Source organism: Procambarus clarkii, chromosome 42 (assembly GCF_040958095.1).
Source record: "Procambarus clarkii isolate CNS0578487 chromosome 42, FALCON_Pclarkii_2.0, whole genome shotgun sequence".
In the NCBI taxonomy this organism is placed as follows: domain Eukaryota; kingdom Metazoa; phylum Arthropoda; class Malacostraca; order Decapoda; family Cambaridae; genus Procambarus; species Procambarus clarkii.
In genome coordinates this window covers 30,676,703-30,748,791 of record NC_091191.1, presented here as the reverse complement: position 1 = coordinate 30,748,791, position 72,089 = coordinate 30,676,703, and the positions used below count along the sequence as shown (strand labels likewise).

The 72,089-nt window shown below is 44.2% G+C and overlaps 9 protein-coding genes across 9 annotated transcripts; all 9 read left to right on the top strand.

The window, feature by feature from the left end:
- The first annotated feature begins 42,680 nt into the window (after nt 1-42,680).
- On the top strand, nt 42,681-43,163 carry LOC138373507 (polysialic acid O-acetyltransferase-like). The gene has a single exon (XM_069339719.1). The coding sequence runs from the start codon at nt 42,681-42,683 to the stop codon at nt 43,161-43,163; it is 483 nt and encodes a 160-aa protein (XP_069195820.1).
- A 100-nt stretch (nt 43,164-43,263) lies between these two features.
- On the top strand, nt 43,264-45,680 carry LOC138373506 (golgin subfamily A member 6-like protein 22). The gene is made up of 5 exons (XM_069339718.1): nt 43,264-43,476; nt 43,702-44,020; nt 44,360-44,518; nt 44,985-45,308; nt 45,568-45,680. Exons 1-5 carry the CDS (start codon nt 43,264-43,266, stop codon nt 45,678-45,680), a joined length of 1,128 nt encoding a protein of 375 aa, XP_069195819.1.
- A 3,550-nt stretch (nt 45,681-49,230) lies between these two features.
- On the top strand, nt 49,231-50,811 carry LOC138373505 (uncharacterized). The gene is made up of 3 exons (XM_069339717.1): nt 49,231-49,675; nt 49,935-50,005; nt 50,455-50,811. The coding sequence occupies exons 1-3, from the start codon at nt 49,231-49,233 to the stop codon at nt 50,809-50,811; spliced, it is 873 nt and encodes a 290-aa protein (XP_069195818.1).
- Nucleotides 50,812-51,121: 310 nt separating this feature from the next.
- On the top strand, nt 51,122-51,520 carry LOC138373504 (polysialic acid O-acetyltransferase-like). The gene has a single exon (XM_069339716.1). It carries the CDS (start codon nt 51,122-51,124, stop codon nt 51,518-51,520), a length of 399 nt encoding a protein of 132 aa, XP_069195817.1.
- Nucleotides 51,521-52,290: 770 nt separating this feature from the next.
- On the top strand, nt 52,291-52,689 carry LOC138373503 (polysialic acid O-acetyltransferase-like). Its single transcript, XM_069339714.1, has one exon. It carries the CDS (start codon nt 52,291-52,293, stop codon nt 52,687-52,689), a length of 399 nt encoding a protein of 132 aa, XP_069195815.1.
- Nucleotides 52,690-53,103: 414 nt separating this feature from the next.
- On the top strand, nt 53,104-54,467 carry LOC138373502 (golgin subfamily A member 6-like protein 25). Its single transcript, XM_069339713.1, has 2 exons — nt 53,104-53,526; nt 54,123-54,467. Exons 1-2 carry the CDS (start codon nt 53,104-53,106, stop codon nt 54,465-54,467), a joined length of 768 nt encoding a protein of 255 aa, XP_069195814.1.
- A 4,643-nt stretch (nt 54,468-59,110) lies between these two features.
- LOC138373501 (golgin subfamily A member 6-like protein 22) lies at nt 59,111-60,396 on the top strand. The gene is made up of 3 exons (XM_069339712.1): nt 59,111-59,344; nt 59,743-59,847; nt 59,965-60,396. Exons 1-3 carry the CDS (start codon nt 59,111-59,113, stop codon nt 60,394-60,396), a joined length of 771 nt encoding a protein of 256 aa, XP_069195813.1.
- A 1,083-nt stretch (nt 60,397-61,479) lies between these two features.
- LOC138373499 (polysialic acid O-acetyltransferase-like) lies at nt 61,480-61,902 on the top strand. Its single transcript, XM_069339711.1, has one exon. It carries the CDS (start codon nt 61,480-61,482, stop codon nt 61,900-61,902), a length of 423 nt encoding a protein of 140 aa, XP_069195812.1.
- A 1,562-nt stretch (nt 61,903-63,464) lies between these two features.
- LOC138373498 (golgin subfamily A member 6-like protein 25) lies at nt 63,465-69,217 on the top strand. Its single transcript, XM_069339710.1, has 4 exons — nt 63,465-63,635; nt 63,882-64,004; nt 64,175-64,404; nt 68,734-69,217. Exons 1-4 carry the CDS (start codon nt 63,465-63,467, stop codon nt 69,215-69,217), a joined length of 1,008 nt encoding a protein of 335 aa, XP_069195811.1.
- Nucleotides 69,218-72,089: the final 2,872 nt, after the last annotated feature.

Genomic DNA, 72,089 nt, shown 5'->3' with positions numbered 1-72,089 from the left:
TTAAGACCACCACTAGGATTACTATCACCATCAGGACTACAACCACCACCAGGACTACAACCACCACCACCAGGACTAAGACCACCACCAGGACTGCAACCACCACAAGATTAAGATCTCCATCAGGACTGCAACCACCACCAGGATTAAGACAACCACTAGGATTACAATCACCACCAGGACTACAACCACCACCAGGACTACAACCACCACCTGGATTAAGACCACTACCAGGATTACAATCACCACCAGGACTACAACCACCACCAGGACTACAACCACCACCAGAAATACAACCACCTTCGGGACTACAACCACCACCAGGACTACAACCACCACCAGGAGTACAACCCATCACCAGAACTACAACCACCACCAGAATTACAACCACCAATAGGACTAAGACCTCCACCAAGACTGCAACCACCACCAGGATTAAGACCACAACTAGGAATACAATCATCACCAAGACAACAACCACCACCAGGACTACAACCACCACCAGGACTACAACTTCCTCCAGGACTACAACCACCACCAGGACTGCAACCACCACCAGGAATACAACCATCACAAGGACTACGACCACCACCAGGACAACCACCACCACCAGGACTTCAACCTCCACCAGCACTACGACCACCATCAGGACTACAACCATCACGACGACTACAACCACTATGAGGACCACCACCACCACCACCAGGACCACAACCATCACTATTACCACAACCACCACGAGAACCACAACCACCACCAGGACCACAACCAGCAGGACCACAACCACAATAAAGACCACAACCACCACCAGGACCACAACCACCACCAGGATGATAATCACCACCAGGACGACAACCCCTATCAGGACTACAACAACCAAAAGAACTACAACCACAACCAGGACCACAACCACCACCAGGACTACAACCACTACCAGGACTATAGCCACCACCAGGACTACAACCACCACAAGGATTAAGACCACCATCAGGACTACAACAACCATCAGTACTACAACCACCACAACGACTAAGACCATCATCAGGACTACAACAACCACCAGGACTACAACTACCACCACCAGGGCATCAACCCCCACCAGGACTACAACCACCACCACGACTACAACCACCACCAGGACTACAACCACCACCATGATTAAGACCACCATCAGGACTACAATAACCACCAGTACTACAACCACCACCAGGACTAAGACCACCATCAGGACTATAACAACCACTAGGACTACAACCACTACCACCAGGACTAAAACCACCACCAGGAATACAACCACCTTCGTGACTACAACCACGACCAGGACTAAAATCACCACCAGGAATACAACCACCATCAGAACTAACACCACCACCAGAACTACAACCACCAATAGGACTAAGACCACCACCAGGATTACAATCACTACCAGGACTACAACCACCACCAGGAATACAACCACCGCCTTGACTAAAACTACTACCAGGACTACAACCACCACCAGGACTAAGACCACCACCAGGAATACAACCACCATCTGGACTACAACCACCACAAGGACTACAACCACCACCAGAGCTAAAACCACCACCAGGACTAAGACCGCTATTAGGACTACAACCACCACCAGGACTACAACCACCACTAGGACTAAGACCACCACCAGGACTGCAACCACCACCAGGATTAAAAACTCCATCAGGATTGCAACCACCACCAGGACTACGACCACCACCAGAACTACAACCACCACCAGGACTAAGACCACCGCCAGAACTACAACCACCACGAAGACTACAACAACCACCAGGACTAAGACCACCACCAGGACTACAACCACTACCATTACTACAACCACAACTAGGACTAAGACCTCCACCTGGACTGCAACCACCACCAGGATTACAATCACCACTAGGAATACAACCACCACCATGACTAAGACCTCCAACAGGACTACAAAAGCCACCAGGACTACAACCACCACTAGGACTAAGACCACCACCAGGACTGCAACCACCACCAGGATTAAGACCTCCATCAGGACTGCAACCACCACCAGGACAACGACCACCACCAGGACTACAACTACCACCAGGATTACGATCACCACCACGACTGCAACCACCATCAGGACTAAGACCACCACCAGGACTAAGACCACCACCAGCACTACGACCACCACTATGACTACAACCACCACCAGGACTACTACCACCATCAGGACCACAACCACAACCAGGACCACAACCACTACCAGGACCACAACCACCACGAGGACCACAACCACCACCAGGACCACAACCCCCATCAGGACTACAACAACCACAAAGACGACAACCACTACCAGGACCACAACCACCACCAGGACTACAAACATCACCAGGAGTATAACCACCACCAGTACTACAACCACCACCAGGACTTCGACCACCACCAGGACTACGACCATAACCACAACTACAGCCACCACCAGGACTACAACCACCACCACGACTACGACCACCAACAGGACTAACACCACCACCAGGACTACAACCACCACCAGGACGAAGACCACCATCAGAACTATAACAACCACCAGTATTACAACCACCATCAGGACTAAGACCATCATCAGGACTACAACAACCACCAGGACTACAACCACCACCACCAGGAATACAACCACCACCAGAACTACAACCATCAATAGGACTATAACCACCACCAGGACTACAGCTTCCACCAGGACTAAGACCACCACCAAGACTACAACAACCACCAGTACTATAACCACCACCAGGACTAAGACCACCACCAGGACTGCAACCACCACTATGACTACAACCACCACTAAGACTAAGACCACCACCAGGACTGCAACCACCACCAGGATTAAGACCTCCATCAGGATTGAAACCACTACCAGGACTACGACCACCACCAGAACTACAACAACCACCAGGACTACAACCACCACCAGGACTAGGACCACCACCAGGACTAAGACCACCAAAAGAACTACAACCACCACCAGGACTACAACCACCACCAGGACTAAGACCACCACCAGGAATACAGCCACCACCTGGACTACAACCACCACCAGGACAACAACCACCACAAGGACTACAACCACCACCAGGACTACAACCACTACCAGGACTACAACCACCACTAGGACTAAGACCTCCACCAGGACCGCAACCACCACCAAGATTAAGACCACCACCAGGAATACAGCCACCACCTGGACTACAACCACCACCAGGACAACAACCACCACAAGGACTACAGTAACCACCTGGACTACAAAAACCACCAGCACTACAACCACTACTAGGACTAAGACCACCACCAGGACTACAACCATTACCAGGACTACAACCACTACCAGGACTACAACCACCACTAGTTCTAGGACCTCCACCAGGACTGCAACCACCACCAGGATTAAGACCACCACTAGGATTACTATCACCATCAGGACTTCAACCACCACCAGGACTACAACCACCACTCGGACTAAGACCACCACCAGGACTGCAACCACCACAAGATTAAGATCTCCATCAGGACTGCAACCACCACCAGGATTAAGACAACCACTAGGATTACAATCACCACCAGGACTACAACCACCACCAGGACAACGACCACCACCAGGACTACAACTACCACCAGGATTACGATCACCACCACGACTGCAACCACCATCAGGACTAAGACCACCACCAGGACTAAGACCACCACCAGCACTACGACCACCACTATGACTACAACCACCACCAGGACTACAACCACCATCAGGACCACAACCACAACCAGGACCACAACCACCACCAGGACCACAACCACCACGAGGACCACAACCACCACCAGGACCACAACCCCCATCAGGACTACAACAACCACAAGGACCACAACCACTACCAGGACCACAACCACCACCAGGACTACAAACATCACCAGGAGTATAACCACCACCAGTACTACAACCACCACCAGGACTTCGACCACCACCAGGACTACGACCATAACCACAACTACAGCCACCACCAGGACTACAACCACCACCACGACTACGACCACCAACAGGACTAACACCACCACCAGGACTACATCCACCACCAGGACGAAGACCACCATCAGAACTATAACAACCACCAGTATTACAACCACCACCAGGACTAAGACCATCATCAGGACTACAACAACCACCAGGACTACAACCACCACCACCAGGAATACAACCACCACCAGAACTACAACCATCAATAGGACTATAATCACCACCAGGACTACAGCTTCCACCAGGACTAAGACCACCACCAAGACTACAACAACCACCAGTACTATAACCACCACCAGGACTAAGACCACCACCAGGACTGCAACCACCACTATGACTACAACCACCACTAAGACTAAGACCACCACCAGGACTGCAACCACCACCAGGATTAAGACCTCCATCAGGATTGAAACCACTACCAGGACTACGACCACCACCAGAACTACAACAACCACCAGGACTACAACCACCACCAGGACTAAGACCACCACCAGGAATACAGCCACCACCTGGACTACAACCACCACCAGGACAACAACCACCACAAGGACTACAACCACCACCAGGACTACAACCACTACCAGGACTACAACCACCACTAGGACTAAGACCTCCACCAGGAATGCAACCACCACCAAGATTAAGACCACCACCAGGAATACAGCCACCACCTGGACTACAACCACCACCAGGACAACAACCACCACAAGGACTACACTAACCACCTGGACTACAAAAACCACCAGCACTACAACCACTACTAGGACTAAGACCACCACCAGGACTACAACCATTACCAGGACTACAACCACTACCAGGACTACAACCACCACTAGTTCTAGGACCTCCACCAGGACTGCAACCACCACCAGGATTAAGACCACCACTAGGATTACTATCACCATCAGGACTTCAACCACCACCAGGACTACAACCACCACTCGGACTAAGACCACCACCAGGACTGCAACCACCACAAGATTAAGATCTCCATCAGGACTGCAACCACCACCAGGATTAAGACAACCACTAGGATTACAATCACCACCAGGACTACAACCACCACCAGGACAACGACCACCACCAGGACTACAACTACCACCAGGATTACGATCACCACCACGACTGCAACCACCATCAGGACTAAGACCACCACCAGGACTAAGACCACCACCAGCACTACGACCACCACTATGACTACAACCACCACCAGGACTACAACCACCATCAGGACCACAACCACAACCAGGACCACAACCACCACCAGGACCACAACCACCACGAGGACCACAACCACCACCAGGACCACAACCCCCATCAGGACTACAACAACCACAAGGACCACAACCACTACCAGGACCACAACCACCACCAGGACTACAAACATCACCAGGAGTATAACCACCACCAGTACTACAACCACCACCAGGACTTCGACCACCACCAGGACTACGACCAAAACCACAACTACAGCCACCACCAGGACTACAACCACCACCACGACTACGACCACCAACAGGACTAACACCACCACCAGGACTACAACCACCACCAGGACGAAGACCACCATCAGAACTATAACAACCACCAGTATTACAACCACCACCAGGACTAAGACCATCATCAGGACTACAACAACCACCAGGACTACAACCACCACCACCAGGAATACAACCACCACCAGAACTACAACCATCAATAGGACTATAACCACCACCAGGACTACAGCTTCCACCAGGACTAAGACCATCACCAAGACTACAACAACCACCAGTACTATAACCACCACCAGGACTAAGACCACCACCAGGACTGCAACCACCACTATGACTACAACCACCACTAAGACTAAGACCACCACCAGGACTGCAACCACCTCCAGGATTAAGACCTCCATCAGGATTGAAACCACTACCAGGATTACGACCACCACCAGAACTACAACAACCACCAGGACTACAACCACCACCAGGACTAGGACCACCACCAGGACTAAGACCACCAAAAGAACTACAACCACCACCAGGACTACAACCACCACCAGGACTAAGACCACCACCAGGAATACAGCCACCACCTGGACTACAACCACCACCAGGACAACAACCACCACAAGGACTACAACCACCACCAGGACTACAACCACTACCAGGACTACAACCACCACTAGGACTAAGACCTCCACCAGGACCGCAACCACCACCAAGATTAAGACCACCACCAGGAATACAGCCACCACCTGGACTACAACCACCACCAGGACAACAACCACCACAAGGACTACACTAACCACCTGGACTACAAAAACCACCAGCACTACAACCACTACTAGGACTAAGACCACCACCAGGACTACAACCATTACCAGGACTACAACCACTACCAGGACTACAACCACCACTAGTTCTAGGACCTCCACCAGGACTGCAACCACCACCAGGATTAAGACCACCACTAGGATTACTATCACCATCAGGACTTCAACCACCACCAGGACTACAACCACCACTCGGACTAAGACCACCACCAGGACTGCAACCACCACAAGATTAAGATCTCCATCAGGACTGCAACCACCACCAGGATTAAGACAACCACTAGGATTACAATCACCACCAGGACTACAACCACCACCAGGACAACGACCACCACCAGGACTACAACTACCACCAGGATTACGATCACCACCACGACTGCAACCACCATCAGGACTAAGACCACCACCAGGACTAAGACCACCACCAGCACTACGACCACCACTATGACTACAACCACCACCAGGACTACAACCACCATCAGGACCACAACCACAACCAGGACCACAACCACCACCAGGACCACAACCACCACGAGGACCACAACCACCACCAGGACCACAACCCCCATCAGGACTACAACAACCACAAGGACCACAACCACTACCAGGACCACAACCACCACCAGGACTACAAACATCACCAGGAGTATAACCACCACCAGTACTACAACCACCACCAGGACTTCGACCACCACCAGGACTACGACCATAACCACAACTACAGCCACCACCAGGACTACAACCACCACCACGACTACGACCACTAACAGGACTAACACCACCACCAGGACTACAACCACCACCAGGACGAAGACCACCATTAGAACTATAACAACCACCAGTATTACAACCACCACCAGGACTAAGACCATCATCAGGACTACAACAACCACCAGGACTACAACCACCACCACCAGGAATACAACCACCACCAGAACTACAACCATCAATAGGACTATAATCACCACCAGGACTACAGCTTCCACCAGGACTAAGACCACCACCAAGACTACAACAACCACCAGTACTATAACCACCACCAGGACTAAGACCACCACCAGGACTGCAACCACCACTATGACTACAACCACCACTAAGACTAAGACCACCACCAGGACTGCAACCACCACCAGGATTAAGACCTCCATCAGGATTGAAACCACTACCAGGACTACGACCACCACCAGAACTACAACAACCACCAGGACTACAACCACCACCAGGACTAAGACTACCACCAGGAATACAGCCACCACCTGGACTACAACCACCACCAGGACAACAACCACCACAAGGACTACAACCACCACCAGGACTACAACCACTACCAGGACTACAACCACCACTAGGACTAAGACCTCCACCAGGAATGCAACCACCACCAAGATTAAGACCACCACCAGGAATACAGCCACCACCTGGACTACAACCACCACCAGGACAACAACCACCACAAGGACTACACTAACCACCTGGACTACAAAAACCACCAGGACTACAACAACTACTAGGACTAAGACCACCACCAGGACTACAACCATTACCAGGACTACAACCACTACCAGGACTACAACCACCACTAGTTCTAGGACCTCCACCAGGACTGCAACCACCACCAGGATTAAGACCACCACTAGGATTACTATCACCATCAGGACTTCAACCACCACCAGGACTACAACCACCACTCGGACTAAGACCACCACCAGGACTGCAACCACCACAAGATTAAGATCTCCATCAGGACTGCAACCACCACCAGGATTAAGACAACCACTAGGATTACAATCACCACCAGGACTACAACCACCACCAGGACAACGACCACCACCAGGACTACAACTACCACCAGGATTACGATCACCACCACGACTGCAACCACCATCAGGACTAAGACCACCACCAGGACTAAGACCACCACCAGCACTACGACCACCACTATGACTACAACCACCACCAGGACTACAACCACCATCAGGACCACAACCACAACCAGGACCACAACCACCACCAGGACCACAACCACCACGAGGACCACAACCACCACCAGGACCACAACCCCCATCAGGACTACAACAACCACAAGGACCACAACCACTACCAGGACCACAACCACCACCAGGACTACAAACATCACCAGGAGTATAACCACCACCAGTACTACAACCACCACCAGGACTTCGACCACCACCAGGACTACGACCAAAACCACAACTACAGCCACCACCAGGACTACAACCACCACCACGACTACGACCACCAACAGGACTAACACCACCACCAGGACTACAACCACCACCAGGACGAAGACCACCATCAGAACTATAACAACCACCAGTATTACAACCACCACCAGGACTAAGACCATCATCAGGACTACAACAACAAATAGGACTACAACCACCACCACCAGGAATACAACCACCACCAGAACTACAACCATCAATAGGACTATAACCACCACCAGGACTACAGCTTCCACCAGGACTAAGACCATCACCAAGACTACAACAACCACCAGTACTATAACCACCACCAGGACTAAGACCACCACCAGGACTGCAACCACCACTATGACTACAACCACCACTAAGACTAAGACCACCACCAGGACTGCAACCACCACCAGGATTAAGACCTCCATCAGGATTGAAACCACTACCAGGACTACGACCACCACCAGAACTACAACAACCACCAGGACTACAACCACCACCAGGACTAGGACCACCTCCAGGACTAAGACCACCAAAAGAACTACAACCACCACCAGGACTACAACCACCACCAGGACTAAGACCACCACCAGGAATACAGCCACCACCTGGACTACAACCACCACCAGGACAACAACCACCACAAGGACTACAACCACCACCAGGACTACAACCTCTACCAGGACTACAACCACCACTAGGACTAAGACCTCCACCAGGACTGCAACCACCACCAAGATTAAGACCACCACCAGGAATACAGCCACCACCTGGACTACAACCACCACCAGGACAACAACCACCACAAGGACTACACTAACCACCTGGACTACAAAAACCACCAGGACTACAACCACTACTAGGACTAAGACCACCACCAGGACTACAACCATTACCAGGACTACAACCACTACCAGAACTACAACCACCACTAGTTCTAGGACCTCCACCAGGACTGCAACCACCACCAGGATTAAGACCACCACTAGGATTACTATCACCATCAGGACTTCAACCACCACCAGGACTACAACCACCACTCGGACTAAGACCACCACCAGGACTGCAACCACCACAAGATTAAGATCTCCATCAGGACTGCCACCACCACCAGGATTAAGACGACCACTAGGATTACAATCACCACCAGGACTACAACCACCACCAGGACAACGACCACCACCAGGACTACAAATACCACCAGCATTACGATCACCACCACGACTGCAACCACCATCAGGACTAAGACCACCACCAGGACTAAGACCACCACCAGCACTACGACCACCACTATGACTACAACCACCACCAGGACTACAACCACCATCAGGACCACAACCACAACCAGGACCACAACCACCACCAGGACCACAACCACCACGAGGACCACAACCACCACCAGGACCACAACCCCCATCAGGACTACAACAACCACAAGGACCACAACCACTACCAGGACCACAACCACCACCAGGACTACAAACATCACCAGGAGTATAACTACCACCAGTACTACAACCACCACCAGGACTTCGACCACCACCAGGACTACTACCATAACCACAACTACAGCCACCACCAGGACTACAACCACCACCACGACTACGACCACCAACAGGACTAACACCACCACCAGGACGAAGACCACCACCAGGACGAAGACCACCATCAGAACTATAACAACCACCAGTATTACAACCACCACCAGGACTAAGACCATCATCAGGACTACAACAACCACCAGGACTACAACCACCACCACCAGGAATACAACCACCACCAGAACTACAACCATCAATAGGACTATAACCACCACCAGGACTACAGCTTCCACCAGGACTAAGACCACCACCAAGACTACAACAACCACCAGTACTATAACCACCACCAGGACTAAGACCACCACCAGGACTGCAACCACCACTATGACTACAACCACCACTAAGACTAAGACCACCACCAGGACTGCAACCACCACCAGGATTAAGACCTCCATCAGGATTGAAACCACTACCAGGACTACGACCACCACCAGAACTACAACAACCACCAGGACTACAACCACCACCAGGACTAGGACCACCACCAGGACTAAGACCACCAAAAGAACTACAACCACCACCAGGACTACAACCACCACCAGGACTAAGACCACCACCAGGAATACAGCCACCACCTGGACTACAACCACCACCAGGACAACAACCACCACAAGGACTACAACCACCACCAGGACTACAACCACTACCAGGACTACAACCACCACTAGGACTAAGACCTCCACCAGGACTGCAACCACCACCAAGATTAAGACCACCACCAGGAATACAGCCACCACCTGGACTACAACCACCACCAGGACAACAACCACCACAAGGACTACACTAACCACCTGGACTACAAAAACCACCAGGACTACAACCACTACTAGGACTAAGACCACCACCAGGACTACAACCATTACCAGGACTACAACCACTACCAGGACTACAATTACCACTAGTTCTAGGACCTCCACCAGGACTGCAACCACCACCAGGATTAAGACCACCACTAGGATTACTATCACCATCAGGACTTCAACCACCACCAGGACTACAACCACCACTCGGACTAAGACCACCACCAGGACTGCAACCACCACAAGATTAAGATCTCCATCAGGACTGCAACCACCACCAGGATTAAGACAACCACTAGGATTACAATCACCACCAGGACTACAACCACCACCAGGACTACAACCACCACCAGGACTACAACCACCACCAGAAATACAACCACCTTCGGGACTACAACCACCACTAAGACTAAGACCACCACCAGGACTGCAACCACCACCAGGATTAAGACCTCCATCAGGATTGAAACCACTACCAGGACTACGACCACCACCAGAACTACAACAACCACCAGGACTACAACCACCACCAGGACTAGGACCACCACCAGGACTAAGACCACCAAAAGAACTACAACCACCACCAGGACTACAACCACCACCAGGACTAAGACCACCACCAGGAATACAGCCACCACCTGGACTACAACCACCACCAGGACAACAACCACCACAAGGACTACAACCACCACCAGGACTACAACCACTACCAGGACTACAACCACCACTAGGACTAAGACCTCCACCAGGACTGCAACCACCACCAAGATTAAGACCACCACCAGGAATACAGCCACCACCTGGACTACAACCACCACCAGGACAACAACCACCACAAGGACTACACTAACCACCTGGACTACAAAAACCACCAGGACTACAACCACTACTAGGACTAAGACCACCACCAGGACTACAACCATTACCAGGACTACAACCACTACCAGGACTACAACCACCACTAGTTCTAGGACCTCCACCAGGACTGCAACCACCACCAGGATTAAGACCACCACTAGGATTACTATCACCATCAGGACTTCAACCACCACCAGGACTACAACCACCACTCGGACTAAGACCACCACCAGGACTGCAACCACCACAAGATTAAGATCTCCATCAGGACTGCAACCACCACCAGGATTAAGACAACCACTAGGATTACAATCACCACCAGGACTACAACCACCACCAGGACTACAACCACCACCAGGACTACAACCACCACCAGAAATACAACCACCTTCGGGACTACAACCACCACCAAGACTACAACCACCACCAGGAGTACAACCCATCACCAGGACTACAACCACCACCAGAATTACAACCACCAATAGGACTAAGACCTCCACCAAGACTGCAACCACCACCAGGATTAAGACCACAACCAGGAATACAATCACCACCAAGACAACAACCACCACCAGGACTACAACCACCACCAGGACTACAACCACCTCCAGGACTACAACCACCACCAGGACTGCAACCACCACCAGGAATACAACCATCACAAGGACTACGACCACCACCAGGACAACAACCACAACCAGGACTTCAACCTCCACCAGCACTACGACCACCATCAGGACTACAACCATCACGAAGACTACAACCACCATCAGGACCACCACCACCACCAGGACCACAACCATCACTATTACCACAACCACCACGAGAACCACAACCACCACCAGGACCACAACCAGCAGGACCACAACCACAATAAAAACCACAACCACCACCAGGACCACAACCACCACCAGGATGATAATCACCACCTGGACGACAACCCCTATCAGGACTACAACAACCACAACAACCACAACCACAACCAGGACCACAACCACCACCAGGACTAAAACCACCACGAGGACCACAACCACCACCAGGACCACAACCCCCATCAGGACTACAACAACCAGAAGGACCACAACCACTACCAGGACCACAACCACCACCAGGACTACAAACATCACCAGGAGTATAACCACCACCAGTACTACAACCACCACCAGGACTTCGACCACCACCAGGACTACGACCATAACCACAACTACAGCCTCCACCAGGACTACAACCACCACCACGACTACGACCACCAACAGGACTAACACCACCACCAGGACTACAACCACCACCAGGACGAAGACCACCATCAGAACTATAACAACCACCAGTATTACATCCACCACCAGGACTAAGACCATCATCAGGACTACAACAACCACCAGGACTACAACCACCACCAAGACTACAACAACCACCAGTACTATAACCACCACCAGGACTAAGACCACCACCAGGACTACAACAACCACCAGGACTATAAAAACAGCCACCAGGACTACAACCACCACTAGGACTTCAACTACCACAAGGACTAAGACCACCACCAGGACTACGATAACCACCAGGACTATAACCACCACCACCACCTGGACTGCAACCACCACCAGGACTACAACCACCACAAGGACTACAACCACCACCAGGACTACAACAACCACCAGTACTATAACCACCACCAGGACTAAGACCACCACCAGGACTACAACAACCACCAGGACTATAACCACCACCACCAGGACTACAACCACCACCAGGACTACAACCGCCACTAGGACTACAACCACCACCAGGACTAAGACCACCACTAGGACTACAACAACCACCAGGACTAAGACCACCACCAGGACTAGAACAACCACCAGGACTAAGACCAGAACCAGGACTACAACAACCACCAGGACTACAACAACCACCAGGACTACAACCACCGCCAGGACTATGACCAGCACCAGGACTAGGACTACCACCAGTACTACAACCACCACCAGGACTAAGACCAGAACCAGGACTACAACAACCACCAGGACTACAACCACCACCAGGACTACAACCACCACTAAGACTAAGACCACCACCAGGTCTACAGCAACCACCAGGACTACAACCACCACTACCAGGACTACAACCACCACCAGGACTACAACCGCCACTAGGACTACAACCACCACCAGGTCTACAACCACTGTGTGAAATAAACCAACATTTAATTACCATTGTATGCTAGGCATAGTATATACTAATCCTACTAATTTGTAGAATTAACATAAATTAATATTTTCCTATCTGCGCGTCATTTACCAAATTCTTCCCACATAGAGGGACCGTATTGCGTCAGATAATACCCATCAGAGGTATAAATATTGTCAACATGCCAGAGAATTGAATAATATTCTCGCCTTTTGTCAGTATTCTTTACAAGAATTAATATCTGACAATATAACAACTAGTGATCTAATAACAACGATTTATTAACTAAAGGATCACAATATAACAGTTTATCTGTTATCTTAAACTAACATGGAGGAAGCAGAAAATTCTCTCCATTTCTCGTTTAATAAGAACACGGTTCAAATTAATTATTATTTGACGAGAATTTAAATAATATATAACTCCCTATAATCGCAACTCTATTCTCTTTAATTTATTAAGTAGAGCAATTACAGGGAAAAGAATTTTCCGTTTCTACTGAAATATGTTTGCACGTGCGCGGCGAGACGGGTTGAGGGAGGAGGAGGGAAGCTTGGCCACTAGACACCATGACGGCCACAAGTACATAAAGAGCGGTTACGTTTTTGCAAGCTTCGCAATCGGGCCATTACTATTAGTCGACCCCGGAGTGCATAATTACTCCATCAGCGATCCAAGGAGTGCATCGGCGGACAACAATTACGTTAAGTGGTTTAGTTTTATTGTTCTAAAGTCTCAACATGTAAACCTTACCCTTAGTTCGTTGTTACACCACTCTCCCTCCTCTAAACACAAGTATGTTCCCAGTGAACGTAATTTTTCCCCTTCTATTAACCCATAGTGGCATAATCTACTGTGTGTAAACAATTTGTACACCAAATTGGGTTTCCATCGAGTGTTGAAGCAGCCTGAGGTGAGACAAATTCCCACACCACGCTAGCGGGTCACCTGTTCCAGCAGGTTCTAGATAACGCCGTCGCCAACCACTCTACCGTTCAAATTTATTCATATTTCTTATAGCTTAATGAACCTTTAGATAGGAACAATTTTCTTGTCTAAGATTCATTACAATATGATCTTGTCTTTAACTAAATTAGTGAATACTTATACAAATTATATTTCTTAGTAAATTTTGCTATTTCCTTTCGAGGAAGAACCAGCCTTGATTAAGGCTGGTTACACCACCAGGACTACGACCACCACCAGGACTACGACCACCATCAGGACTACAACCACCACAAGGACTGCAACCATCACCAGGACTATAACCACCTCCAGGACTACAACCACCACCAGGACTACAACCACCACCAGGACTAAGACCACCACCAGAACTACAACCACCACCAGGACTACAATCACCACCAGGACTAAGACCACCACCAGGACAACGACCACCACCAGGACTATAACCACCAAAGGACTGCTACCACCACCAGGACTACAACCACCACCAGGACCACAACCACCACCAGGACTACAACCACTACCAGGACTACAACCACCACCAGGACCACAACCACCACCAGAACTACAACCACCACCAGGACTACAACCACCACCAGGACTACCACCACCACCAGGACTACAACCACCACCAGGACTACCACCACCACCAGGACTACAACCACCACCAGAACTACAAGCACCACCAGGACTACAACCACCACCAGGACTACCACCACCACCAGGACTACAACCACCACCAGGACTACAACCACCACCAGGACTACCACCACCACCAGGACTACAACCACCACCAGATCTACAACCACCACCAGGACTACAACCACCACCAGGACTACCACAACCACCAGGACTACAACCACCAATAAGACCACAACCACCACCAGGACCACAACCACCACCAGGATGATAATCACCACCAGGACGACAACCCCTATCAGGACTACAACAACCACAAACAACCACAACCACAACCAGGACCACAACCACCACCAGGACTACAACCACTACCAGGACTATAACCACCACCAGGACCACAACCACCACCAGGACTACGACCACCACCAGGACTACGACCACAACCAGGACTACAACCACCACCAGGACTATAACCACCACCAGGACTACAACCATCACAAGGATTAAGACCACCATCAGGACTACAACAACCATCAGTACTACAACCACCACAAGGACTACAACAACCACCAGGACTACAACTACCACCACCAGGGCTTCAACCCCCACCAGGACTACAACCACCACCACGACTACAACCACCACCAAGACTACAACCACCACCATGATTAAGACCACCATCAGGACTACAATAACCACCAGAACTACAACCACCACCAGGACTAAGACCACTAGGACTAAGACCACCACCAGGACTACGACCACCACCAGGACTTCAACCACCACCAGGACTATGATCACCACCTGGACTACAACCACCACCAGGAATACAACCACCACCAGGACTAAGACCTCCACAAGGACTACAACCACCACCAGGACTATGATCACCACCAGGACTTCAACCAGTATCGGGACTACAACCACCACCAGGAATACAACCACCATTGGGACTACAACCACCACCAGGAATACAACCACCACCAGGACTAAGACCTCCACCAAGACTACAAAAACCACCAGGACTACAAAAACCACTAGGACTTCAACCACCACCAGGATTATGACCACCACCAGGACTACTACCACCACCAGGACTACAACCACCACCAGGACTACAACCACCACCAGGACTACAACCACCACCAGGACTACAATCGGCACCAGGATTAAGATCTCCATCAGGATTGCAACCACCACCAGGACTACGACCACCACCAGGACTACAACCACCACCAGGACTACGATCACCACCAGGACTATAACTACCACCAGGACTATAACCACCATCGGGCCTACAACCACCACCAGGAATACTACTACCTTTGGGACTACAACCACCACCAGGACTACAACCACCACGAGAAATACAACCACCACCAGGACTACAACCACCACCTGGTTACATCCACCACTAGGACTAAGACCTCCACCAGGAATACAACCACCACCAGGATTAAGACCACCACCAGGAATACAACCACCACCAGGACTACAACCACCACCAGGACTACAACCACCACCAGGACTACAACCACCACGAGGAATACAACCACCACCAGGACTACAACCACCACCTGGTTACATCCACCACTAGGACTAAGACCTCCACCAGGAATACAACCACCACCAGGATTAAGACCACCACCAGGAATACAACCACCACCAGGACTACAACCACCACCAGGACTACAACCACCACCAGGACTATAACCACCACCAGGACTACAACCACCACCAGGACTACAACCACCACCAGGATTAAGACCACCACCAGGATTACAACCACCACCAGGACTACTACCACCACCAGGACTACATCCACTAATAGAACAAGAAGCCGGTAATGTGATGTTATAGTGGCCAGAATACGCCTGGGATATAGACGTATCCCTGGCAGCTTTCTCAAAATCCAAATGTCGAGTACACAATGTGTCAACTTTGTGAAAGAGAAAACATGCACTCTCTTGAACATTATATTGTAGAATGTCCCATATTGACTGACTTTCGCCCTCCTGGGCTAAGGTATGCTGAACTGTGTAATTACTGTATATGTACTGGAACACTTGATGATATATTGGACTTGTATCGAAGATCATACAATGTATATATATGATGTAACTATATAACCTGAGCTTGTAAAAGCACCTTCATCACCTTCAGTGATTAAGTGCTTAATTGCACACTAGTTTCTTTATCAGCTATCTCACCCTATCAGAGTAAATGAGACAAATGTATGTGAATGCATGTGTGTGCGTATATATGTATGTATATGTGTGTGTGTATGCATATGTATGGGTATAAAGTATATATGGAAGCTGATCAGAATTACATTTCACCTTTGTGAATGTACATTAATGACACTATGTAAAAGACACATCAAACACTTTATGCAGGGCATACGTAAATCTGTGTATCTATGTATTTACGTATGTTGGTTAGCTTAGTATTTTAAAAGCACCGAATCACCTTCTGTGGTTGAGTGTTCAATAAACCCTTGAACTATATGTTTAACACATCTCTAACCCTGTCCATGGAGGACAGAAGAAAATGTATATATTCTGGTTATCATTGTAAATGTGTGGCCACGTCTGTGGTAGAAAATAATAGTAATAAAAAAAAAAATACAACCACTACTAGGACTAAGACCACCACCAGGACTGCAACCACCACCATGATTACAATCACCACCAGGACTACAACCACCACCAGGACTATAACCACCACCAGGACTGCAACCACCACCAGGATTACAATCACCACCAGGACTACAACCACCACCAGGACTATAACCACCACCAGGACTGCAACCACCACCAGGATTACAATCACCACCAGGACTACAACCACCACCAGGACTATAACCACCACCAGGACTGCAACCACCACCAGGATTAAGACCACCAATAGGGCTACAACCACCATCAGGACTACTATTACAAATAATTGAGAATATTTGTAAACCCTCTTCAACATATTATATTGTTATTCGTGAATACTTTTAATCTATAAAACAGCAGGACTAAGGTAAATAGTCTGCCAGCACTCCTCAGTTACTAAGCAAATTTAATACATATATTTGTCAAATAAAATCTCTCCGTGTATGGGGAGTGAATATCCAAGCGATTGTAACCTTTCTACCTACGCTCACTGGGATTGTGTGGGTGTGTTTGGGTACGTGATTGTAACCTTTCTTCCTACTCCCACTGGGATTGTGTGGGGGTACTTTATTGTAACCTTTCTACCTACGCCCACTGGGATTGTATGGGTGTGTGAGGGTACGTGATTGTATCCTTTCTACCTACTCCCACTTGGATTGTATGGGTGTGGGGGGGTACGTGATTGTATCCTTTCTACCTACTCCCACTTGGATTGTATGGGTGTGGGGGGGTTCGTGATTGTAACCTTTCTACTACACCGGGAGAGTGTAATGTGCATCAGATAATTAAAAGATACATGCTACCCAAATGTAAAATTTGCTGTAAAATGGTAAACCTTTTAGTTTAAATATTATTTTGATCCAGTATGTGATCCCATTTTGTGAGAGTGAAGCCTTTCTCTCACTCATCCTCGGGATGGGAATGGGGTCCTCATTAAACAAACTTAACTACCAGAACTCTCACTCGTTGCGTTAGAGCCTCGTGGGAACAAGTCGTTAATTTGATAAAATGTTAATAACTCTTGTTGTATATGCTAACGAACGTTTTAAAAGCGCATGATTGCTGGATTTGCCAATTATTTGGTTCAGCTCAAGAGCCCATTATGTTCTTCTGTAACATTTTGATCTGCAGTTCACAAGATGGGGTGACTGGGTGCTTCCGCTCACAGAATAGTGGGACTGGGTGCCCAATGCCGTTCATGGGATGGAGGAGAAGTGGTGCATCCCCGATCACAGGATACGGGATGGGAAGGGAAATTATCAAGGGAAAGCGTCAAGCCATTACAATTATTACACTGGGAAAGAATCAGGCTAAGGATGTGGGATGGGAAGATGGGAAAGGAATGGTGAGCTGGGGGATGCACCCAGTCTCCCCCGCTCACAGGAAGGCGATGAGAAGTTTACCACCCGCGCCGAGCAAGTTAATATGGCCGCCACAGTAGCTTACACCAACCAACCAACCAAATATACATTTATCGTCAATGGACTATATTATTTACAGAATGCGTGCGTGCATTTACGAACGACTTTAACCCTTCTCTCGTTCGTGGCAGCTTAGTCGACGTATATTAAACTCTGTACGAGCCTTGAATGTTAATACTGCTACGTACAAACTTATAGAACTTTCGCGTTCGTAATTTGTTTAATAAATACAGATTAAGAAACTTAGGTCGAGTTAGGGTTAGAGACCTCGTATATATATATATATATATGTCGTACCTAGTAGCCAGAACGTACTTCTCAGCCTACTATGCAAGGCCCAATTTGCCTAATAAGCCAAGTTTTCATGAATTAATTGTTTTTCGACTACCTAACCTACCTAACCTAACCTAACCTAACTTTTTCGGCTACCTACCCTAACCTAAACTATAAAGATAGGTTAGGTTAGGTTAGGTAGGGTTGGTTAGGTTCGGTCATATATCTACGTTAATTTTAACTCCAATAAAACAAAATTGACATCATACATAATGAAATGGGAAGCTATATCATTTCATAAGAAAAATAATCGAGAAAATATATTAATTCAGGAAAACTTGGCTTATTAGGCAAATCTCGCCTTGCATAGTAGGCTGAGAAGTGCATTCTGGCTACTAGGTACGACATATATATATATATATATATATATATATATATATATATATATATATATATATATATATATATATATATATGTCGTACCTAATAGCCAGAACGCACTTCTCAGCCTACTATTCAAGGCCCAATTTGCCTAATAAGCCAAGTTTTCATGAATTAATGTTTTTTCGTCTACCTAACCTACCTAACCTAACCTAACCTAGCTTTTTTTGGCTACCTAACTTAACCTTACCTATAAATATAGGTTAGGTTAGGTTAGGTAGGGTTGGTTAGGTTCGGTCATATATCTACGTTAATTTTAACTCCAATAAAAAAAAATTGACCTCATACATAGAGAAAAGGGTTGCTTTATCATTTCATAAGAAAAAAATTATAGTAAATATATTAATTCAGGAAAACTTGGCTTATTAGGCAAATCGGGCCTTGAATAGTAGGCTGAGAAGTGAGTTCTGGCTACTAGGTACGACATATATATATATATATATATATATATATATATATATATATATATATATATATATATATATATATATATATATATATATATATATATATATATAATATATAGTTGCGTCCTGGGCACTAGTCCAACTTCAGAGGAATTCGAAGAAATGTTTGACTTGCAACAATGATCGAACCCGTCTGTAACATTCATCAATGTTTCCCATTGTTGTGTTTTTCAAGAGATCCATAACCTTTAAGCACCTTTTTGCATTATTATTTTTGTATCAACCCACGTATATCTTGTAACCATCAAATGCATAATAAAGCACAAAAAATAAAAAAGGAAGGGGGTGGTAGGAAAAAAGCACACAGAAACTGTATTGGAGGGGATCTAAACATTCCCTCTATTGCGTTATGCGTGGTTTCCTCCGAGGCTATGGGTCCCCCCTTCTTTCACCTATATATATATATATATATATATATATATATATATATATATATATATATATATATATATATATATATATATATATATATATATATACATATGTCGTACCTAGTAGCCAGAACGCACTTCTCGGCCTACTATGCAAGGCCCGATTTGCCTAATAAGCAAAGTTTTCATGAAATTATTGTTTTTCGACTACCTAACCTACCTAACCTAACCTAACCTAACTTTTTCCGCTACCTAACCTAACCTAACCTATAAAGATAGATTAGGTTAGGTTAGGTAGGGTTGGTTAGGTTCGGTCATATATCTACGTTAATTTTAACTCCAATAAAAAAAAATTGACCTCATACATAATGAAATGGGTAGCTTTATCATTTCATAAGAAAAAAATTAGAGAAAATATATTAATTCAGGAAAACTTGGATTATTAGGCAAATCGGGCCTTGCATAGTAGGCTGAGAAGTGCGTTCTGGCTACTAGGTACGACATATATATATATATATATATATATATATATATATATATATATATATATATATATATATATATGTCGTACCTAGTAGCCAGAACGTCGTATTCGGCCTACTATGCAAGGCTCGATTTGCATAATAAGCCAAATTTTCCTGAATTAATATATTTTCTCTAATTTTTTTCTTATGAAATGATAAAGCTACCCATTTCATTACGTATGAGGTCAATATTTTTTATTGGAGTTAAAATTAACGAAGATATATGACCGAACCTAACCAACCCTACCTAACCTAACCTAACCTATCTATATAGGTTAGGTTAGGTTAGGTAGCCGAAAAAATTAGGTTAGGTTAGGTTAGGTAGGTTAGGTAGTCGAAAAACAAATAATTCATGAAAACTTGGATTATTAGGCAAATCGGGCCTTGCATAGTAGGCTGAGAAGTGTGTTCTGGCTACTAGGTACGACATATATATATATATATATATATATATATATATATATATATATATATGCGAACAAGCCTGAATGGTCCCCAGGACAATATGCAACTGAAAACTCACACCCCAGAAGTGACTCGAACCCATACTCCCAGAAGCAACGCAACTGGTATGTACAAGACGCCTTAATCCACTTGACCATCACGACCGGACATAATGAGGTGATAGCCGAGGCTATTTGAACCACCCCACCGCCGGCACTCGGATAGTTATCTTGGGCATAGCATTTTACCAAATCACCTCATTATGTCCGGTCGTGATGGTCAAGTGGATTAAGGCGTCTTGTACATACCAGTTGCGTTGCTTCTGGGAGTATGGGTTCGAGTCACTTCTGGGGTGTGAGTTTTCAGTTGCATTTTGTCCTGGGGACCATTCAGGCTTGTTCGCATTTGTGTTCCTCACGTGTGCCCCAAAGAATGAGGTGATTTGGTAAAATGCTATGCCCAAGATAACTATCTGAGTGCCGGCGGTGGGGTGGTTCAAATAGCCTCGGCTATCACCTCATTATGTCCGGTCGTGATGGTCAAGTGGATTAAGGCGTCTTGTACATACCAGTTGCGTTGCTTCTGGGAGTATGGGTTCGAGTCACTTCTGGGGTGTGAGTTTTCAGTTATATATATATATATATATATATATATATATATATATATATATATATATATATATATATATATATATATACATATATAAATATATATATATATATATATATATATATATATATATATATATATATATATATATATATATATATATATATATATATATATATATTAGTATATTTTGGTAGCAGTCTTTCCTGTAGACATATATTATTAAATATGACCGAAAAAGTAAGATTAATAATTCTAACACGAATTTTCTCGATCTTTCGTACGTTTCTTTTCACTGTTGGTGGTAATTCAAAAATCAATTCTCCAAAATTCATTTTTATTTCTAGTCTGACGCGACACTTGAGCGCGTTTCGTAAAACTTATTACATTTTCAAAGACTTTAGTTTACACATACACAACTGAATAGAACTTACACATCTTCGATTTGTTTATATCTACATTTGAGTGAGGTGGATGGGGTGAGGTGGTATTAATAGGGTATTAAATTCCTAAACACAAGACAGAACACGAAACAATGGGTATTGAATGGAAGTGATTGTAGAAAGCCTATTGGTACATATTTCTTGATGCTTCTATATTGGAGCGGAGTCTTGAGGTGGGTAGAATATAGTTGTGCATTAATTGGCTGTTGATTGCTGATGTTGACTTCTTGATGTGTAGTGCCTCGCAGACGTCAAGCCGCCTGCTATCGCTGTATCTATCGATGATTTCTGTGTTGTTTACTAGGATTTCTCTCGCGATGGTTTGGTTGTGGGAAGAGATTATATGTTCCTTAATGGAGCCCTGTTGCTTATGCATCGTTAAACGCCTAGAAAGAGATGTTGTTGTCTTGCCTATATACTGGGTTTTTTGGAGCTTACAGTCCCCAAGAGGGCATTTGAAGGCATAGACGACGTTGGTCTCTTTTAAAGCGTTCTGCTTTGTGTCTGGAGAGTTTCTCATGAGTAGGCTGGCCGTTTTTCTGGTTTTATAGTAAATCGTCAGTTGTATCCTCTGATTTTTGTCTGTAGGGATAACGTTTCTATTAACAATATTTTTCAGGACCCTTTCCTCCATTTTATGAGCTGTGGAAAAGAAGTTCCTGTAAAATAGTCTAATATGGGGTATAGGTGTTGTGTTAGTTGTCTCTTCAGAGGTTGCATGGCGTTTCACTTTCCTTCTTATGATGTCTTCGACGAAACCATTGAAGAAGCCGTTGTAGACTAGGACCTGCCTTACCCTACAGAGTTCTTCGTCGACTTGCTTCCATTCTGAGCTGTGGCTGAGAGCACGGTCGACATAAGCGTTAACAACACTATTCTTGTTAACGCTTATGTCGACCATGAGCATTTCCTATATATCAGTGAGCATTTCCTGTCTGGATTGCCACACTAAGGTGCTGAAAAAGAAAACTGGCAGCTCAAGGGTCTCTAGTTGTTCGATTAGCTTAGACCCCCCAACTCCTTCAAAAAGCTAGCAGCACTTTTGCCGCAGGCACCAAGTATCTCTGAGGCAAAGAGGACAAAATTGTAGTGGTGCTCAAGGTCTCTGTATTTACGTAACTTGGCCGCTTCCCAGTGATTGGCAGCTCCTCCTTCTTGTGTAGCACCCTAAGTCAACATAGGTATTGGCTAAAGTTGACACGCAAGTGTAGTCCCACACCAACTGTCTACCATTCTTCCAGGGGTTCACCGTGATTCCGTCTGGGTGACCGACAGGCTCATCAGAGTTGCGGGACATTAGGTAACGGGGCTCTCTCTCTGCTGGACAACCGGCTGTTGTAAGGCCTCTCTTAATAATGTCACTGACCTCGCCGTGTCATGCATGCCATCCTCCTGTCCTTTGGCAGAGAAGGCAATGCCGTCCGTACCTGTCGGCCTCTGCCTCGCCGCAAATACACCTGTATTCGGTGTGGATTGGGGCAGCGAGGCGGAGAGCCACGGCAATTCGGAGGGCCTGCGGTGAGAGACGGGTGCCGGTTGCTGACATTGGGGTTGCTAATAGGAAATCACCTGCATGGGGAGCTGCTCCAGCTCTAAGTCGGGCAGTGTCATGTAGTGTTGTCGCAGCTTCTAGCAAAGTCGCAGCTTCATGATCGGCATTGGGGCGATCCCAGCTGGATTGCTTATGGGCTTCAGAAGGCGGTGGTTGGGGGTGTTGGTCCTGCGAGAGAGACCCATTTGGTTGTGCAGTCTGTGAAGCTGGGATCATGTACCCCTGCCTGTTGAACTAGGTGCTCAGGTAGGATTTCCTTCACCAAGTTGTCAGACCCCACTGAAGAGGACAGAAACGCTGGTACAGCAATTTGTGTTGCTGTGCGCACGCCAAGGCCCTCGAGTCTGAAAGGAAGGGAGGCCTGTTTCCACTGTGAGTCGCTGAGGGAAAGATTGAGGGCTTTTTCTAGTGTTGATTTCAGCAAGCTGTCATACTCTTCTAATTTAATATTTTTGAAAGATGGCAAACATCTTAGAAAGTAGGTCAGCCTGGGGAGGGACAAGCATCTGGTGATGAGGTAAAGTGCATCATGAGCATCGATGTCTTCAATCCTCTCGTTCATCCTCTTCAGGTCAGTGATCTTCTTACCAAGGACCTCGTCGATGGCATTCCTTCCAAGAGGAGCACCTAGGAGTGTGCTGTCCTCAGGGATGGTTGTATGAATGTCAGGCAAAACAACCTTTATTTGCTCTATTATGTGCTGGATGGTGGAGGTTATTTCGCACTTGGAAGAGTTCAGGGTAAGGCATAGGCTTGCTCCTTGCAACTGAATTATTCTTATGTCGTCCAAGAGGGAGGCTGGGGAGCCAGCTAGAGTACCATCGTCCAAAAACCAAATGTTGAGTTCACTGGACAGGTTATCGGTAACTTCCTTGATGATTAGGCAGAAAAGAAATGGAGCAAGGGGGTCACCCTGTTGGACACCTTCTTGTGATTCATTTTCGTGTTCCCCAAAAAGCAGAGTTAGATTCTTGCTGTAGCATGAGTTTACAAACGGGTAGAGGGAAGAAAAAAGGCGATGAACCGCACTGAGTACTGCATCCCTTCTAACCAGATTGAAAGAATTTTTGAAGTCCAGCTTTATCAGGGCTTTTTCATCCGTAATGTTCGCAGTGTAGGCTCTAGCTGCATGAACCGCTGCCTCACACCCTTGGGGAATGCCAAACCCAAGCTGTTTTGGCTTCAGCACGTCGGTTGCTGCCTGACTATCTGCTCTACCAGCAGCCTTAGCGACGAGACGCCGGAGTGAACTGCCAACAGCTATCGGTCTGATTCCTCCATCTTTTTCCTCAGGGCACAGAGGGTAGCGCTAAAAACGAGAGGCCGTATGGTCTCTGGTATGTTGCCAGCTAGATATGTGTTGGCGAATCTAGTTAGTTCCACCAGGAGGCCCTGTGCAATGTCTCCCAGTGCAGGGTTGAGCATTTGTTAGATGTGGTTGGGTTTTAGTCCTGTGAACCAACCTGCTGATCCTGGTGGGAAGGATAAAGCTGCTTAATGCACCATAGATTCGAGCACACACAGAGGTTCTGCTCTGGTGACACCGACTAGGGGAATGTTGTTGTCACGAGGAGCTCTGGGTGGGTGTTTTTCCCTCAGGGCTTGTGCTGTATCGGCATCCCTGGTAGCAACTGTGTCTTCACTGGTGATGATTCTGATCGCCCCTATTGTGTTGCCTTCTTCTATTTTCTTGCTGACTGTTGCTCTGATTTTGGATGCCTCGGTTCTGCTGTTGATATATATATATATATATATATATATATATATATATATATATATATATATATATATATATATATATATATATATATATATATATATATATATATAAATATATATATATATATATATATATATATATATATATATATATATATATATATATATATATATATATATATATATATATATATATATATGTCGTACCTAGTAGCCAGAACGCACTTCTCGGCCTACTATGCAAGGCCCGATTTGCCTAATAAGCCAAGTTTTCATGAATTAACTGTTTTTCGACTACCTAACCTAACCTAACCTAACTTTTTCGGCTACCTAACCTAACCTAACCTATAAAGATAGGTTAGGTTAAATAACCTATAAAGATAGGTTAGGTTAGGTTAGGAAGGGTTGGTTAGGTTCGGTCATATATCTACGTTAATTTTAACTCCAATAAAAGAAATTGACCTCATACATAATGAAATAAGTAGCTTTATCATTTCATAAGAAAAAAATTAGAGAAAATATATTAATTCAGGAAAACTTGGCTTATTAGGCAAATCGGGCCTTGCATAGTAGGCTGAGAAGTGCGTTCTGGCTACTAGGTACGACATATATATATATATATATATATATATATATATATATATATATGTCGTACCTAGTAGCCAGAACTCACTTCTCAGCCTACTATTCATAGCCCGATTTGCCTAATAAGCCAAGTTTTCCTGAATTAATATATTTACTATATTTTTTTTCTTATGAAATGATAAAGCAACCCTTTTCTCTATGTATGAGGTCAATTTTTTTTTATTGGAGTTAAAATTAACGTAGATATATGACCGAACCTAACCAACCCTACCTAACCTAACCTAACCTATATTTATAGGTAAGGTTAGGTTAGGTAGCCAAGAAAAGCTAGGTTAGGTTAGGTTAGGTAGGTTAGGTAGACGAAAAAACATTAATTCATGAAAACTTGGCTTATTAGGCAAATCGGGCCTTGAATAGTAGGCTGAGAAGTGCGTTCTGGCTATTAGGTACGACATATATATATATATATATATATATATATGTATATATATATATATATATATATATATATATATGTCGTATATATATATATATATATATATATATATATATATATATATATATATATATATATATATATATATATATATATATATATATATATATATGTATATATATATATATATATATATATATGTCGTATATATATATATATATATATATGTCGTACCTAATAGCCAGAACGCACTTCTCAGCCTACTATTCAAGGCCCGATTTGCCTAATAAGCCAAGTTTTCATGAATTAATGTTTTTTCGTCTACCTAACCTACCTAACCTAACCTAACCTAGCTTTTTTTGGCTACCTAACCTAACCTTACCTATATATATATGTTAGGTTAGGTTAGGTAGGGTTGGTTAGGTTCGGTCATATATCTACGTTAATTTTAACTCCAATAAAAAAAAAATGACCTCATACATAGTGAAAAGGGTAGCTTTATCATTTCATAAGAAAAAAATTATAGTAAATATATTAATTCAGGAAAACTTGGCTTATTAGGCAAATCGGGCCTTGAATTGTAGGCTGAGAAGTGAGTTCTGGCTACTAGGTACGACATATATATATATATATATATATATATATGTCGTATATATATATATATATATATATATATATATATATATATATATATATATATATATATATATATATATATATGTCGTACCTAGTAGCCAGAACGCACTTCTCAGCCTACTATTCAAGGCCCGATTTGCCTGATAAGCCAAGTTTTCCTGAATTAATATATTTTCTCTAATTTTTTTCTTATCAAATGATAAAGCTACCCATTTCATTACGTATGAGGTCAATTTTTTTTTATTGGAGTTAAAATTAACGTAGATATATGACCGAACCTAACCAACCCTACCTAACCTAACCTAACCTATCTTTATAGGTTAGGTTAGGTTAGGTAGCCGAAAAAGTTAGGTTAGGTTAGGTTAGGTAGGTTAGGTAGTCGAAAAACAACTAATTCATGAAAACTTGGCTTATTAGGCAAATTGGGCCTTGCATAGTAGGCATAGAAGTGCGTTCTGGCTACTAGGTACGACATATATATATTATATAAAATATATATATATATAATATATATATATATATATATATATATATATATATATATATATATATATATATATATATATATATATATATATATATTATTAAATATGACCGAAAAAGTAAGATTAATAATTCTAACACGAATTTTCTCAATCTTTCGTACATTACGCTTCACTGTTGGAGGTAAATAAAAAATCACTTCTCCAAAATTCATTTTTATTTCTAGTCTGACGCGACACGGGCGCGTTTCGTAAAACTTATTACATTTTCAAAGACTTCACAAATACACAACTGATTAGAACTTACGTATCTCTGATTTTATATCTACATTTGAGTGAGGTGGGAGGGGTGATGTGGCATTAACACAAGACAGAACAAGAGGGGATATTAATAGGGTATTAAAAGTATCAACACAAGACAGAACAGAAACAATGGGTATTGAATAGAAGTGTTTGTAGAAAGCCTATTGGTCCATATTTCTTGATGCTTCTATATTGGAGCGGAGTCTTGAGGTGGGTAGAATATAGTTGTGCAATAATTGGCTGTTGATTGCTGGTGATGACTTCTTGATGTGTAGTGCCTCGCAAACATCAAGCCGCCTGCTATCGCTGTATCTATCGATGATTTCTGTGTTGTTTACTAGGATTTCTCTGGCGATGGTTTGGTTATGGGAAGAGATTATATGTTCCTTAATGGATCCCTGTTGCTTATGCATCGTTAAACGCCTAGAAAGAGATGTTGTTGTCTTGCCTATATACTGGGTTTTTTGGAGCTTACAGTCCCCAAGAGGGCATTTGAAGGCATAGACGACGTTAGTCTCTTTTAAAGCGTTCTGTTTTGTGTCTGGAGAGTTTCTCATGAGTAGGCTGGCCGTTTTTCTGGTTTTATAGTAAATCGTCAGTTGTATCCTCTGATTTTTGTCTGTAGGGATAACGTTTCTATTAACAATATCTTTCAGGACCCTTTCCTCCGTTTTATGAGCTGTGGAAAAGAAGTTCCTGTAAAATAGTCTAATAGGGGGTATAGGTGTTGTGTTAGTTGTCTCTTCAGAGGTTGCATGGCTTTTCACTTTCCTTCTTATGATGTCTTCGATGAAACCATTGGAGAAGCCGTTATTGACTAGGACCTGCCTTACCCTACAGAGTTCTTCGTCGACTTGCTTCCATTCTGAGCTGTGGCTGAGAGCACGGTCGACGTATGCGTTAACAACACTCCTCTTGTACCTGTCAGGGCAGTCGCTGTTATATATATATATATATATATATATATATATATATATATATATATATATATATATATATATATATATATATATATATATATGAAAACTCTTGTACATACCAGTTGCGTTGCTCCTGGGAGTATGGGTTCGAGTCACTTCTGGGGTGTGAGTTTTCAGTTGCATATTGTCCTGCGGACCATTCAGGCTTGTTCGCGTTTGTGTTCCTCACGTGTGCCCCAAAGAATGAGGTGATTTGGTAAAATGCTATGCCCAAGATTACTATCCGAGTGCCGGCGGTGGGGTGGTTCAAATAGCCTCGGCTATCACCTCATTATGTCCGGTCGTGATGGTCAAGTGGATTAAGGCGTCTTGTACATACCAGTTGCGTTGCTCCTGGGAGTATGGGTTCGAGTCACTTCTGGGGTGTGAGTTTTCAGTTGCATATTGTCCTGGGGACCATTCAGGCTTGTCCGCATTTGTGTTCCTCACGTGTGCCCCAAAGAATGAGGTGATTTGGTAAAATGCTATGCCCAAGATTACTATCCGAGTGCCGGTGGTGGGGTGGTTCAAATAGCCTCGGCTATCACCTCATTATGTCCGGTCGTGATGGTCAAGTGGATTAAGGCGTCTTGTACATACCAGTTGCGTTGCTCCTGGGAGTATGGGTTCGAGTCACTTCTGGGGTGTGAGTTTTCAGTTGCATATTGTCCTGGGGACCATTCAGGCTTGTTCGCATTTGTGTTCCTCACGTGTGCCCCAAAGAATGAGGTGATTTGGTAAAATGCTATGCCCAAGATTACTATCCGAGTGCCGGCGGTGGTGTGGTTCAAATAGCCTCGGCTATCACCTCATTATGTGTGGTCGTGATGGTCAAGTGGATTAAGGCGTCTTGTACATACCAGTTGCGTTGCTCCTGGGAGTATGGGTTCGAGTCACTTCTGGGGTGTGAGTTTTCAGTTGCATATTGTCCTGGGGACCATTCAGGCTTGTTCGCATTTGTGTTCCTCACGTGTGCCCCAAAGAATGAGGTGATTTGGTAAAATGCTATGCCCAAGATTACTATCCGAGTGCCGGCGGTGGGGTGGTTCAAATAGCCTCGGCTATCACCTCATTATGTGCGGTCGTGATGGTCAAGTGGATTAAGGCGTCTTGTACATACCAGTTGCTTTGCTCCTGGGAGTATGGGTTCGAGTCACTTCTGGGGTGTGAGTTTTCAGTTGCATATTGTCCTGGGGACCATTCAGGCTTGTTCGCATGTGTATATATATATATATATATATATATATATATATATATATATGTATATATATATACATATATATATATATATATATATATATATATTTATATATATGTATGTATATATATATATATATATATATATATATATATATATATATATATATATATATATATATATATATATATATATATATATATATATATATATATAACTGAAAACTCACACCCCAGAAGTGACTCGAACCCATACTCCCACAACTGGTATGTACAGGGACGCCTTAATCCGCTTGACCATCACGACCGGACATAAGGAAGTGATTGCCGAGGCTATATGAACCACTTCCCCGCCGGCACTCGGATGGTAATCTTGGGCATAGCATTTTATCAAATCACCTCATTCTTTGGGGCACACGTGAGGAACACAAATGCAAACAAATGCAAACAAATGCAAACTTTGTTTGCATTTGTGTTCCTCACGTGTGCCCCAAAGAATGAGGTGATTTGATAAAATGCTATGCCCAAGATTACCATCCGAGTGCCGGCGGGGAAGTGGTTCATATAGCCTCGGCTATCACTTCCTTATGTCCGGTCGTGATGGTCAAGCGGATTAAGGCGTCCCTGTACATACCAGTTGTGGGAGTATGGGTTCGAGTCACTTCTGGGGTGTGAGTTTTCAGTTGTATATAGTCCTGGGGACCATTCAGGCTTGTTTGCATATATATATATATATATATATATATATATATATATATATATATATATATATATGTGTGTGTGTGTGTGTGTGTGTGTGTGTGTGCATGTGTATATATATATATATATATATATATATATATATATATATATATATATATATATATATATATATATATATATATATATATATATATATATATATATATATATATGATCATAAACTGAAAATATCTGACTGTCAGTCTCCCGGGGTCAGGTATAAGCAATCACATTATACAGTTCAGATCTAATCTTTCCACAACAGTTTTTTTCCTCTCAAACTTTAAGTTTTCCCCTAAAAAAATACCTGATGGTCAGCATTACTTTGTAATATTTGCAGCTTTCGATGTTGTGGGTTTCAAGGTTGAAGGTTACGAAATTCTAGGTTACGAAGTTGTAGGTTACGAGGTAGTAGGTTACAAGGTAGTAGGTTACGAGGTGTAGGTTACGAGGTTGTAGGTTACGAGGTTGTAGGTTACGAGGTTGTATGCTACGAGGTAGTAGGTTTCGAAGTAGTAGGTTACGAGGTAGTAGGTTACGTGGTTGTAGGTTACGAGGTAGTAGGTTACGAGGTTATAAGTTACGAGGTTGGGCACTTAGGCCTTTCACTATTACATCGCAATGAGCGTCTTTCATGCCCTAATCTGCCAGGAATCAGTACAGAGTGGGGAGAGTGAGTCTTTGAGCTCGCACAAGACCTCACACACACACACACACACACACACACACACACACACACACACACACACACACACACACACACACACACACACACACACACACACACACACACACACACACACACACACACACTCACACACACACACACACACACTCACACACACACACACACACACACACACTCACACACACACACACACACACACACACACACACACACACACACACACACACACACACACACACACACACACACACACACACACACACACACACACACACACACACACACACACACACACACACACACACACACACACACACACACACACACCTGCCTCCCATATCTTACTGAGCTCTCCACCGAAACTCACGCAGGACTGCAACACCTGACTAACTTAAAGAAGTAAATACAATTCTAAACAAAATACATAACCACAAGTATCTTCCTAATCTGTCATCGAGAGGGAAATCATACATATGTGCAGACATAAAAATGTGGAGTCACATATTTGTACTCGTAGATGTACAAGGATTCACAAGACTTTAGCATATTAAGTGTCACTCATTTTGTCAGTGTCAGAGTAGTTAACAGATGGAATGCATTAGGAAGTGATGTGGTGGAGGCAGACTCTATACTAAGTCTTAAACGTAAATATAGCAGATCCCAATATTCTCAGGAAGCTGTACACCAGGTGATTAAAAGGCGGGACCAAAGAGCCTTAGCTCAACCTTCCGCAAGTACACTTAGGTGAGCAAATATCGTCACTTCATTTATTTTTTGTGATATATGGGTTGGGTGTCAGATGTGTGGGTTGGGTGTCATATGTTCGGGCTGGGTGTCAGATATATGTGGGCTGGGTGTCTAATTTCCACCCCGTTACTGTGACTTACTGTCTGTTTATACATATGTAGGACACTTCAACTAGTTCCTTTACAAACCTGAATACTCTTGGTCATCTATGATAATAAACACAAACATTACGTTTAATTCAGTGAAGAAACTTGTAAAAGTTCATAATTAAACGTCTTAAAATAACAAAGATATCTGATAGGTGAAGATTTTTAACTAGTTCAGAGGAGTTTTAATTTCTGAAGAATACTCTCATTTTTTATATTCATGTAATTATATATGGCGGGTATGCATATGATCTGAGCGAACAGTTTTGGAATAATATTCTCTATTGGAGCTGCTGTTTAATTTATTCTCATTCAAAATAAAAAAACATTAGCTAAGTTAAGTTATTCACCACATTCAGCATTTCATAACAAGCATTAATTCAATGTTCCAGGATATTAACCCACATCACAACCCCACAACCCTAGTTAAGAAGCCACCATAAAAATTATGTTGTCTTTAGAATAACTTCCGCTAGTTAAATGAAAAAAACATCAAACTAATTACCTATTTTTCTTACACGTAAAGATGAGATTATATATTTTTGTTTAACCGGACCAGAAAATATGTGACACTTTGTAAATTACAAACTTCAGCTGACGGTATTGGCAAATATGAGCAGGAGCGGTGTTGGAAAAAATTATGACTTTTATGCCATCACGCTTTTAGGCTGAATTTCAAGAAACAGGCAGACAGATGCATGATAGTATAATAACTGTGGGTTCACTGTAATATTTGTCTCTATGTGTAAAGTTCCTGCGGACATGGCCTCATCATCTCATGCATTCATTCACTGTCTGCCACAAGGGTTTTTCGAGTGCTGGCAGGTATGTGCCTGGGGTTTATTGCAGGTCTGAGTGCTAGCAGGTATGTGCCAGGGGTTTATGGCAGGCCTGAGTGCTGGCAGGTGTGGGTTTTTATGGCAGTTCTGAGTGCTGGCAGGTGTGGGTCTTTATGGCAATTCTGTGCTGACAGGTGTGGGCTTCTATGGCAGTTCTGAGTGCTGGCAGGTGTGTTTTTTAAGGCAGTTGAGAGAGCTGATAGGTGTAATTTTTACATGAGTGTTGCCAGATGTAGACTTTCATATCATTCTTGATGTAGCCCCATTTTCATTTATCTAAAAGTTTCCATTGGTATTCATAGGTTTTGTGCAGCACTTCTGATGGAGTACAGACAGAAGCGATATTCTATGGCATCCAATATGGATATCCAGCCAATAAGCAACTATTTTCGCCCCTGTCAGTTCAGGTAAAAGGTCGTACTCAAACACCTCATTGATTTGAGTCTCCTACCGTTCTCAGTGAAGCCAGAGCTAATGCAGAGAGATAGATTGATGGAACAGATTGATAGATAGATAGATAGATAGATAGATAGATAGATAGATAGATAGATAGATAGATAGATAGATAGATAGATAGATAGATAGATAGATAGATAGATAGATAGATAGATAGAGAGAGGGAGGGAGATATTGTACCTGAATTCACAGAATACTGGCAATTGGGCCCCCTTAAGATCTTCCAGGATACCAGATAAGCCGTAAGACATCAATCACAATGCAGTGTGTTCAATGTCCCTCGTTCCAGGGGTATAACCGATTGATAACCACCTAATGACGCTCTGTATAGCTCTGTGTACATTATTCCTCGTTCCATAGTGCCAGAGGCGTCACTGATTGGTGCCCTGGCACTCGGGTCAACGTCTCACTCTTTACCTTCATCACTTGAATGAGGGTAATTGTACACATCTTTTTATAATAGATGTTGTGGGCGTCTGAGCGCCTTACCACAACCGGTTCGGTTGCTTTCGCGTTGGTTTCCATTTAATTAAGGGTTAATCAGTTGTACAGTTTCCAAACTGTTCAGCTTACAGTTCTACACCAGACAAGTCTGGTTATAATACCTAGGCGACCGTCGGCCTCTGTTGGCGACCGTCAGCCTCTGTTGGTGGCCGTCAGCCGCTGTTGGTGGCCGTCAGCCGCTGTTGGTGGCCGTCAGCCTCTGTTGGTGGCCGTCGGCCTCTGTTGGTGGCCGTCAGCCTCTGCTGGTGGCCGTCAGCCTCTGTTGGTGGCCGTCAGCCTCTGTTGGTGGCCGTCAGCCGCTGTTGGTGGCCGTCAGCTTCTGTTGGTGGCCGTCAGCCTCTGTTGGTGGCCGTCAGCCTCTGTTGGTGGCCGTCAGCCGCTGTTGGTGGCCGTCAGCCTCTGTTGGTGGCCGTCAGCCTCTGTTGGTGGCCGTCAGCCTCTGTTGGTGGCCGTCAGCCTCTGTTGGTGGCCGTCAGCCTCTGTTGGTGGCCGTCAGCCGCTGTTGGTGGCCGTCAGCCTCTGTTGGTGGCCGTCAGCCGCTGTTGGTGGCCGTCAGCCTCTGTTGGTGGCCGTCAGCCTCTGTTGGTGGCCGTCAGCCGCTGTTGGTGGCCGTCAGCCTCTGTTGGTGGCTGTCAGCCTCTGTTGGTGGCCGTCAGCCTCTGTTGGTGGCCGTCAGCCTCTGTTGGTGGCCGTCAGCCTCTGCTGGTGGCCGTCAGCCTCTGTTGGTGGCCGTCAGCCGCTGTTGGTGGCCGTCAGCCTCTGTTGGTGACCGTCAGCCTCTGTTGGTGGCCGTCAGCCTCTGTTGGTGACCGTCAGCCTCTGTTGGTGACCGTCAGCCTCAGTTGGTGGCCGTCAGCCGCTGTTGGTGGCCGTCAGCCGCTGTTGGCGACCGTCAGCCTCTGTTGGTGGCCGTCAGCCGCTGTTGGTGGCCGTCAGCCTCTGTTGGTGGCCGTCAGCCTCTGTTGGTGGCCGTCAGCCGCTGTTGGTAGCCGTCAGCCTCTGTTGGTGGCCGTCAGCCTCTGTTGGTGGCCGTCAGCCGCTGTTGGTGGCCGTCAGCCTCTGTTGGTGGCCGTCAGCCTCTGTTGGTGACCGTCAGCCTCTGTTGGTGACCGTCAGCCTCTGTTGGTGGCCGTCAGCCGCTGTTGGTGGCCGTCAGCCTCTGTTGGTGACCGTCAGCCGCTGTTGGTGGCCGTCAGCCTCTGTTGGTGGCCGTCAGCCGCTGTTGGTGGCCGTCAGCCTCTGTTGGTGGCCGTCAGTCTCTGTTGGTGGCCGTCAGCCGCTGTTGGTGGCCGTCAGCCGCTGTTGGTGGCCGTCAGTCTCTGTTGGTGGCCGTCAGCCGCTGTTGGTGGCCGTCAGCCGCTGTTGGTGGCCGTCAGCCTCTGTTGGTGGCCGTCAGCCTCTGTTGGTGACCGTCAGCCTCTGTTGGTGGCCGTCAGCCTCTGCTAACGACCGTCAGCCGCTGTTGAAGGCCGTCAACCTCTATTGGTGACCGTAGCTCTTCACACAATATTCTATGTTACCTGCACCAAATTATATTAGCCGGCTTTACATGTTTGGGAAGACGAGGAGGAGGGAGATGGTAAGTGAGAAGAGACGGAGAGGGAGGGAGATGGTGAGTGAGGAGAGACGGAGAGAGAGGGAGATGGAGAGTGAGGAGAGACGGAGAGGGAGGGAGATGATGAGTGAGGAGAGACGGAGAGAGAGGGAGATGGAGAGTGAGGAGAGACGGAGAGGGAGGGAGATGGTGAGTGAGGAGAGACGGAGAGGGAGGAAAATGGTAAGTGAGGAGAGAGAAAGAGGGCGAGTGAGAAGAGAGAGAATGAGTTAGAGGAAGAGTGTCGAGAAACAGGAGGGAGTGAGAGAAAGAGTGAGGGAGAGGTTGAGTAAGCTGAGCTAGAGATAATGAGTTTATGAGTCAATGAGACCCGGAAATGGGAATAAGAAAGTCGAAGACGTAATTGAGAACAACTAACGGGCGTGTACCGTGCGCTGATTGGCCCCCAGCTTGCCCTTGGCGAGTGGCACCTATGACTGACAACATAATAGGTGCCACTAACAACAAGATACATGTCACTGACAACAGGATACGTGCCACTGACAGCATGATACGTGCAACTGACAACAAGATACGTGCCACTGATAACAAGATACGTGCCACTACCAGCATGATACGTGAAACCGACAACAAGATACGTGCCACTAAGAACAAGAATCCTGCCACTGACAACAAGATGCATGCCACTGAAAACAGGATACTTGCCACTGACAACATGATACGAGCCACTGACAACCTGATACGTGCCACTGACAACCTGATACGTGCCCTTACAACGTGATACGTGCCACTGACAACATGATACGTGCCATTGACAACAAGATACATGCCACGGACAACCTGATACGTGCCACTGACTACATGATACGTGCCATTGACAAACGTGCCACTGATAACATGATATGTGCCACTGAAAACAGGATACGTGCCACTGGCAACAGGATACGTACCACTGATAACAAGATACATGCCACTGATAACAAGATACGTGAAACTGACAACAGGATACGTGCCACAGAGAAAATGATACATGCCAGTGACAACATGATACATGCCACTGACAACATGATACGTGTTACTGACAACATGATACGTGTTAATGACAACAAGATACGTGCTCTTACAACCTGATACATGCTCTTACAACCTGATACGTGCCATTGACAACTTGATACGTGCCATTGACCACAAGATACATGCCACTGACAACCTGATACGTGCTACTGACTACATGATACGTGCCATTGACAAACGTGCCACTGATAACATGATATGTGCCACTGAAAACAGGGTACGTGCCACTGACAACAGGATACGTACCACTGATAACAAGCTCATGCCACTGATACCAAGATATGTGCCACTGACAACATGATACGTGCCATTGACAAACGTGCCACTGACAACACGATACGTGCCACTGACAACATGATACGTGCCATTGACATACGTGCCACTGACAACATGATACGTGCCACTGACAACAAGATACGTGCCACTGACAACATGATATGCGCCATTGACAAACGTGCCACTGACAACACGATACGTGTCACTGACAACAAGATGCGTGCCACTGTCACCATGATACGTGCCATTGACAACAAGATACATTCCACTGACAACAAGACACGTGCCACTGACACCATGATACGTGCCACTGACAACAAGATACGTGCCACTGATAAGAAGATACATGCTACAGACAACAAGATATGTACCACTGACACAATGATACGTGCCACTGACAACAAGATACATGCCACTGATAACAGGATACATGCCACTGACAACAGGATACTTGCCACCGACAACATGATACGTGCCCATACAACCTGATACGTGCCACTGTCAACATGATACGTGCCACTGACAACAAGATACATGCAACTGACAACCTGATACGTGCCACTGACTACATGATACGTGCCATTGACAAACGTGCCACTGATAACAAGATATGTGCCACTGAAAACAGGATACGTGCCACTGATAACAAGATACATGCCAATGACAACAGGATATGTGCCACAGACCAAATGATTCATGCCAGTGACAACATGATACATGCCACAGACAACAAGATACGTGCCACCGACAAAAAGGTATGTCCCACTGACAACAAAATACGTGCCACTGACAACATGATACATGCCATTGACAAACGTGCCACTGATAGCAAGATATGTGCCACTGAAAACAGGATACGTGCCACTTACAACAGGATAAGTGCCACTGATAACAAGACACGTGCCACTGATAACAAGATACGTGCCATTGACAACAGGATATTTGCTACTTATAACAAGATACGTGACACTGATAATAAAATACATGCCACTGATAACTAGACACGTGCCACTGGCAACAGGATACGTGCCACTGACAACAAGATACGTGCCACTGATAACAAGATTTGCGTGGTTGACAACCTCATACGTGCCACTGAGAAAATGATACGTGCCACTGGCAACAAGATACATCCCACTGACAACAAGATACGTGCTACTGACAACAAAATACGTGCCACTGAAAAAAGATACATGCCACTGACAACAAGATAAATGCCACTGACAACAAGATACATGCCACTGACACCATGATACGTGCCACTGACAACATGATACGTGTTACTGACAACATGATACATGCCACTGATACCATGATACGTGCCACTGACAACCTGATATGTGCCACTAGTAAAAAGATACGTGCTAATGATAAAAAGATTCGTGACTGATAAAAGGATACGTGCCACTGAAACCATGATACGTGCCACTGACAACATGATACATGCCATTGTCAACCTGATACGTCCCACTGACAACATGATACGTGCAATTGACAACAAGATACATGCCACTGACAACATGGTACGTGCCACAGACAACAGATACATGCCACTGACAACATAATACATACCACTGACAACAAGATATGTGCCACTGACAACAAGATATGTGACATTGACACCATGATACGTGCCATTGTCAACAAGATACATTCCACTGACAACAAGATACGTGCCACTGACACCATGATATGTGCCACTCACAACAAGATCTGTGCCACTGACAAGAAGATACATGCCACAGACAACAAGATACGTACCACTGACAAAATGATAAGTGCCACTGACACGATGATACGTGCCACTGACAACAAGATAAGTTCCACTGACACCTTTATATGTGCCACTAACAACAAGATACATGCCACTGACAACAAGATACGTGCCACTGACATCAAGATACGTGCCACGGACAACAAGATTCATGGCACTGACATGATACGTGCCACTGACAACAAGATTCGTGCCACTGACAACAGGATACGTGCCACTGACAACCTGATACGTGCCAGTGACAACCTGATACGTGCCCAGACAACCTGATACGTGCCACTGACAACAAGATACGTGCCACTGAAAAAAGATACATGCAACTGACAACAAGATACATGCCACTGACAACAAAATACATGCCACTGACACCATGATACGTACCACTGACAACATGATACGTGCCATTAACATCATGATACGTGCCACTGACACCATGATACATGCCACTGACAACAAAATAAATGCCACTGACAACCTGATATGTGCCACTAATAACAAGATACGTGCCACTCACAACAAGATTCGTGCCACTGACAAGATACATGCCACTGACAACAAAATAAATGCCACTGACAACCTGATATGTGCCACTAATAACAAGATACATGCCACTCACAACAAGATACGTGCCACTGACAACAAGATACATGCCACAGACAACAAGATACGTACCACTGACACGATGATACGTGCCACTGACACGATGATGCGTGCCACTGACAACAAGGTACGTGCCACTGACACAATTATATGTGCCACTGACAACAAGATACATGCCACAGACAACAAGATACGTGCCACTGACAACAGGATACAAACCACTGATAACAAGCTCATGCCACTGATAACAAGATATGTGCCACTGACAAAAGGACACGTGCCACAGAGAAAATGATACATGCCAGTGACAACATGATACATGCCACAGACAACATGATACATGCCACTGACAACAAGATACGTGCCACTGACAACTTGATACATGCCACTGACAACAAGATACATGCCACTGATAACAAGATACATCCCACTGACAACAAGATACGTGCCACTGACAACATGATTCGTGCCACTGACAACAAGATACGTGCCACCGACAACATGATACGTGCCACTGACATACGTGCCACTGACAACAAGATACGTGTCACTGACAACAAGATACGTGCCACTGACACCACGATACGTGCCATTGACAACAAGATACATTTCACTGACAACAAAACACATGCCACTGACACCATGATACGTGCCACTGACAACAAGACACGTGCCACTGATAACAAGATAAACCACAGACAACAAGATATGTACCACTGACACAATGATACGTGCCATTGACAACAAGATACATGCTACTGACAACATGATACATGCCATTGACCACAAGATACGTGCCACTGACAACAGGATACATGCCACTGACAACAGGATACTTGCCACTGACAACATGATATGTGCCACTGACAACCTGATACGTGCCACTGACAACCTGATACGTGCCACTGACAACAAGATACATGCAACTGACAACCTGATACGTGCCACTGACTACATGATACGTGCCATTGACAAACGTGTCACTGATAACAAGATATGTGCCACTGAAAACAGGATACGTGCTTCTGACAACAAGATACGAGCCACTAATAACAAGATCCAGGCCACTGATAACAAGATACGTGTCACTGACAACAGAATACGTGCCACTGACAACAGGATACGTGCCACTGATAACAAGATACGTGCCACTGATAACAAAATTCGTGTTTACTGACAACCTGATACGTGCCACTGACAATGTGATACGTCCCACTGACAACCTGATACGTGCCACTGAGAAAATGATACGTGCCACTGGCAACAAGATACATGCCACAGACAACATGATAAGTGCCACTGACAACAAGATACATACCACTGACAACATGATACGTGCCACTGACAACATGATACGTGTTACTGACAACATGATACGTGCCACTGATACCATAATATGTGCCACTGACAACATGATACATGCCATTGACAACCTGATACGTCCCACTGACAACATGATACGTGCAATTGACAACAAGATACATGATACTGACAACATGATACGTGCCACAGACAACAGATACATGCCACTGACAACACAATACATACCACTGACAACAAGATATGTGCCACTAACAACAAGATATGTGACATTGACACCATGATACGTGCCACTGTCAACAAGATACATTCCACTGACAACAAGATACATGCCACTGACACCATGATATGTGCCACTCACAACAAGATTTGTGCCACTGACAAGAAGATACATGCCACAGACAACAAGATACGTAACACTGACACGATGATACGTGCAACTGACACGATGATACATGCCACTGGCAACAAGATAAGTGCCACTGACACCTTTATATGTGCCACTACTAACAAGATACATGCCACTGACAACAAGATACGTGCCACTGACAACAAGATACGTGCCACAGACAACAAGATTCATGGCACAGACATGAAACGTGCCACTGACAACAAGATTCGTGCCACTGACAACAGGATACGTGCCACTGACAACCTGATACGTGCCAGTGACAACCTGATACGTACCCAGACAACCTGATACGTGCCACTGACAACAAGATACGTGCCACTGAAAAAAAATACATGCAGCTGACAACAAGATACATGCCACTGACAACAAAATACATGCCACTGACACCATGATACGTGCCACTGACAACATGATACGTGCCACTGACATCATGATACGTGCCACTGACACCATGATACGTGCCACTGACAACAAAATAAATACCACTGACAACCTGATATGTGCCACTAATTACAAGACACGTGACACTCACAACAAGATACGTGCCACTGACAACAAGATACATGCCACAGACAACAAGATACGTACCACTGACATGATGATACGTGCCACTGACACGATGATACGTGCCACTGACAACAAGATAAGTGCCCCTGACACCTTTATATGTGCCACTAACAACAGGATACATGATACTGACAGCAAGATACGTGCCAATGACAGCAAGATACGTGCCACGGACAACAATATTCATGGCACTGACATGATACATGCCACTGACAACAAGATTCGTGCCACTGAAAACAGGATACGTGCCACTGACAACCTGATACGTGCCAGTGACAACCTGATACGTGCCCAGACAACCTGATACGTGCCACTGACAACAATATACGTGCCACTGAAAAAAGATACATGCAACTGACAACAAGATACATGCCACTGACAACAAAATTCATGATACTGACACCATGATACATGCCACTGACAACATGATACGTCCCACTGACACCATGATACGTGCCACTGACAACAAAATAAATGCCACTGACAACCTGATATGTGCCACTAATAACAAGATACGTGCCACTCACAACAAGATACGTGCCACTGACAACAAGATACGTACCACTGACACGATGATACGTGCCACTGACAAGATGATGCGTGCCACTGACAACATGGTACGTGACACTGACACAATTATATGTGCCACTGACAACAAGATACTTGCCACTGACAACAAGATCTTTGCCACTGACAACAGGATACGTGCCACAGACAAAATGATACATGCCCGTGACAACATGATACATGCCACTGACAACATGATACGTGCCACTGACAACAAGATACGTGCCACTGACATCATGATACGTGCCACTGACAAACGTGCCACTGACAACAAGATACGTGTCACTGACAACAAGATACGTGCCACTGACACCATGATACGTGCCATTGACAACAAGATACATTACACTGACAACAAGACACGCGCCACTGACACCATGATACGTGCCACTGACAACAAGATACATGCCATTGATAACAAGATACATGCCACAGACAACAAGATACGTACCTCTGACACAATGATACGTGCCACTGACAACAAGATACATGCCACTGACAACATGATATGTGCCATTGACCTCAAGATACGTGTCACTGACAACAGGATACAGGCCACTGACAACAGGATACTTGCCACTGACAACATGATATGTGCCACTGACAACCTGATACGTGCCACTGACAACCTGATACGTGCCTTTACAACCTGATACGTGCCACTGACAACATGATACGTGCCATTGACAAACGTGAAACTGATAACAAGATATGTGCCACTGAAAACAGGATACGTGCTTCTGACAACAAGATACGAGCCACTAATAACAAGATACAGGCCACTGATAACAAGATACGTGTCACTGACAACAGAATACGTGCCACTGACAACAAGATACGTGCCACTGATAACAAGATACATGCCACTGATAACAAGATTCGTGTTCACTGACAACCTGATACGTGCCACTGACGACGTGATACGTCCCACAGACAACCTGATACGTGCCACTGAGAAAATGATACGTGCCACTGGCAACAAGATACATCCCACTGACAACATGATACGTGCCACTGACAACATGATACGTGCCACTGACAACATGATACATGCCATTGACAACCTGATACGTCCCACTGATAACATGATACGTGCCACAGACAACAGATACATGCCACTGACAACACAATACATACCACTGACAACAAGATATGTGCCACTGACAACAAGATATGTGACATTGACACCATGATACGTGCCATTGTCAACAAGATACATTCCACTGAACACAAGATACATGCCACTGACACCATGATATGTGCCACTCACAACAAGATTTGTGCCACTGACATGAAGATACATGTCACAGACAACAAGATACGTAACACTGACACGATTATACGTGCCACTGACACGATGATACATGCCACTGACAACAAGATAAGTGCCACTGACACCTTTATATGTGCCACTACCAACAAGATACATGCCACTGACAACAAGATTCATGGCACAGACATGATACGTGCCACTGACAACAAGATTCGTGCCACTGACAACAGGATACGTGCCACTGACAACCTGATACGTGCCAGTGACAACCTGATACGTGCCCAGACAACAAGATACATGCCACAGACAACAAGATACGTGCCACTGACAACAAGATACATGCCACAGACAACAAGATACGTACCACTGACACGATGATACGTGCCACTGACACGATGATACGTGCCACTGACAACAGGATAAGTGCCACTGACACCTTTATATGTGCCACTAACAACAAGATACATGTCACTGACAGCAAGATACGTGCCACTGACAACAAGATACGTGCCACGGACAACAATATTCATGGCACTGACATGATACATGCCACTGACAACAAGATTCGTGCCACTGAAAACAGGATACGTGCCACTGACAACCTGATACGTGCCAGTGACAACCTGATACGTGCCCAGACAACCTGATACGTGCCACTGACAACAAGATACGTGCCACTGAAAAAAGATACATGCAACTGACAACAAGATACATGCCACTGACAACAAAATTCATGATACTGACACCATGATACATGCCACTGACAACATATTACGTGCCACTGTCACCATGATACGTGCCACTGACAACAAAATAAATGCCACTGACAACCTGATATGTGCCACTAATAACAAGATACGTGCCACAGACCAAATGATACATGCCAGTGACAATATGATACATGCCACTGACAACAAGATACGTGCCACCGACAACAAGGTACGTCCCACTGACAACATGATACATGCTCTAACAAACTGATACGTGCCACTGACAACATGATACGTGCCATTGACCACAAGATACATGCCACTGACAACCTGATTCGTGCCACAGACTACATGATACGTGCCATTGACAAACGTGCCACTGATAACAAGATATGTGCCACTGAAAACAAGATACGTGCCACTGACAACTGGATACGTGCCGCTGACAACAAAATACGTGCCACTGACAACATGATACGTGCCATTGACAAACGTGCCACTAATAGCAAGATATGTGCCACTGAAAACAGGATACGTGCCACTGACAACAGGATACGTGCCACTGATAACAAGATACGTGCCACTGATAACAAGATACGTGCCATTTACAACAGGATATGTGCTACTTATAACAAGATACGTGCCACTGATAATTAGATACATGCCACTGATAACTAGACACGTGCCACTGACAACGAGATACGTGCCACTGACAACAAGATACGTGCCACTGAAAACAAGATACGTGCCACTGATAACAAGATTCGTGGGACTGATAACCTGATACGTGCCACTGACAACGTGATACGTCCCACTGACAACCTGATACGTGCTACTGAGAAAATGATACGTGCCACTGGCAACAAGATACATGCCACAGACAACATGATAAGTGCCACTGACAACAAGATACATCCTACTGACAACAAGATACGTGCTACTGACTACAAAATACATGCCACTGAAAAAAGATACATGCCACTGACAACAAGATACATGCCACTGACAACAAGATACATGCCACTGACACCATGATACGTGCTACTGACAACATGATACGTGTTACTGACAACATGATACGTGCCACTGATACCATGATACGTGCCACTGACAACCTGATATGTGCCACTAGTAACAAGATACGTGCCAATGATAAAAAGATTCGTGTGATTGATAACAGGATACGTGCCATTGAAACCATGATACGAGCCACTGACAACATGATACATGCCATTGACAACAAGATACATGTCACTGACAACATGATACGTGCCACAGACAAAAGATACATGCCACTGACAACACAATACATACCACTGACAACAAGATATGTGCCACTGACAACATGATATGTGACATTGATACCATGATACATGCCATTGTCAACAAGATACATTCCACTAACAACAAGATACGTGCCACTGACACCATGATATGTGCCACTCACAACAAGATCTGTGCCACTGACAACAAGATACATGCCACAGACAACAAGATACGTACCACTGACACGATGATACGTGCCACTGACACGATGATACGTGCCACTGACAACAAGATAAGTGCCACTGACACCTTTATATGTGCCACTAACAACAGGATACATGATACTGACAGCAAGATACGTGCCACTGACAGCAAGATACGTGCCACGGACAACAATATTCATGGCACTGACATGATACATGCCACTGACAACAAGATTCGTGCCACTGAAAACAGGATACGTGCCACTGACAACCTGATACGTGCCAGTGACAACCTGATACGTGCCCAGACAACCTGATACGTGCCACTGACAACAAGATACGTGCCACTGAAAAAAGATACATGCAACTGACAACAAGATACATGCCACTGACAACAAAATTCATGATACTGACACCATGATACATGCCACTGACAACATATTACGTGCCACTGTCACCATGATACGTGCCACTGACAACAAAATAAATGCCACTGACAACCTGATATATGCCACTAATAACAAGATACGTGCCACTCACAACAAGCTACGTGCCACTGACAACAAGATACGTACCACTGACACGATGATACGTGCCACTGACAAGATGATGCGTGCCACTGACAACAAGGTACGTGCCACTGACACAATTATATGTGCCACTGACAACAAGATACTTGCCACTGACAACAAGATCTTTGCCACTGACAACAGGATGCGTGCCACAGACAAAATGATACATGCCCGTGACAACATGATACATGCCACTGACAACATGATACATGCCACTGACAACAAGATACGCGCCACTGACAGCTTGATACATGCCACTGACAACAAGATACGTGCCACTGACAACATGATACGTACCACTGACAACAAGATACGTGCCACTGACATCATGATACGTGCCACTGACAAACGTGCCACTGACAACAAGATACGTGTCACTGACAACAAGATACGTGCCACTGACACCATGATACGTGCCATTGACAACAAGATACATTACACTGACAACAAGACACGCGCCACTGACACCATGATACGTGCCACTGACAACAAGATACATGCCATTGATAACAAGATACATGCCACAGACAACAAGATACGTACCACTGACACAATGATACGTGCCACTGACAACAAGATACATGCCACTGACAACATGATATGTGCCATTGACCTCAAGATACGTGTCACTGACAACAGGATACAAGCCACTGACAACAGGATACTTGCCACTGACAACATGATATGTGCCACTGACAACCTGATACGTGCCACTGACAACCTGATACGTGCCTTAACAACCTGATACGTGCAACTGACAACATGATACGTGCCATTGACAAACGTGCCACTGATAACAAGATATGTGCCACTGAAAACAGGATACGTGCTTCTGACAACAAGATACGAGCCACTAATAACAAGATACAGGCCACTGATAACAAGATACGTGTCACTGACAACAGAATACGTGCCACTGACAACAAGATACGTGCCACTGATAACAAGATACATGCCACTGATAACAAGATTCGTGTTTACTGACAACCTGATACGTGCCACTGACAACGTGATACGTCCCACAGACAACCTGATACGTGCTACTGAGAAAATGATACGTGCCACTGGCAACAAGATACATCCCACTGACAACATGATACGTGCCACTGACAACATGATACGTGCAACTGACAACATGATACATGCCATTGACAACCTGATACGTCCCACTGACAACATGATACGTGCCACAGACAACAGATACATGCCACTGACAACACAATACATACCACTGACAACAAGATATGTGCCACTGACAACAAGATATGTGACATTGACACCATGATACGTGCCATTGTCAACAAGATACATTCCACTGACAACAATGTACATGCCACTGACACCATGATATGTGCCACTCACAACAAGATTTGTGCCATTGACATGAAGATACATGACACAGACAACAAGATACGTAACACTGACACGATTATACGTGCCACTGACACGATGATACATGCCACTGACAACAAGATAAGTGCCACTGACACCTTTATATGTGCCACTACCAACAAGATACATGCCACTGACAACAAGATACGTGCCACTGACAACAAGATTCATGGCACAGACATGATATGTGCCACTGACAACAAGATTCGTGCCACTGACAACAGGATACGTGCCACTGACAACCTGATACGTGCCAGTGACAACCTGATACGTGCCCAGACAACCTGATACGTGCCACTGACAACAAGATACGTGCCACTGAAAAAAGATACATGCAACTGACAACAAGATACATGCCACTGACAACAAAATACATGCCACTGACACCATGATACGTGCCACTGACATCATGATATGTGCCACTGACATCATGATACGTGCCACTGACACCATGATACGTGTCACTGACAACAAAATAAATACCACTGACAACCTGATATGTGCCACTAATAACAAGATACGTGCCACTCACAACAAGATACGTGCCACTGACAACAAGATACATGCCACAGACAACAAGATACGTACCACTGACACGATGATACGTGCCACTGACACGATGATACGTGCCACTGACAACAGGATAAGTGCCACTGACACCTTTATATGTGCCACTAACAACAAGATACATGCCACTGACAGCAAGATACGTGCCACTGACAACAAGATACGGGCCACGGACAACAATATTCATGGCAATGACATGATACATGCCACTGACAACAAGATTCGTGCCACTGAAAACAGGATACGTGCCACTGACAACCTGATACGTGCCAGTGACAACCTGATACGTGCCCAGACAACCTGATACGTGCCACTGACAACAAGATACGTGCCACTGAAAAAAGATACATGCAACTGACAGCAAGATACATGCCACTGACAACAAAATACATGCCACTGACACCATGATGCATGCCACTGACAACATGATACGTTTCACTGACACCATGATACGTGCCACTGACAACAAAATAAATGCCACTGACAACCTGATATGTGCCACTAATAACAAGATACGTGCCACAGACCAAATGATACATGCCAGTGACAATATGATACATGCCACTGACAACAAGATACGTGCCACCGACAACAAGGTACGTCCCACTGACAACATGATACATGCTCTTACAAACTGATACGTGCCACTGACAACATGATACGTGCCATTGACCACAAGATACATGCCACTGACAACCTGATACGTGCCACAGACTACATGATACGTGCCATTGACAAACGTGCCACTGATAACAAGATATGTGCCACTGAAAACAAGATACGTGCCACTGACAACAGGATACGTGCCGCTGACAACAAAATACGTGCCACTGACAACATGATACGTGCCATTGACAAACGTGCCACTAATAGCAAAATATGTGCCACTGAAAACAGGATACGTGCCACTGACAACAGGATACGTGCCACTGATAACAAGATACGTGCCACTGATAACAAGATACGTGCCATTTACAACAGGATATGTGCTACTTATAACAAGATACGTGCCACTGATAATTAGATACATGCCACTGATAACTAGACACGTGCCACTGACAACGAGATACGTGCCACTGACAACAAGATACGTGCCACTGAAAACAAGATACGTGCCACTGATAACAAGATTCGTGGGACTGACAACCTGATACGTGCCACTGACAACGTGATACGTCCCACTGACAACCTGATACGTGCTACTGAGAAAATGATACGTGCCACTGGCAACAAGATACATGCCACAGTCAACATGATAAGTGCCACTGACAACAAGATACATCCCACTGACAACAAGATACGTGCTACTGACAACAAAATACATGCCACTGAAAAAAGATACATGCCACTGACAACAAGATACATGCCACTGACAACAAGATACATGCCACTGACACCATGATACGTGCCACTGACAACATGATACGTGTTACTGACAACATGATACGTGCCACTGATACCATGATACGTGCCACTGACAACCTGATATGTGCCACTAGTAACAAGATACGTGCCAATGATAAAAAGATTCGTGTGATTGATAACAGGATACGTGCCATTGAAACCATGATACGTGCCACTGACAATATGATACATGCCATTGACAACAAGATACATGTCACTGACAACATGATACGTGCCACAGACAAAAGATACATGCCACTGACAACACAATACATACCACTGACAACAAGATATGTGCCACTGACAACATGATATGTGACATTGATACCATGATACATGCCATTGTCAACAAGATACATTCCACTAACAACAAGATACGTGCCACTGACACCATGATATGTGCCACTCACAACAAGATCTGTGCCACTGACAACAAGATACATGCCACAGACAACAAGATACGTACCACTGACACGATGATACGTGCCACTGACACGATGATACGTGCCCCTGACAACAAGATAAGTGCCACTGACACCTTTATATGTGCCACTAACAACAAGATGCATGCCACTGACAACAAGATTCGTGCCACGGACAACAAGATTCATGGCACTGACATGATACGTGCGACTGACAACATGATTCGTGCCACTGACAACCTGATACGTGCCAGTGACAACCTAATACGTGCCCACACAACATGACACGTGCCACTGACAACAAGATACGTGCAACTCAAAAAAGAGACATGCCACTGACAACAAGATACATGCCACTAACAACAAAATAAATGCCACTGACATCATGATACGTGCCACTGACAACGAGATACGTGCCACTGACAACAAGATACGTGCCACTGAAAACAAGATACGTGCCACTGATAACAAGATTCGTGGGACTGACAACCTGATACGTGCCACTGACAACGTGATACGTCCCACTGACAACCTGATACGTGCTACTGAGAAAATGATACGTGCCACTGGCAACAAGATACATGCCACAGTCAACATGATAAGTGCCACTGACAACAAGATACATCCCACTGACAACAAGATACGTGCTACTGACAACAAAATACATGCCACTGAAAAAAGATACATGCCACTGACAACAAGATACATGCCACTGACAACAAGATACATGCCACTGACACCATGATACGTGCCACTGACAACATGATACGTGTTACTGACAACATGATACGTGCCACTGATACCATGATACGTGCCACTGACAACCTGATATGTGCCACTAGTAACAAGATACGTGCCAATGATAAAAAGATTCGTGTGATTGATAACAGGATACGTGCCATTGAAACCATGATACGTGCCACTGACAATATGATACATGCCATTGACAACAAGATACATGTCACTGACAACATGATACGTGCCACAGACAAAAGATACATGCCACTGACAACACAATACATACCACTGACAACAAGATATGTGCCACTGACAACATGATATGTGACATTGATACCATGATACATGCCATTGTCAACAAGATACATTCCACTAACAACAAGATACGTGCCACTGACACCATGATATGTGCCACTCACAACAAGATCTGTGCCACTGACAACAAGATACATGCCACAGACAACAAGATACGTACCACTGACACGATGATACGTGCCACTGACACGATGATACGTGCCCCTGACAACAAGATAAGTGCCACTGACACCTTTATATGTGCCACTAACAACAAGATGCATGCCACTGACAACAAGATTCGTGCCACGGACAACAAGATTCATGGCACTGACATGATACGTGCGACTGACAACATGATTCGTGCCACTGACAACCTGATACGTGCCAGTGACAACCTAATACGTGCCCACACAACATGACACGTGCCACTGACAACAAGATACGTGCAACTGAAAAAAGAGACATGCCACTGACAACAAGATACATGCCACTAACAACAAAATAAATGCCACTGACATCATGATACGTGCCAATGACAACATGATACGTGCCACTGACAACATGATACGTGCCACTGACACCATGATACGTGCCACTGACAACAAAATAAATGCCACTGACAACCTGATGTGTGCACCTAATAACAAGATACGTGCCACTCACAACAAGATACATGCCACAGACAACAAGACACGTACCCCTGACACGATGATACGTGCCACTGACACGATGATACGTGCCTCTGACAACAAGGTACGTGCCACGGACACAATTCTATGTGCCACTGACAACAGGATACGTGCCACAGGCAAAATGATACATGTCGTGACAACATGATACATGCCACTGACAACATGATACATGCCACTAACAATAAGATACTTGCCCCTGACAACTTGATTCATGCCACTGACAACAAGATACATGCCACTGATAACAAGATACATCCCACTGACAACAAGATACGTGCCACTGACAACATGATACGTACCAGTGACAACAAGATACATGCAACTGACAACTTGATACGTGCCACTGACTACATGATACGTGCCACTGATAACAAGATATGTGCCACTGAAAACAGGACACCTGCCACTGACAACAGGATACATACCACTAATAACAAGATACATGCCACTGATAACAAGATCCGTGCCACTGACAACAGGATACGTGCCACAGACCAAATGATACATGCTAGTGACAACATGATACATGCTACTGACAACAAGATACGTGCCACCGACAACAAGGTACTTCCCACTTACAACAAAATACGTACCACTGACAACATGATACGTGCCATTGACAAACGTGCCACTGATAAAAAGATATGTGCCACTGAAAACAGGATACGTGCCACTGACAACAGGATACGTACCACTGATAACAAGATACATGCCACTGATAACAAGATACGTGCCACTGACAACAAGATACGTGCCACTGACAACAAGATACGTGCCACTGATAACAAGATACGTGCCACTGACAACATGATACGTGCCACTGACAAAAAGATACATGCAACTGACAACCTGATACGTGCCACTGACTACATGATACGTGCCATTGACAAACGTGCCACTGATAACAAGATATGTGCCACTGAAAACAGGATACATGCCACTAATAACAAGATACATGCCACTGATAACAAGATACGTGCCACTGACAACAGGATACGTGCCACAGACCAAATGATACATGCCAGTGACAATATGATACATGCCACTGACAACAAGATACGTGCCACCGAAAACAAGGTACGTCCCACTGACAACATGATACATGCTCTTACAACCTGATACGTGCCACTGACTACATGATACGTGCCATTGACCACAAGATACATGCCACTGACAACCTGATACGTGCCATAGACTACTTGATACGTGACATTGACAAACGTGCCACTGACAACAAGATATGTGCCACTGAAAACAGGATACGTGCCACTGACAACAGGATACGTGCCACTGACAACAAAATACGTGCCACTGACAACATGATACGTGCCATTGACAAACGTGCCACTAATAGCAAGATATGTGCCACTGAAAACAGGATATGTGCCACTGACAACAGGATACGTGCCACTGATAACAAGATACGTGCCACTGATAACAAGATACGTGCCATTTACAACAGGATATGTTCTACTTATAACAAGATACGTGCCACTGATAATTAGATACATGCCACTGATAACTAGACACGTGCAACTGACAACGAGATACGTGCCACTGACAACAAGATACGTGCCACTGATAACAAGATACGTGCCACTGATAACAAGATTCGTTTGACTGACAACCTGATACGTGCCACTGATAACGTGATACGTCCCACTGACAACCTGATACGTGCTACTGAGAAAATGTTACGTGCCACTGGCAACAAGATACATGCCACAGACAACATGATAAGTGCCACTGACAACAAGATACATCCCACAGACAACATGATACGTGCTACTGACAACAAAATACGTGCCACTGAAAAAAGATACATGCCACTGACAACAAGATACATGCAACTGACAACAAGATACATGCCACTGACACCATGATACGTGTTACTGACAACATGATACGTGCCACTGATACCATGATACGTGTCACTGACAACTTGATATGTGCCACTAGTAACAAGATACTTGCCAATGATAAAAAGATTCGTGTGATTGATAACAGGATACGTGCCACTGAAACCATGATACGTGCAACTGACAACATGATACATGTCATTGACAACCTGATACGTCTCACTGACAACATGATACGTGCAATTAACAACAAGATACATGCCACTGACACCATGATACGTGCCACAGACAACAGATACATGCCACTGACAACACAATACATAACACTGACAATAAGATATGTGCCACTGACAACATGATATGTGATATTTATACCATGATAAATGCCATTGTCAACAAGATACATTCCACTAACAACAAGATACGTGCCACTGACACCATGATATGTGCCACTCACAACAAGATCTGTGCCACTGACAACAATATACATGCCACAGACAACAAGATACGTTCCACTGACACAATGATACGTGCCACTGACACGATGATACGTGCCCCTGACAACAAGATAAGTGCCACTGACACCATTATATGTGCCACTAACAACAAGATACATGCCACTGACAACAAGATACGTGCCACTGACAACAAGATACGTGCCACGGACAACAAGATTCATGGCACTGACATGATACGTGCCACTGACAGCAAGATTCGTGCCACTGACAACAGGATTCGTGCCACTGACAACCTGATACGTGCCAGTGACAACCTAATACGTGCCCAGACAACATGATACGTGCCACTGACAACAAGATTCGTGCAACTGAAAAAAGAGACATACCACTGACAACAAGATACATGCCACTAACAACAAAATAAGTGCCACTGACATCATGATACGTGCCAATGACAACATGATATGTGTCACTGACAACATGATACGTGCCACTGACACCATGATACGTGCCACTGACAACAAAATAAATGCCACTGACAACCTGATGTGTGCACCTAATAACAAGATACGTGCCACTCACAACAAGATACATGCCACAGACAACAACATACGTACCACTGACACGATGATACGTGCCACTGACACGATGATACGTGCCACTGACAAAAACGTACGTGCCACGGACACAATTCTATGTGCCACTGACAACAGGATACGTGCCACAGACAAAATGATACATGTCGTGACAACATGATACATGCCACTGACAACATGATACATGCCACTGACAATAAGATACGTGCCCCTGACAACTTGATTCATGCCACTGACAAGAAGATACATGCCACTGATAACAAGATACATCCCACTGACAAGATACGTGCCACTGACAACATGATACGTACCACTGACAACAAGATACATGCAACTGACAACTTGATACATGCCACTGACTACATGATACGTGCCACTGATAACAAGATATGTGCCACTGAAAACAGTACACCTGCCACTGACAACAGGATACGTGCCACTAATAACAAGATACATGCCACTGATAACTAGATACATGCCACTGACAACAGGATACATGCCACAGACCAAATGATACATGCTAGTGACAACATGGTACATGCCATTGACAACAAGATACGTGCCACCGACAACAAGGTACGTCCCACTGACAACAAAATACGTACCACTGACAACATGATACGTGCCATTGACAAACGTGCCACTGATAAAAAGATATGTGCCACTGAAAACAGGATACGTGCCACTGACAACAGGATACGTACCACTGATAACAAGATACAGGCCACTGATAACAAGATACGTGCCACTGACAACAAGATACGTGCCACTAACAACAGGATACGTGCCACTGACAACAAAATACGTGCCACTGACAACATGATACGTGCCATTGACAAACGTGCCACTAATATCAAGATATGTGCCACTGAAAACAGGATACGTGCCACTGACAACAGGATACGTGCCACTGATAACAAGATACGTGCCACTGATAACAAGATACGTGCCATTTACAACAGGATATGTGCTACTTATAACAAGATACGTGCCACTGATAATTAGATACATGCCACTGATAACTAGACACGTGCAACTGACAACGAGATACGTGCCACTGACAACAAGATACGTGCCACTGATAACAAGATACGTGCCACTGATAACAAGATTCGTTTGACTGACAACCTGATACGTTCCACTGATAACGTGATATGTCCCACTGACAACCTGATACGTGCTACTGAGAAAATGATACGTGCCACTGGCAACAAGATACATGCCACAGACAACATGATAAGTGCCACTGACAAAAAGATACATCCCACAGACAACAAGATACGTGCTACTGACAACAAAATACGTGCCACTGAAAAAAGATACATGCCACTGACAACAAGATACATGCAACTGACAACAAGATACATGCCACTGACACCATGATACGTGTTACTGACAACATGATACGTGCCACTGATACCATGATACGTGCCACTGACAACCTGATATGTGCTACTAGTAACAAGATACTTGCCAATGATAAAAAGATTTGTGTGATTGATAACAGGATACGTGCCACTGAAACCATGATACGTGCCACTGACAACATGATACGTGCCACAGACAACAGATACATGCCACTGACAACACAATACATACCACTGACAACAAGATATGTGACATTGATACCATGATACATGCCATTGTCAACAAGATACATTCCACTAACAACAAGATACGTGCCACTGACACCATGATATGTCCCACTCACAACAAGAAATGTGCCACTGACAACAAGATACATGCCACAGACAACAAGATACGTACCACTGACACGATGATACGTGCCACTGACACGATGATACGTGCCCCTGACAACAAGATAAGTGCCACTGACACCTTTATATGTGCCACTAACAACAAGATACATGCCACTGACAAAAAGATACGTACCACTGACAACAAGATACGTGCCACGGACAACAAGATTCATGGCACTGACATGATACGTGCCACTGACAACAAGATTCGTGCCACTGACAACAGGATACGTGCCACTGACAACCTGATACGTGCCAGTGACATCCTAATACGTGCCCAGACAACAAGATACGTGCCACTGACAACAAGATACATGCCACTGACAACAAAATAAATGCCACTGACAACCTGATGTGTGCCACTAATAACAAGATACGTGCCACTCAAAACAAGATACATGACACAGACAACAACATACGTACCACTGACACGATGATACGTGCCACTAACACGATGATACGTGCCACTGACAACAAGGTACGTGCCACGGACACAATTCTATGTGCCACTGACAACAAGATACATGCCACTGACAACAAGATACGTGCCCATGACAACAGGATACGTACCAATGATAACAAGCTCAGGCCACTGATAACAAGATATGTGCCACTGACAACAGGATACGTGCCACAGACAAAATAATACATGTCGTGACAACATGATACATGCCACTGACAACTTGAAACATGCCACTGACAACAAGATACATGCCACTGATACCAAGATACATCCCACTGACAACAAGATACGTGCCACTGACAACCTGATATGTGCCACTAGTAACAAGATACGTGCCAATGATAAAAAGATTCGTGTGATTGATAACAGGATACGTGCCATTGAAACCATGATACGTGCCACTGACAACATGATACATGCCATTGACACCAAGATACATGTCACTGACAACATGATACGTGCCACAGACAAAAGATACATGCCACTGACAACACAATACATACCACTGACAACATGATATGTGACATTGATACCATGATACATGCCATTGTCAACAAGATACATTCCACTAACAACAAGATACGTGCCACTGACACCATGATATGTGCCACTCACAACAAGATCTGTCCCACTGACAACAAGATACATGCCACAGACAACAAGATACGTACCACTGACACGATGATACGTGCCACTGACACGATGATACGTGCCCCTGACAACAAGATAAGTGCCACTGACACCTTTATATGTGCCACTAACAACAAGATGCATGCCACTGACAACAAGATTCGTGCCACGGACAACAAGATTCATGGCACTGACATGATACGTGCGACTGACAACAAGATTCGTGCCACTGACAACAGGATACGTGCCACTGACAACCTAATACGTGCCCACACAACATGACACGTGCCACTGACAACAAGATACGTGCAACTGAAAAAAGAGACATGCCACTGACAACAAGATACATGCCACTAACAACAAAATAAATGCCACTGACATCATGATACGTGCCAATGACAACATGATACGTGCCACTGACAACATGATACGTGCCACTGACACCATGATACGTGCCACTGACAACAAAATAAATGCCACTGACAACCTGATGTGTGCACCTAATAACAAGATACGTGCCACTCACAACAAGATACATGCCACAGACAACAAGATACGTACCACTGACACGATGATACGTGCCACTGACACGATGATACGTGCCACTGACAACAAGGTACGTGCCACGGACACAATTCTATGTGCCACTGACAACAGGATACGTGCCACAGGCAAAATGATACATGTCGTGACAACATGATACATGCCACTGACAACATGATACATGCCACTAACAATAAGATACTTGCCCCTGACAACTTGATTCATGCCACTGACAACAAGATACATGCCACTGATAACAAGATACATCCCACTGACAACAAGATACGTGCCACTGACAACATGATACGTACCAGTGACAACAAGATACATGCAACTGACAACTTGATACGTGCCACTGACTACATGATATGTGCCACTGATAACAAGATATGTGCCACTGAAAACAGTACACCTGCCACTGACAACAGGATACGTGCCACTAATAACAAGATACATGCCACTGATAACAAGATCCGTGCCACTGACAACAGGATACGTGCCACAGACCAAATGATACATGCTAGTGACAACATGATACATGCTACTGACAACAAGATACGTGCCACCGACAACAAGGTACGTCCCACTGACAACAAAATACGTACCACTGACAACATGATACGTGCCATTGACAAACGTGCCACTGATAAAAAGATATGTGCCACTTAAAACAGGATACGTGCCACTGACAAGAGGATACGTACCACTGATAACAAGATACAGGCCACTGATAACAAGATACGTGCCACTGACAACAAGATACGTGCCACTGACAAAAAGATACATGCAACTGACAACCTGATAAGTGCCACTGACTACATGATACGTGCCATTGACAAACGTGCCACTGATAAGAAGATATGTGCCACTGAAAACAGGATACGTGCCACTGACAACAGGATACGTGCCACTGACAACAAAATACGTGCCACTGACAACATGATACGTGCCATTGACAAACGTGCCACTAATAGCAAGATATGTGCCACTGAAAACAGGATTCGTGCCACTGACAACAGGATACGTGCCACTGATAACAAGATACGTGCCACTGATAACAAGATACGTGCCATTTACAACAGGATATGTGCTACTTATAACAAGATACGTGCCACTGATAATTAGATACATGCCACTGATAACTAGACACGTGCAACTGACAACGAGATACGTGCCACTGACAACAAGATACGTGCCACTGATAACAAGACACGTGCCACTGATAACAAGATTCGTTTGACTGACAACCTGATACGTGCCACTGATAACGTAATACGTCCCACTGACAACCTGATACGTGCTACTGAGAAAATGATACGTGCCACTGGCAACAAGATACATGCCACAGACAACATGATAAGTGCCACTGACAAAAAGATACATCCCACAGACAACAAGATACGTGCTACTGACAACAAAATACGTGCCACTGAAAAAAGATACATGCCACTGACAACAAGATACATGCAACTGACAACAAGATACATGCCACTGACACCATGATACGTGTTACTGACAACATGATACGTGCCACTGATACCATGATACGTGCCACTGACAACCTGATATGTGCCACTAGTAACAAGATACTTGCCAATGATAAAAAGATTTGTGTGATTGATAACAGGATACGTGCCACTGAAACCATGATACGTGCCACTGACAACATGATACGTGCAATTAACAACAAGATACATGCCACTGACACTATGATACGTGCCACAGACAACAGATACATGCCACTGACAACACAATACATACCACTGACAACAAGATATGTGACATTGATACCATGATACATGCCATTGTCAACAAGATACATTCCACTAACAACAAGATACGTGCCACTGACACCATGATATGTCCCACTCACAACAAGAAATGTGCCACTGACAACAAGATACATGCCACAGACAACAAGATACGTACCACTGACACGATGATACGTGCCATTGACACGATGATACGTGCCCCTGACAACAAGATAAGTGCCACTGACACCTTTATATGTGCCACTAACAACAAGATACATGCCACTGACAAAAAGATACGTGCCACTGACAACAAGATACGTGCCACGGACAACAAGATTCATGGCACTGACATGATACGTGCCACTGACAACAAGATTCGTGCCACTGACAACAGGATACATGCCACTGACAACCTGATACGTGCCAGTGACATCCTAATACGTGCCCAGACAACATGATACGTGCCACTGACAACAAGATACATGCCACTGACAACAAAATAAATGTCACTGACAACATGATACGTGCCACTGACACCATGATTCGTGCCACTGACAACAAAATAAATGCCACTGACAACCTGATGTGTGCCACTAATAACAAGATACGTGCCACTCAAAACAAGATACATGACACAGACAACAACATACGTACCACTGACACGATGATACGTGCCACTAACACGATGATACGTGCCACTGACAACAAGGTACGTGCCACGGACACAATTCTATGTGCCACTGACAACAAGATACATGCCACTGACAACAAGATACGTGCCATTGACAACAGGATACGTACCAATGATAACAAGCTCAGGCCACTGATAACAAGATATGTGCCACTGACAACAGGATACGTGCCACATACAAAATAATACATGTCGTGACAACATGATACATGCCACTGACAACATGATACATGCCACTGACAATAAGATACGTGCCACTGACAACTTGAAACATGCCACTGACAACAAGATACATGCCACTGATACCAAGATACATCCCACTGACAACAAGATACGTGCCACTGACAACATGATACGTGCCACTGACAACAAGATACATGCATTTGACAACCTGATATGTGCCACTGACTACATGATACGTGCCACTGATAACAAGATATGTGCCACTGATAACAGGACTTCTGCCACTGACAACAGGATACGTGCCACTAATAGCAAGATACATGCCACTGATAACAAGATACGTGCCACTGACAACAGGATACGTGCCACAGACCAAATGATACATGCTAGTGACAACATAATACATGCCACTGACAACATGATACGTGCCACCGATCACAAGGTACGTCCCACTGACAACAAAATACGTACCACTGACAACATGATACGTGCCATTGACAAACGTGCCACTGATAAAAAGATATGTGACACTGAAAACAGGATACGTGCCACTGACAACAGGATACGTACCACTGATACATGCCACTGATAACAAGATATGTGCCACTGACAACAGGATACGTGCCACAGACAAAATGATACATGCCAGTGACAACATGATACATGCCACTGACAACATGATGCTTGCCAATGACAACAAGATACGTGCCTCTGACAACATTATACATGCTCTTATAACCTGATACGTGCCACTGACAACATGATACGTGCCATTGACAACAAGATACATGCCACGGACAACCTGATACGTGCCACTCACTACATGATACGTGCCATTGACAAACGTGCCACTGATAACAAGATATGTGCCACTGAAAACAGGATACATGCCACTGACAACACGATACGAACCACTGATAACAAGCTCATGCCACTGATAACAAGATATGTGCCTCTGAAAACAGGATACGTGCCACAGACAAAATGATACATGCCAGTGGAAACATGATATATGCCACTGACAACATGATCCATGCCACTGACAACAGGATATGTGCCACTGACAACTTGATACATGCCACTGACAACACGATACATGCCACTGATAACACGATACATCCCAATGACAACAAGATACGTGCCACTGACAACATGATACATGCCACTGACAAACGTGCCACTGACAACAAGATACGTGTCACTGACAACAAGATACGTGCCACTGACACCATGATACGTGCCATTGACAACAAGATACATGCCACTGACAACAAGACAAGTGCCACTGACACCATGATACGTGCCACTGACAACAAGATACGAGCCACTTATAACAAGATACATGCCACAGACAACAAGATACGTACCACTGACACAATGATACATGACACTGACAACAAGATACATGCCACTGACAACATGATACGTGCTATTGACCACAAGATACGTGCCACTGACAACAGAATACATGCCACTGACTACATGATACGTGCCACTGACAACCTGATACGTGCCACTGAAATCCTGATACGTTCCCTTACAACCTGATACGTGCCACTGACAACATGCTACGTGCCACTGACAACAAGATACATGCAACTGACAACCTGATACGTGCCACAGACTACATGATACGTGCCATTGACAACAGGATACATGCCACAGACCAAATGATACATGCCAGTGACAACATGATACTTGCCATAGACAACAAGATACGTGCCACCGACAAAAAGGTACGTCCCACTGACAACAAAATACGTGACACTGACAACATGATACGTGCCATTGACAAACGTGCCACTGATAGCAAGATATGTGCCACTGAAAACAGGATACGTGCCACTGACAACAGGATACGTGCCATTGATAACAAGATATGTGAAACTGATAACAAACTACGTGCTATTGACAACAGGATATGTGCTACTTATAACAAGATACGTGCCACTGATAATTAGATACATGCCACTGATAACTAGACACTTGCTACTGACAACAAGATACGTGCCACTAACAACAAGATACATGCCACTGATAACAAGATACGTGCCACTGATAACAAGATTCGTGTGACTGACAACCTGATACGTGCCATTGACAATGTGATACGTCCCACTGACAAACTGATACGTGCCACTGAGAAAATGATACGTGCCACTGGTAACAAGATACATGCCACAGACAACATGATAAGTGCCACTGACAACAAGATACATCCCACTGACAACAAGATACGTGCTACTGATAACAAAATATGTGCCACTGAAAAAAGATACATGCCACTGACAACAAGATACATGCCACTGACAACAAGATACATGCCACTGACAAAAAGATACATGCCACTGACACCATGATACGTGCCACTGACAACATGATACGTGTTACTGACAACACGATACGTGCCACTGATACCATGATACGTGCCACTGACAACCTGATCTGTGCCACTAGTAACAAGATACATGCCAATGATAAAAAGATTCGTGTGACTGATAACAGGTGTGGGAACCGACCTGTGATATTTATATTTATTTAATTTATATGAATTTATATAGAATTTATATTTACGTTAATTTCTATGCTTCGATAGCAATTTGTATAATGTTAAGTGGACTGTATTTCTGCAATAATCTCACAAATCGATCCTTTACACATTAGGGGGGAGTTTATATTAAATTTATATATATGCAGCCAATCAAACTACAGTATTAACTACACATTAGTGTACATTGAAGAGGTTCCTTATCTTATTGTACAGCAGGCCTTAGTCCATTAGGTATAACCAGGATGTAGACACCAAATTATCCTCTTTGAGGTAGCTTCCATCACCCAGTAACTGGTACATAAAGCATGCTTCCTCGTCTTGACCTGTCAAAAGGGCGCTAGCTATAGAAGCCAGAATCCTAATATATGACAGCTATATCAGAGAAAATACTGTACATGGAACCATAAAGACCTAGGCTTAATTACCTTGTTTGAGTCGATCATTCTTGTTCTAACCGGAAGCCCTATCTAATGACATTAATGGCCAAAAATGATTAGATAAACGGGTTTCGGAAAGACACTTCCCTTGAGATTGATGACAGCGTGTTGATGATGGCAGATCACTACTCTGATCTTCCATAACACTTCGTCCAAGAGAATTTATAGGAGCCGTAATTCGCTCCATGACTCTGTGGTCTTAAACAATAACAATGGCTGACCACTCCCTCCTCCCTGACGCTACTGGCCTACATTGTCCAGATGACAGTGATAGAAGGGTCACATTTACTCTATTTTAATTCTGATAATTAGGTTAATTTATATGAGATGTTTTTATGATGGTAAAGTCCAAAGACTAATGTATTTAAGAATAATTCCCACCATAATAGGTGGTGAATTTATAATAGTATGTGGTAATGATATCCCGTTTTCTATAGACGGAAATTCCACTACAAGTTACATTTTCTATGGGTTAACTTGTTTATACAACACAGCAATATTATCTGCCTGTATGATATTATTAAATGGTGTCGAATTTTCCGACATAATTCCCCAGGGGCTGCTCACGGGTCGAAGTCCTATTTAGAACAGACGAACACCGATACTCCTCCTTCGAATTATTAGATTAATTTGATGTTAGTAGTTAGTAATCACACATTTGTGCGTCTGTTCGTACAGGACGGATGTCCCGTACTAGAGTTGCAGGGGTTAGAAGTCTAATGCGATTTCATTTCCCTGTTAACTCTTGAAAGGCTAAAATTCAAGCCTAATTACATATTATTTAACTCAGAAGACTGAATGTGATCAAGTACTACAGTCAAGTATGATTCAGGGACTGCAGTGAGATCAGTGACAATAGATATAACTTGAAGTTTGTTCAGGTAACTGGTCACTGATATATAAACACTGAGGCCCATGGAATACATCTTGATTAAATAATAAATGTATCAAATCAGTCATCAGATTTATTGGGGTTTAATTTAGTTAATTGATTCAGAAGATTGAATAGCTCATCATTAAAGTAAAGTATGGTTCTGAGACTGCAGTGGGTTCAGTGACATTGGTCGCAGTGACTTGTAGCTGTTTAGGCTACTGTTCACTGATTTGCCACTGAGGCTTCATGAACTCATCTTCAGCTTTAAATGATGATACTAACATCAACCTCTGTTGGTATAGTCAGCTGTAATCTCCTTAGTATAATGCTACTGGAGAAATATAATCAGCTGACAAATTTAGATTTCTATTGGTATTGTTTATCTGCAGGCATAGGTCTCCTCAGGCTTGATACTGGGCCTGAGAGTAATTTACCTCCTGCAGGATTTTACATGGTTATGCCCTGATATTTAGTAGGGCTACCAATGAATTGATGGTAGTAGTCTGTCCCCACAAGGAGAGCTATTTGGCATTTGATTTGCTCAAATTTATTTGCAGCTGCTTCATAATAGCTTTCCAGGTCAGCATAATCAACTTGAGATTGTTGTGACAAATCTTCACATTTCTTGATCTGTCTTGTTAAGTGGCCTTTAAGACCTGCAAGGGTTCTTCTCATTCTCCCTGCATTATCCATACTGGCAAGTTGGTGAAGCCTTGTGGGTCTTGTACTTGGGTCGCTCATAATACTGAACAAGTACTGATGGTAGCCTAGGGTAAAATTTCTGCACTCACAAGGCTGTAATCCTACCTCTACTAGAGGTTAGCACTTAAAATTAATACACATTATATATACACAATCATACACACTAATGATTTGAGTGATAAACCAGTGTCATTGGAAGTACCTTTAGGTTAGCTCTTCTATATCACCCTAGGATGGTATAGACACTAATTAATCACTCAAAGGTGTAATGATCATAAGTAAATTATTATATATACACAACTCAACTCGAGTTGATAAAATTTACACCCAAAATAGGGTCTGCACCATTCATTAATGGTGTTAGGTTGTTTAATATAGTAAAACTAGACTATGGTAATAATGGGACTAGGATGAACAATAAATAGTTTAACTAGTCAATGGTAATATCCTACCCTGTTGTGGGTTGGCAATTAGTAAATATTATATTGAGATCACTAGTGCAATATATATTAAATAATTCTCTATTTTGGAGAAATAATATACACAATTATTGATAATAGCCTCTTAATCACCTCTATAAAACTTCTAATATTATCAAGAAGTATTAAATATTATTAGTGACATCGCGAAATAAACTCCACAAAATTCGTGGATAATCTCTCGCGAAATTTAACACCACGAAATCCGTGAACAATCTCGCGAAGACACAGCCACTAATTTGGCTGGCTTCAATATTAGTGCTGTCATATAACGGAATAACACGCCACCAAATTTGTGGGTGACCATATGAAACAGCTGATGAGGCTGAAATGAACTGAGGGGGCTCCTGAGCTCGCACGAGGCAACGCCGCCGTCTTTGACTGCTGGCTTTGTATAAATCACACTGCACTAGCATATTTAATGAATCCACTGGTTAACTGGTTCATCCGGTACTAAGATGACCAAATAATCTGTAATCTGACTCGAAGATGACCAATAATGTGGGTTCATAGGACCAATAATCTGTCATCCGGTTCGAAGATGACCAAATAATATGGGAACCGACCTGTGAGATTTATATTTATTTAATTTATATGAATTTATATAGAATTTATATATACGTTAATTTGTATACTATTTTATTTACTATTACTATTTTATACTATTTTATTTACTATTATATTTACGTTAATTTGTTTAATTTGTATGTTCGTATGATGTTAAGTGGACTGTATTTCTGCAATAATCTCACAAATCGATCCTCTACACATTAGGGGGGGGTTTATATTAAATTTATATATATGCAGCCAATCAAACTACAGTATTAACTACACATTAGTGTACATTGAAGAAGTTCCTTATCTTATTGTACAGCAGGCCTTAGTCCACCAGGTATAACCAGGATGTAGACACCAAATTATCCTCTTTGAGGTAGCTTCCATCACCCAGTAACTGGTACACAAAGCATGCTTCCTCGTCTTGACCTGTCCAAAGGGCGCTAGCTATAGAAGCCATAATCCTAATATATGACAGCTATATTAGAGAAAACACTGTACATGGAACCATAAAGACCTAGGCTTAAATACCTTGTTTGAGTCGATCATTCGTGTTCAAACCGGTAGCTCTATCTACTGACATTAATGGCCAAAAATGATTAGATAAACAGGTTTCGGAAAGACTCTTCCCTTAAGATTGATGACAGGGTGTTGATGATGACAGATCACTACTCTGAACTTCCATAACACTTCGTCCAAGAGAATTTATAGGAGCCGTAATTCGCTCCACGACTCTGTGGTCTTAAACAATAACAATGGCTGACCACTCCCTCCTCCCTGACGCTACTGGCCTACATTGTCCAAATGACAGTAAGTGATAGAAGGGTCACATTTACTCTATTTTAATTCTGATAATTAGGTTAATTTATATGAGATGTTTTTATGATGGTAAAGTCCAAAGACTAATGTATTTAAGAATAATTCCCACCATAAGAGGTGGTGAATTTATAATAGTATGTTGTAATGATATCCCGTTTTCTATAGACGGAAATTCCACTACAAGTTACATTTTCTATAGGTTAACTTGTTTATACAACACAGCAATATTATCTGCCTGTATGATATTATTAAATGGTGTCGAATTTTCCGACAACAGGATACGTGCCACTGAAACCATGATACATGCCACTGACAACATGATACGTGCCATTGACAACCTGATACGTCCCACTGACAACATGATACGTGCAATTGACAACAAGATACATGCCACTGACAACATGATACGTGCCACAGACAACAGATACATGCCACTGACAATACAATACATACCACTGACAACAAGATATGTGCCACTGACCAGATATGTGACATTGACACCATGATACGTGCCATTGTCAACAAGATACATTCCACTGACAACAAGATACATGCCACTGACACCATGATATGTGCCACTCACAACAAGATCTGTACTACTGACAACAAGATACATGCCACAGACAACAAGATACGTACCACTGACACGATGATACGTGCCACTGACACGATGATACGTTCCACTGACAACAAGATAAGTGCCACTGACACCTTTATATGTGCCACTAACAACAAGATAAATGCCACTGACAACAAGATACGTGCCACTGACAACAAGATACGTGCCACGGTCAACAAGATTCATATCACTGACATGATACGTGCTACTGACAACAAGATTCGTGCCACTGACAACAGGATACGTGCCACTGACAACCTGATACGTGCAGTGACAACCTGATACGTGCCCAGACAACCTGATACGTGCCACTGAAAACAAGATACGTGCCACTGAAAAAAGATACATGCCACTGACCACAAGATACATGCCACTGACAACAAAATACATGCCACTGACACCATGATACGTGCCACTGACAACATGACGCGTGCCACTGACAACATGATACGTGCCACTGACACCATGATACGTGCCACTGACAACAAAATAAATGCCACTGACAACCTGATATGTGACACTAATAATAATAATAATAATATAATAATTTTTATTTAGGCAAAGGTACATACATAAAGAGATTTTACAAAGTTTGTTGGCTTTATAGATAGAGCTAGTACATACAATGCCTAAAGCCACTATTACGCAAAGCGTTTCGGGCAGGAAAAAACACTACTGACTAAAGCTTAAAACTAATGGGTAAAAAGAAAAAAATGCGTTGAGTACAAATAAAAATAGAGGTAAAAGAGGGGGGGAACATTGTTGAAAAAACAGCACAAATACAATTATAAATTATTACAGAAAATTACATTAAAACAGCGTTGATTTGTAAAACAAAAAAAAAAACAAAAAACATACATGGGTTGACAATAGAAGGGTAAGGTAGGTTACATGGAATTTATTAGGTATAGCTTCGTTTTTAACTTAAACTGGTTGAGAGAGGTACTGTCTTTAACATGGTTGGGAAGGTCATTCCACATCCTGGGCCCCTTGATTTGTAGAGCATTTCTGGTTTGATTAAGTCGTACTCTAGGAATATCAAAACTGTATTTATTTCTGGTGTGGTGCTCATGGGTTCTGTTACAACCTTCTATGAAGCTTTTGAGATCAGGATTGGCATTACAATTTAGCGTTTTGTATATGTATAATACACATGAGTGAATGTGCAGTGACTTAATGTCTAACATATTCAGAGATTTGAGTAGGGGTACCGAGTGATGTCTGGGGCCAGAGTTGGATATTGTCCTAATAGCAGCTTTGTGTTGAGTAATTAGAGGACGTAAGTGATTTTGGGTAGTAGAGCCCCAAGCACAAATACCATAGTTGAGATATGGATAGATAAGGGAGTAATAGAGAGTCACCAGGGCAGGGCGTGGTACATAATATCTGATCTTAGAAAGAATGCCCACAGTTTTTTAAACTTTTTTTGATATGTTTAGAATGTGTCCCTGGAAATTCAGCTTGTGGTCAATGAGAATGCCAAGGAATTTGCCATCTAATTTGTTACAAATTTGGGTATTGTTTATTTTGAGATTTATTTGATTAGAGGATTTATTGCCAAACAGAATATAGAAAGTTTTGTCAATGTTAAGGGTGAGTTTGTTGGCAGTTAGCCACAGATGGACTTTATTTAGCTCAGTATTTACTGTGGCATTTAGAGCAAGGGGATCAGGACTGGAGTAAATGAAGGTTGTGTCGTCAGCAAATAGGATTGGTTTGAGGTGTTGGGAGGCATTTGGAAGGTCATTAATGTAGATGAGAAAGAGGAGAGGGCCAAGTATGCTGCCCTGGGGAACACCAATGTTGATGGGTAGGGTGGGCGAAATTGTATTATTCACAGAAACACATTGGAGCCTGTCAGTAAGGTAGGATTTGAGGTATTGTAGGGAGTGTCCTCTGACACCATAATGATGTAATTTAAGAAGAAGGTTTTGGTGGTTGACAGTATCGAAAGCTTTACGCAGGTCCACAAATAACCCAACAGGGAACTCATTTTTATCAAGAGCTGTAAGAATCGAGTTAAGCATACTAATAAGTGCATCGTTAGTGCTTTTTTTGGGCCTGAAGCCATATTGGCAAGGGCTAAGTATATTGAGTTTGGCTAGATATGAGTAAAGCTGCTTATAGATTAGTTTTTCAAAAATTTTTGACAAGTTTGGCAGGATTGATATAGGTCTGTAGTTGTTAACATCTGTGAGATCACCACATTTGTGGACAGGCGTTACTCTCGCTTTTTTTAGAATATCTGGAAAGGTTTGGAGTTCAAGTGACTTGTTGAAGAGCAAAGCAATAGCAGGGGCTAAAGATCTGGAGGCTTTTTTGTAGATTAAAGTTGGTATCTCCTCAAGGGCACCAGACTTGGTTTTAAGGGAAAGGATTATCTCATTGACGTCAATGGAATTAATAGGCTTTAGGTACAGAGACTGGGGATAGTTCCCTGTAAGATAGTCCTTAATGTCAGTACTGGAAGATGGAATATCATTAGCAAGGGATGAACCAATGGAAGAGAAGAACCTATTGAACTCAATAGCAGAATCAGAGGCTGAAAGCTGACCATCGTTATTAGACAGGAGAGTCGGTTTGCTATTTAAAGACTTTTTTGATCCCAATATTTGTGAAATTGTTCTCCATGTTTGTTTAATGTTGCTCTTTATTTGGGTAAATTTATCTTCGTAGTATTTAGTTTTGGCTCGTCTAATTATCTTAGATAGCAATAATGAGTAATTCTTTGAGAATTCTTTGGAGACAATCCCTAACCTATACTTTTTCTCAAGGTCATGTTTTTTATTAATAGATTTAAGTATTCCCTTTGTAAGCCAAGGATTGTTAAGCCTTTTGGTTGTGACTTGTTTTGTAAGCATAGGACAGTGGGTATTATAAAGGCTAAGAGTTATTTGAAGAAAAGATTGAACTGCTAGGTTGATGTCCTCTATGTTACCTAACTCGGACTCCCAGTTGACATTATCAGTAGCAGTTATAAAATTGTCTATAGCAGTTTCATTGTGTAGTCTAAAACGTATCTCTCTTGACTCAAGAGGTGGTTTGCTAATGTTAGTTAAGAGAAATGTGGGGTAATGGTCTGTAGTGCTATCGGTGATTATACCTGAAGTAAGCGGAGAGGTTATATTTGTCCAGATGTGATCAAGAGTCGTGG

Coding starts and splice junctions, on each gene's coding strand:
- LOC138373507 (XM_069339719.1), top strand. CDS start 42,681: ATGATACGTGCCACTGACAACATGATACGTGCCACTGACATCATGATA.
- LOC138373506 (XM_069339718.1), top strand. CDS start 43,264: ATGATACATGCCACTGACAACATGATACGTCCCACTGACACCATGATA. Junction 44,519..44,984: donor TCCCACTGATAACATGATAC/GTGCCACAGACA, acceptor ATACGTGCCCAG/ACAACAAGATACATGCCACA. Junction 45,309..45,567: donor TGCCACTGACAACCTGATAC/GTGCCAGTGACA, acceptor TACGTGCCACAG/ACCAAATGATACATGCCAGT.
- LOC138373505 (XM_069339717.1), top strand. CDS start 49,231: ATGATACGTGCCACTGACATCATGATATGTGCCACTGACATCATGATA. Junction 49,676..49,934: donor TGCCACTGACAACCTGATAC/GTGCCAGTGACA, acceptor TACGTGCCACAG/ACCAAATGATACATGCCAGT. Junction 50,006..50,454: donor TACGTGCCACCGACAACAAG/GTACGTCCCACT, acceptor ACTGATAACTAG/ACACGTGCCACTGACAACGA.
- LOC138373504 (XM_069339716.1), top strand. CDS start 51,122: ATGATATGTGACATTGATACCATGATACATGCCATTGTCAACAAGATA.
- LOC138373503 (XM_069339714.1), top strand. CDS start 52,291: ATGATATGTGACATTGATACCATGATACATGCCATTGTCAACAAGATA.
- LOC138373502 (XM_069339713.1), top strand. CDS start 53,104: ATGATACATGCCACTGACAACATGATACATGCCACTAACAATAAGATA. Junction 53,527..54,122: donor TACGTGCCACCGACAACAAG/GTACTTCCCACT, acceptor ATTGACCACAAG/ATACATGCCACTGACAACCT.
- LOC138373501 (XM_069339712.1), top strand. CDS start 59,111: ATGATACGTGCCAATGACAACATGATACGTGCCACTGACAACATGATA. Junction 59,345..59,742: donor TACGTGCCACTGACAACAAG/GTACGTGCCACG, acceptor ACTGATAACAAG/ATCCGTGCCACTGACAACAG. Junction 59,848..59,964: donor TACGTGCCACCGACAACAAG/GTACGTCCCACT, acceptor GCCACTGACAAG/AGGATACGTACCACTGATAA.
- LOC138373499 (XM_069339711.1), top strand. CDS start 61,480: ATGATACGTGCCACTGACAACAAGATACATGCCACTGACAACAAAATA.
- LOC138373498 (XM_069339710.1), top strand. CDS start 63,465: ATGCTACGTGCCACTGACAACAAGATACATGCAACTGACAACCTGATA. Junction 63,636..63,881: donor TACGTGCCACCGACAAAAAG/GTACGTCCCACT, acceptor ACTGATAACTAG/ACACTTGCTACTGACAACAA. Junction 64,005..64,174: donor TGATACGTGCCATTGACAAT/GTGATACGTCCC, acceptor CACTGAAAAAAG/ATACATGCCACTGACAACAA.